Below are 72,089 nucleotides of genomic sequence, written 5' to 3' on the forward strand. Positions count from 1 at the left end.
TGTTGCTTTTATCTTTTGCGCCAACGAATAAATGGCACTGTTGTTCCTATAGCACTTTTTTAGAAAGTGAATGATTCATTTACTAAGTACGCTATGTGTGATTCCGACATGTGATCGGTCCGGTTAGTGAAAATATTGCAGTAATACTTTAGAATTTTATTAAGTTTAAAGTTGTTCTACTTGTTGGTTGTTATTCAATGCTATGTGGGAAGCCTGCCTGTGGGCATCCAGAAGAGCTTAATTATTGCTACTCTTTTGAATCCAGTGCTATTATTGGAGAAAAGAAGGTTGCAGCATTTCTCAATGTGTTTTATATATGTAATTATATTAGGGCAATAATTTTGTCATTAATATTATCCAATTTTTAGATCAACCTCTCTGAAAATCATGATATAGTGTAGCAAGGTTCTGTTAAGGTCATGATGTCAACGAATATATTTTTATAACTTCTAATCAGCTACTACATTTCTTTTTAAATTTTATCGACCACAAACTTAAGATGTTTTGTTGAATGATGCCACCCCTTGTTCCGACTTTTATATTTCCTTGTTTGTGCTTCTTTGTGTGTGTGGGGTGTGTGTGGTATGTGTATGGGGGGGTGTGTGTGTGTGTGTGCGTGTGGGGGGTGTGTGTGTGGGGTGTTGTGTGTGGGGTTTTGGTGTGTGTATGTGTGTGGGTGTGTTGTGCGTAGGGTGTTTGTGGGGTTGTGTGTGTGTGTGTGGGGTGTGTGTGTGTGTGTGTGGGTTGTGGAGTGTGTGTGTGGGTGTGGGTGTGTGTGCGTAGGGTGTGTTTGGGGTGTGTGTGTGTGTGTGTGGGGTGTGGAGTGTGTGTGTGGGTGTATATATGTGTGCGTGTGGGGGTGTGATGTGTGTGTGCGTGTGTGTGGGGGTGTGTGTGTGTGGGTGTGTGTGTGAGTGTGTGTGTCTGTGTATGTGTGTGTGTGTGTGTGTGTGTGGTGTGTGTGGGTATGTGTGTGGGTGTGTGTGTGTGGGTGTGTGTGTGTTTGTGTGTGTGCATGTGTGTGTGTGGGGGGTTTGTGTGCGTGTATAGGGTGTGCGGGTGTGTGGGTGTGTGCAGTGGTGTGTATGTCACGGTAAAAAACATGTTTTACTTCCATTTTTAACATAGAAAAAGACAGGTGTTGCTTTTATCTTTTGCACCAACGATTAAATGGCACTGTTGTTCCTATGGCACTTTTTTAGAAAGTAATTGATTCCTTTTCTGAGTACGCTATGTGTAATTCCGACATGTGATCGATCCGGTTAGTTAAAATATTGCAGTAATTCTTTGGAATTTTATTAAGTTTAAAGTTGTTCGACTTGTTGGTTGTTATTCAATACTTTGTGGGAAGCCTGCATGTGCGCATCCAGAAGAGCTTAACTATTGCTACTCTTTTGAATCCAGTGCTATTATTGAAGAAAAGAAGGTTGCAGCATTTCCCAATGTGTTTTATGTATGTAATTGTATTAGGGCAATAATTTTGTCATTAATATTATCCAAGTTTTAGTTCAACCTCTCTGAAAATCATGATATAGTGTAGCAGGTTTCTGTTAAGGTCATGATGTTAACGAATATATATTTATATCTTCTAATCAGCTACTGCATTTCTTTTTAAATTTTATCGACCACAAACTTAAGAAGTTTTGCTGAATGATGTCGCCCCTTGTTCCGACTTTTATATTTCATTGTTTTTGCTTCTTTGTGTGTGTGGGCTGTATGTGGTATGTGTATGGGGGTGTGTGTGTGTGCGTGTGGGGGGTGTGTGTGCGCGTGTGTGTGTGTGTGGGGTGTTGTGTGTGGGGTGGGTGGGTGTGTGTATGTGTGTGGGTGTGTGTGCGTAGGGTGTGTGTGGGGTTGTGTGTGTGTGTGTGGGGTGTGTGTGTGTATGTGTGTGGGGTGTGGAGTGTGTGTGTGGGTGAATGTATGTGTGCGTGTGGGGGTGTGATGTGTGTGTGCGTGTGTCTTGGGGGGGGGGGGGTGTGTGGGTGGGGGGTGGTGTGTGTGTGGGTGTGTGTGTGTGGGTATGTGTGGGTGTGTGTGTGTGCATGTGTGTGTGTGTGCGTGTGTGTGTGGGGGGTTTGTGTGCATGTGTAAGGTGTGCGGGTGTGTGGGTGTGTGGAGTGGTGTGTATGTCACGGTAAAACATGTTTTACTTCCATTTTTAACATAGAAAAAGACAGGTGTTGCTTTTATCTTTTGCGCCAACGAATAAATGGCACTGTTGTTCCTATGGCACTTTTTTAGAAAGTGAGTGATTCCTTTACTTAGTACGCTATGTGTGATTCCGACATGTGATCGGTCCGGTTAGTGAAAATATTGCAGTAATGCTTTGAAATTTTATTAAGTTTAAAGTTGTTCTATTTGTTGGTTGTTATTCAATGCTATGTGGGAAGCCTGCCTGTGGCCATCCAGAAGAGCTTAACTATTGCTACTCTTTTGAATCCAGTGCTATTATTGGAGAAAAGAAGGTTGCAGCATTTCCCAATGTGTTTTATATATGTAATTGTATTAGGGCAATAATTTTGTCATTAATATTATCCAATTTTTAGATCAACCTCTCTGAAAATCATGATATAGTGTAGCAGAGTTCTGTTAAGGTCATGATGTCAACGAATATATTTTTATAACTTCTAATCAGCTACTGCATTTCTTTTTAAATTTTATCGACCACAAACTTAAAAAGTTTTGCTGAATGATGCCACCCCTTGTTTCGACTTTTATATTTCCTTGTTTGTGCTTCTTTGTGTGTGTGGAGTGTGTGGTATGTGTATGGGGGTGTGTGTGTGTGTGTGTGTGCGTGTGGGGGGTGTGTGTGCGCGTGTGTGTGTGTGTGGGGTGTTGTGTGTGGGGTGGGTGGGTGTGTGTATGTGTGTGGGTGTGTTGTGCGTAGGGTGTGTGTGGGGTGTGTGTGTGTGTGTGGGTTGTGGAGTGTGTGTATGTGTGTGGGTGTATGTGCGTAGGGTGTGTCTGGGGTGTGTGTGTGTGTGTGTGTGTGTATGTATGTGTGTGTGTGGGTGTGTGTGTGTGTGTGTGTGTGGTGTGTGTGTGGGTGTGTGTGTGGGTGTGTGTGTCTGTGTATGTGTGTGGGGGTGTGTGTGGTGTGTGTGGGTGTGTGTGTGTGGGTGTGTGTGTGTTTGTGTGTGTGCATGTGTGTGTGTGGGGGGTTTGTGTGCGTGTGTAGGGTGTGCGGGTGTGTGGGTGTGTGGAGTGGTGTGTATGTCACGGTAAAACATGTTTTACTTCCATTTTTAACATAAAAAAAGACAGGTGTTGCTTTTATCTTTTGTGCCAACGAATAAATGGCACTGTTGTTCCTATGGCACTTTTTTAGAAAGTGAATGATTCTTTTACTGAGTACGCTATGTGTGATTCCGACATGTGATCGATCCGGTTAGTTAAAATATTGCAGTAATGCTTTAGAATTTTATTAAGTTTAAAGTTGTTCGACTTGTTGGTTGTTATTCAAGGCTTTGTGGGAAGCCTGCCTGTGGGTATCCAGAAGAGCTTAACTATTGTTACTCTTTTGAATCCAGTGCTATTATTGAAGAAAAGAAGGTTGCAGCATTTCCCAATGTGTTTTATGTATGTAATTATATTAGGGCAATAATTTTGTCATTAATATTATCCAATTTTTAGTTCAACCTCTCTGAAAATCATGATCTGGTGTAGCAGGTTTCTGTTAAGGTCATGATGTCAACGAATATATTTTTATATCTTCTAATCAGCTACTGCATTTCTTTTTAAATTTTATCGACCACAAACTTAAGAAGTTTTGCTGAATGATGCCGCCCCTTGTTCCGACTTTTATATTTCATTGTTTGTGCTTCTTTGTGTGTGTGGGCTGTATCTGGTATGTGTATGGGGGTGTGTGTGTGTGCGTGTGTGTGTGTGTGGGGTGTTGTGTGTGGGGTGGGTGGGTGTGTGTGCGTAGGGTGTGTGTGGGGTTGTGTGTGTGTGTGTGGGGTGTGTGTGTGTGTGGGTGGGTGAATGTATGTGTGCGTGTGGGGGTGTGATGTGTGTGTGCGTGTGTCTGGAGGGGTGTGTGGGTGGGGGGTGGTGTGTGTATGTGTGTGTGTGTGTGTGGTGTGTGTGTGGGTGTGTGTGTGTGGGTATGTGTGGGTGTGTGTGTGTGCATGTGTGTGTGTGTGTACGTGTGTGTGTTGGGGGTTTGTGTGCATGTATAAGGTGTGCGGGTGTGTGGGTGTGTGGAGTGGTGTGTATGTCACGGTAAAAAACATGTTTTACTTCCATTTTTAACATAGAAAAAGAAAGATGTTGCTTTTATCTTTTGCGCCAACGAATAAATGGCACTGTTGTTCCTATGGCACTTTTTTAGAAAGTTAGTGATTCCTTCATTGAGTACGCTATGTGTGACTCCGACATGTGATCGGTCCGGTTAGTGAAAATATTGCAGTAATGCTTTGGATTTTATTAAGTTTAAAGTTGTTCCACTTGTTGGTTGTTATTCAATGCTTTGTGGGAAGCCTGCCTGTGGGCATCCAGAAGAGTTTAACTATTGCTGCTCTTTTGAATCCAGTGCTATCATTGGAGCAAAGAAGGTTGCAGCATTTCCCAATGTGTTTTATATATGTAATTGTATTAGGGCTATGATTTTGTCGTTAGAATTATCCAATTTTTAGATCAACCTCTATGAAAATCATGATATAGTGCAGCAGGTTTCTGTTAAGGTCACGATGTCAATGAATAGATTTTTATATGTTCTAATCAGCTACTGCATTTCTTTTTAAATTTTATCGACCACAAACTTAAGAAGATTTGTTGAATGATGTCGCCCCTTGTTCCGACCTTTATATTTCCTTATTTGTGCTTCTTTGTGTGTGTGTGTGTGTGGGGTGTCTCTGGTATGTGTGTGGGGGTCTGTGTGTGTGCGTGTGGGGGGTGTGTGTGCGCGTGTGTGTGTTTGGGTTGTTGTGTGTGGGGTGGGTGGGTGTGTGTGTGTGGGGTTGTGTGTGTGTGTGTGTGTGGGGTGTGTGTGTGAACGTGTGGAGCGTGTGTGTGGGGGGGGTGTGTGGGTGGGGTGTGAGTGTGTGTGTATGTGTGCGTGTGTGTGTGGGGGGGTGTGAGTGTGTGTGTGTGTGTGTGGTGTGTGTGTGGGTGTGTGTGTGTGCGTGGTGTGTGGGGGGGGGTGTGTGCGTAGGGGGTGCGTGTGTAGGGTGTGCGGGTGTGTGGGTGTGTGGGTTTTGGTGTGTGTGTCACGGTGGAACATGTTTTACTTCCATTTTTAACAAGTTTTACTTCCATTTTTAACATAGAAAAAGTGAGGGTTTCTTTTAATATTCTGCGCCAACGAATAAATGGCACAGTTGTTCCTGTGGCTCTTCTTTAGAAAGTAAATGATTCCTTTACTGAAATGAGACATTAGATTTAACTTTTTGGAGAGAGGTAAGTTTCATGAAGTAAATCAAATTCCATTACAAGTTTTCATACTGACTATGTTAAAGGTTGAGGCGTCTTGTGTGGTTTATGTTTCTTGTCGCCTGTGGTTTTTGTGTTTTTCAATTTGATGTAATGTATCATTTTAATTGCCATGTTCTTTTGGTTATAAGTATTCTGATATTTACTGAGTACGCTATGTGTGATTCCGACAGGTGATCGGTTCTGTTAGTTAAAATATTGCAGTAATGCTTTGGAATTTTATTAAGTGTAAAGTTGTTCGACTTGTTGGTTGTTATTCAATGCTTTGTGGGAAGCCTGCCTGTGGCCATCCAGAAGAGCTTAACTATTGCTACTCTTTTGAATCCAGAGCTATTATTAGAGAAAAGAAGGTTGCAGCATTTCCCAATGTGTTTTATATATGTAATTGTATTAGTGCAATAATTTTGTCATTAATATTATCCAATTTTCAGATCAACCTCTCTGAAAATCATCATATGGTGTAGCAGGTTTCTGTTAAGTCATGATGTCAACGAATATATTTTTATATCTTCTAATCAGCTACTGCATTTCTTTTTAAATTTTATCAACCACAAACTTAAGAAGTTTTGCTGAATGATGCCGCCCCTTGTACCGACTTTTATATTTCCTTGTTTGCGCTTCTTTGTGTGTGTGGGCTGTGTGTGGTATGTGTATGGGGGTGTGTGTGTGTGTGTGTGTGTGTGTGCGTATGCGGGGTGTGTGTGTGTGTGGGGTGTTGTGTGTGGGGTGGGTGGGTGTGTGTATGTGTGTGGGTGTGTGCGCGTAGGGTGTGTGTGGGGTTGTGTGTGTGTGTGTGGGGTGTGGAGTGTGTGTGGGTGTATGTATTTGTGCGTGTGGGGGTGTGATGTGTGTGTGCGTGTGTGTGGGGGGGTGTGTGTGGGTGGGGGGTGGTGTGTGTGTGTGTGTGTGTGGGTGTGTGTGTGTGTGTGCGTGTGTGGTGTGTGTGGGTGTGTGTGTGTGGGTGTGTGTGTGTGTGTGCGTGTGTGTGTGGGGGGTTTGTGCTTCTTTGTGTGTGTGTGTGTGTGTGTGGTATGTGTGTGTGTGCGTGTGTGTGTGCGTGTGTGTGTGTGTGGGGGTGTGTGTGTGTGTGCGTGTGGGGGGGTGTGTGTGCGTGTGTGTGTGTGTGTGTGGGCTGGGTGGGTGTTTGTATGTGTGTGGGGTGTGTGCGTGTGTGTGTATGTGTGGGGGGGTGTGTGTGTGCGCGTGTGGGCTGTGTGTGGGTTTGTGTGTGTGTGTGTGTGCGTGTTGTGGGGTGTGTGTGTGGGTGGGTGGGTGTTGGGGGGGTGTACGTCTCGGTAGAACATCTTTTACTTCCATTTTGAACATAGAAAAAGTTAGACGTTGTTTTTATCTTCTCCGCCAACGAATAAATGGCACAAGTGTTCATGTGGCTCTTCTTTAATAAGTGAATGATTCCTTTACTGAAAGAAAACACTAGCTTTAATATATGTAATTGTATTAGGGACAATGATTTTGTCATTAATATAACCTAGTTTCTAGATCAACCTCTCTTAAAATCATGATCTGGTGTAGAATGTTTCTATTAAGATCACAATGTCAACGAATATATTTTGCCGCCCCTTGTTCCGGTTTTTACATTTTCTTATCTGTGCGACTTTTTGTATGTGTGTATTTGTGCGTGTGGGTTGGGTGTGTTGGTGTGTTCTGGGGAGGGGGAGGGTGGGTGTGTGGGGTGTGCGGGTGTGTGGGTGTGGGAGGGGTGTGTGTGTCACGGTAGAACATGTTTTACTTCCATTTTGAATATAGAAAAAGTGAGGTGTTGCTTTTATCTTCTGCGGCAACGAATAAATGACACAGTTGTTCCTGTGACTCTTCTTTAGAAAGTGAATTATTCTTTTACTGAAAGGAGACACTAGCTTTAACATTTTGGAAGAGAGGTAAGTTTCATTGAGTAAATCAAAGTTCATTACAAGTTTTTATACTAACTTTGTTAAAGGTTGAGGCGTCTTGTGTGATTTATGTTTCTTGTCGCCCGTGGTTTTCGTGTTTTTCCGTTTGATGTAATGTATCATTTTAATTGCTTTGTTCTTTTGCTTATAAGTATTCTGATATTTACTGAGTACGTTATGTGTGATTCTGACATGTCATCGGTCCTATTAGTTGAAATATTGCAGTAATGCTTTGGAATTTTATTAAGTTTAAAGTTGTTCTACTTGTTGGCTGTTATTCGATGCTTTGTGGGAAGCCTGCCAGTGGGCATCCAAAAGAGCTTAACTATTGCTGCTCTTTTGAATCCAGCGCTATTATTGGAGCAAAGAAGGTTGCAGCATTTCCCAATGTGTTTTATATATATAATTGTATTAGGGCAATAATTTTGTCATTAATATTATCCAATTTCTAGATCAATCTCTTTGAAAATCATGATCTGGTGTAGCAGGTTTCTATTAAGATTATGATATCAACGAATATATTTTTATATGTTCTAATTAGCTACTGCATTTCTTTTTCAATTTTATCGACCACAAACTTAAAAAGTTTTGCTAAATAATGCCGCCCCTTGTTCCGGCTTTTATATTTTCTTGTCTATGCTTCTTTGTATGTGTGTGTGTGTGTGTGTGTGCGTGTGGAGTGTGTGTGTGTGTGGGGTGTGTGTGTGGAGTGGGTCGTGTGTGGTGTGTGTGTGTGTCTGTGTGGGTGTGTGTGTGTGCATATGGGGGGGTGTGTGTGTGTGTGTGTTGTGGGGTGTGTGTGTGTGGGTGTGGGTGTGAATGTGGGCGGTGGGTGTTTGGGGAGGGTGTGTCACGGTAGAACATGTTTAACTTCCATTTTGAACATAGAAGAAATGAGGTGTTGCTTTTATCTTCTGCACCAATGAATGCCTTCTACGTCTTGTTACATTTGCCTTTCTCTTTCAAATTCTAAGTCTTCATTTCTATCTTGACAGCCCTTTTTCACGTGGGTCTTTTTTAGAAAGTGAATGATTCCTTTATTGAAAGGAGTCACTAGCTTTAACTTTTTGGAAAAGAGGTAAGTTTAATGAAGTAAATCAAAATTCATTACAAGTTTTTATACTAACTTTGTTAAAGGTTGAGGCGTCTTCTGTGATTTATGTTTCTTGTCGCTTGGGCTTTTGTGTTTTTCAATTTGATGTAATGTATCATTTTAATTGCTTTGTTATTTTGGTTATAAGTATTCTGATATTTACTGAGTATGCTATGTGTGATTCCGACATGTGATCGGTCCTATTAGTTGAAATATTGTTGTAATGCTTTGGAATTTTATTAAGTTTAAAATTGTTCTACTTGTTGGTTTTCATTCGATTCTTTGTGAGATGCCTGCCTGTGAGCATCCAGAAGAGCTTAACTATTGATGCTCTTTTGAATCCAGTGCTATTATTGGAACAAAGAAGGTTACAGCATTTTCTAGTGTGTTTTATATATATTTTTATTAGGGTAATGATTTTGTCATTAATATTATTCAATTTCTGGATCAACCTCTCTGAAAATCATGATCTGGTGTAGCAGGTTTCTGTTAAGATCATGATGTCAACGAATATATTTTTATATGTTCTAATCAGCTACTGCATTTCTTTTTCAATTTTATCGACCCCAAACTTAAGAAGTTTTGTTGAATGATGCTGCCCCTTGTTCCGGCTTTTATATTTCCTTGTCTGTGCGTCTTTTTGTGTGTGTGTGTGTGTCTATGCGTGTGGGTGTGTGGGGGTGTGTGTGGATGGGTGGGGTGTGTGTGTGTGTGTGTGGGTGGGGTGGGGTGGGGGGTGTGTGTGTGTGTGTGTGCTTGTGGGATGTGTGTTGTGTGGGTGGTTGGGTGGGTGGGGTCTGTGTGTGGGGAGTGTGTATGTGTCACGTTAAAACATGTTTTATTTCCATTTTGAACATAGAAAAAGTCAGGTGTTGCTTTTATCTTCTGTGCCAACGAATAAATGGAACAGTTGTTCATGTGGCTCTTCTTTAGTAAGTGAATGATTTCTTTACTGAAAGGAGACACTAGCTTTAACTTTTTGGAAGAGAGGTAAGTTTAATGAGATAAATCAAAATCCATTACAAGTTTTTATGCTAACTTTGTTAAAGGTTGAGGCGTCTTGTGTGATTTACATATGTAATTGTATTAGGGTAATGATTTTGTCATTAATATAATCCAATTTCTGGATCAACCTCTCTTAATATCATGATCTTGTGTAGAAGGTTTCTATTAAGATCACGATGTCAACGATTATATTTTGCCGCCCCTTGTTCTGACTTTTTCATTTCTTTGTCTGTGCGTCTTTTTGTGTTGTGTGTATGTGTGCGTGTGGGGTGGGTGTGTGTGGGGTGTGTGTATGTGGGTGTGTTGTGGGGGGGGGTGGAATGTGGATGTGTGTGGGGGGTGGGAATGGTGGGTGTGCGTGTGGGGGTGTCTTGGGTGTGTGTATGTGTGGGGTGGGGGGTTGTGTGTGTAGGGTGTGCGGGGTGTGTGGGTGTGTGGAGGGGGTGTGTGTGCCACGGTATAACATGTTTTACTTTCATTTTCAACATAGAAAAAGTGAGGTGTTGCTTTTATCTTCTGCGCCAACGAATAAATGGCACAATTGTTCCTGTGGCTCTTCTTTAGAAAGTGAATGATTCCTTTACTGAAAGGAGACACTAACTTTAACTTTTTGAAAGAGAGGTAAGTTTCATGAAGCAAATCAAATTCCATTACTAGTTTTTATACTAACTTTGTTAAAGGTTGAGGCGACTTGTGTGATTTATGTTTCTTGTCGCTTGGGGTTTTTGTGTTTTTCAGTTTGATGTAATGTATCATTTTAATTGCTTTGTTCTTTTGGTTATAAGTATTCTGATATTTACTGAGTACGCTATGTGTGATTCCGATATGTGATCGGTCATATTAGTTGAAATATTGCAGTAATATTTTGGAATTTTATTAAGTTTAAAATTGTTCTACTTGTTGGTTGTTATTCGATGCTTTATGGGAAGCCTGCCTGTGGGCATCAAGAAGAGCTTGACTATTACTGATCTTTTGAATCCAGTGTTATTATTGGAGCAAAGAAGGTTGCAGCATTTCCCAGTGTGTTTTGTATATGTAATTGTATTAGGGCAATGATTTTGTCATTAATATTATCCAATTTCTAGATCAACCTCTCTGAAAATCATGATCTGGTATAGCAGGTTTCTGTTAAAATCATGATGTCAACGAATATATTTTTATATGTTCTAATCAGCTACTGCAATTCTTTTTCAATTTTATCGACCACAAACTTAAGAATTTTTACTGAATGATGCCGCCCCTTGTTCCGGCTTTTATATTTCCTTGTCTGTGCTTCTTTGTGTGTGTGTGTGTGTGTGTGTGCATGTGGGTGTGTGTGTGTGTGCGTGCGTGCGTGTGTTGGTGGGGGTGTGTGTCACGGTAGAACATGTTTTACTTCCATTTTGAACATAGAAGAAATGAGGTGTTGCTTTTATCTTTTGCACCAACGAATGCTTTTTACGTCTTGTTACATTTGCCTTGCTCCTTCAATTTCTAAGTCTTCATTTCTATCTTGACAACCCTTTTTCACGTGCAGGATGTCACTATAATTTCGCAACATTTTATACTTATTATGGGTATTGTTTGCCTTTGTGGTCTATTTATGTCCTTTTGTAACATTTTTGTGTGCTTGTATAGATGTGTATTCTCATTTTTGTTTACCTGATATGAAAGAGTATTTATTGAAATGAAGAGCAATAACAGGACAAGAAAGTGCATTGTCCCTCTTCTTTTTTTCTTTTAATATATCTCATTAGCAACAATAGTCTTGGATTGATTTACTTTAGTAGAGGGGATATAGTGAGAGAAAACGAGTGGAGGATTGATAAAATCTGATAAATGCCTTGGGTGGTTATGATCTGCTAACCAATTTTTGAATTGGTTGCAAGTGACCACTACAAAATCTTGTAGTTTTGAACCCTGACTTTGGTGTGTTTAGCCATTTTGATTTTCTTCCTACAATAGCGGTCTCTATAATTTTTACCCTTGAATCACATGATATTTTCTGTGAATTGAAGGATTTTAAATTCATGAGCCTCTTTTCAAATCCTTTCATCAAATTTAAATCCATCCATTCATCCAAACACAGTATAAGAGAATGATGTCTTCTCATTTCATGTTGATAACTATTTGTCTGATAAATTTAGTCGGTCAAGCATGTAGGGTGCCTGGTTCAACAATAAGCTAATTATGTGGGAAAAATGAGGATGTGCAGATAGACTTTCACACAGTAGCGGACAAGTCACGGGGTGGGCGATTGATTGTGGGCATGAAGGGGTTAGTAGGGTGGAGTACACATTGCCTATGCATACAAAAAATGTCCACCCGCTATGAAGAAGCCTGAGGTTCCATCTTCAGACAACTACAGCAATTGTGTTGGATTTTTTAGCCCGGTGCTAATTTTTATTGGTAGGCCCAACCCACCACCTGATGGCCCAAGAACTCGACCCAGCTCATCACCCACGACTGGATCATATCTCAATTAAAATCCTCTAAAATTCCCCTCCATCCTCATTTTGTTTTGCTGCACTCTCTCTCTCCTTTCTCGATCGACTCTCTCCCTTCTCTCTTCTCTCTCTTGTTCTTTATTTTCTACCATTCTCAATGCCTTGGAAACCTTCACCACCGCCTAAATCTTCATCAATATAGATCACCCCCTTTTTGTATCGAAAACTAGAGAGCCAAGAATGAAACACTAACGAAGGAAACCGAGAGTTTCTAAGAAGTGGGTTTGTAGCTTGGTGGCCATGGTTTCTTGGTGCAACTGGTGGTGGGTTCTCGGTGACGAGCTTGTGTGCTTCGGCCCCCCGATCTGGCTCCCTAAACCTCTTTATTATGTTCTGGTTCTTTTACGTTTTCGCTTGATTTCTTAGTATTATTGTTGGTAAACTCTGATTCTTGTTATAGTTAACTATGACTGTGTAATGTTTGGGCTCATCACTTTGGGATAAAATCCCAACAAATTGTTATGAAGGGAATGGGAAAAATTATAGTTTTAGTCCTCATATATTGTCATTAATTTATTTTCAGTTTCTAAATATTTCAAAATTCTATTTTACTTACTTCAATTTTTAAAATATTAACAGTTTTGGTCCTGGAGCCTAATTAGTGATCATTTTGCCCTTTCCAATAAAACATATAGTCCAATTATTCTATGCTCATGATCAGGCCCAACATGTTTCTAAAAATAAAATTAAGCCTTCGTAAAATTCATACTGTATTTGATCGTCTTGGTCTCAGGTATTTCAAGTCCTCGATTTTATAGATTTCCTCTAACCACACTACTGCAACAGATGATTTACAGGTACTTGACTCCTTTAGTAAATCAACACAACGCTACTTCGTTTCCTAGTTTGCGGTGTAGAAGTATTCCATAGTAGAGTGTTAATAAAATTTTGGGTGGACAAAATGTACAAAAGTCTCTATTTTATTGAAGAAAAATTCGAAATATTATATAGATATTTCTTTCTCTATATGAGGAGACAACTGTCTGTGAACTATCTGTTGCGATAGTGTGGTTGGAGGAAGTCCATAAGACTAAGGACTTGAAATACTCAGTAGCAAGACTGTCAAACAAGATATTAATTTACAGAGACTTAATTTTATTTTTAAAAATATGTTGGGTTTGATCATGAGCATAGGGAATAGATAGTTGGACTATATGATTTATTTGAGATGGCAAAAGGATCACTAATTAGATTTAAAAATCAAAACTGTTATTTTTTAAAAGTTGAAGGATTAAAATAAAATTTTAAAAATATTTTAGGAACTTAAAATGAATTAATGATAATATATAACAACTAAAACTATAATTATCATGAAGGAATGCATAAAAATATATCCACATCTAGGAAGGAAGACACAATCTCGAGGAATGGACAACTTTGGCGTAGTTATGGAATTGGTCTTGGGACAAAGCCCTTAATTGTTAAGAGTTAGTGACCAATAATATGGCTCGCCCTCAGGCCCTTAAAATTGTGGATGAAAATCCGTATGCAATTCGAGATGTATTTTGTTGACCATCTATACAAACATTGAGTCCACAAAGTGGTCCTACTGAAGGAAATTAACCCATTTGCAGCCAGGCCTTCTTAAGTTGAATATCTGCATGTTCTACTAAACACTCAACCCTCAACAAACAAAAATGCGTGCATAATCCCGCGACACACTGAACCTGACTAGTCTTAAGAAGGTAACAGGCTGTACAGCTTTTTCCTTTTCCTTGGATGAGTATCCCCCACAATTTTGTTGAAGAGCATGGTTGATTATTCAAATCCAATTTTTCTACAATTTCTTCGGAGGTTTCTGGTTCACCTAATGGAGTCGTAAGTTCTTCCACTAAGATAACACCATTTGGGATGCCGCGTCCTCCTCTCCATTTTTCTTGAATCATGGGCCAGTTATCTGCTATAGCCTTTTCTTTAACCGTTTTAATCCTCATCTTTGGTGTAGATCCGTCTCCATTAGTACCGTTGCCATTACAGTAGATGTGGACAAGAAAAGGGGCTTCATCAAGATTATGAACAATCTGCAAACAGTGGAAGCGCATAGACGAGGTTAGGTCGGTCAAACCTTTGTGGCGTGGTGAACAATGCAAGTACGTGGAAGTGATATTACTTAGGTCGTCGTGCGGATGGAATGTGGAAAATAAAACTAAGGAGAAGGAAAAGGATAAATTTAATTCTTACAGAAATTATGTAGTCACCTCAACTGCAGAATCTCTGACCCATTGATCAAGTTTTTGAGAATTAATATATTCTTCCTCCTCCTCCTCCTCCTCCTCCATAGCCTGATCTTCCTTGAGTAGAGGGTGAACGTGGTAAGTGTTTGTCTGGTGTGATTGGGAGATCGAATCAAGATCGCCGATATGATGAAACAGAGATGATCTTGGGGACTTCTTGATTGAGCTAATGAGGTCCATAAATGGCGGACCGGGACTTAGAAGGTTTTTCCTGTACAAAATACTTTTTACGAGTTTGGATTTGCGAGAAGAATGACTCGCTGCAAACCAAGTGAGACCTGGATGTCTTTTTTGTGGACAGCTAATTTTATGTGGACAGGAATAAGCAGAAACTCCACGGGCGGGCTTCAAAGATGTCATCGCCTGCTGCACCTTCCGCCCTGACCTTGAACTGAATGGCGAGAGAGGCAGCACCCGAGGATTTTTGAGGCGGAAAAGTAGCCCTTTTTCTTCTCTCCCGGTAATTAAATCAGGATTTGCGATTGTAAGTTGGTAGTTATAGCATGTCCGATGTGGCACGCATACCTCCACCGCTTGCTTACACGTTCTCGCGCACGGCAAACTCGCGCCGACCTCGCCTATCTCCTGCCACGTCAACTATTATTCCAAGTCTACCCTTTCGGCCAAATTCCTTTCTTTTTCTTTTTTCTCCTTTTACAGGTTTTGCTATTACTCCAAAAAAAAAAGGAGTGTTTTAAAATTATTTTGAGTATGTTGAATTTCAAAAAGTTGCAGTTTTTCACTGTAAAGAACGCATTCATATATGTAACACCACTCAAAACTAAAAAAGCAGTAAATTCAATAGGGAGATGAAGATGGTATCTCAACTACTGTTTTAAAAGATTAATGGTACACATATTATTATTAATTAGTTATATATCCGTGTTCATGATACTAATGATAAGTGTGTTATTAACATACAACTTTTTAAAAAAAATCACAGAAACATTTCAAGCAATGAGACTATATCACATATCTCTTTTGATTAAACCTTAAGCCATAGAGAAACTAAATTATCTTTTTCCCATTGCCAAATAAAATAAACTCTAGTACTTGTTCCATATACTGATACATAAATAAATAATAAATTCAAGCAAGGTTATAACCTCCCTTAATAAACTAATCTAGAATTAGGTAACTTGCATATTGGATTGCAATACTGTTAAAATTTTAAGTCTATTTCTTCTATCAAGTTTACGTGCACTTCATGCATGCATTTTTGTTAGTATTTGACGATAATTTAATGATTGGAATCATCTCTGTTAAAAATTAACAAATTCAAGAACTAAAAGTGTAATTCATGAAATAAGAAGGACCAAAATTATTTTAATGGTATTGTTATTAGAAAAAAATGTAATATTGCAACCCGGCTGATCTAGACTCGGCGGAGCAGCTGTTACAAGAGTTGGCATCCCAGACAGACTGCCTAGAAATCAATTCATCATAGACAAGATACCGGAGTGCTTGGTTAGAAATACGGAGGTAAAAATCCGTGTGATGAAACAGAGGAGTACCTCGTGTGGTCCAAGGATAAAGACAAATCGCATCAAGAAAAAATAAAAAAAATAAAATATTTGATATCGTGTCAAAATATAAAGGACTAGTACTCCTACTTTTATGCTTTGTTTTGTTGATTTTACGTTGTAATGATGATTGTGCCTTATTTTCAATGAAGATGGGACGGGGACCCCGAAAAGCCTCCCCCACCCTCGAGTGTTTTAATTAAAAAAAAATCCTAAACACTAAACCCAAAACCCAAAACCCAAACCCTAAACCCTAACCCCTCCAGTTGTTGCAGGTCTACGCTACGAAGACGACTTCTTCGACTGATCCGGCGTCGTTCCGCCATGACTCGTGGAAATCAAAGAGAACGTGGGAGAGAAAGGGCTCAGGCCCGTAACAGGGGGAAAGGCAAGGGCAAGGATGATGACTTGACCCCAGAACAGCATCGTGAAAGGGATGCGAAGGCACTTCAGGAAAAGGCAGCAAAGAAGGCGGCTCAGGCAGGTGGGGGTGGTGATGCTGGAGTTAAGAGCAACAAAAAGTAGGGAAACTTCCATTTGATCAGTCTCTTAAGTTTAGTTCTTGTAATTTGACCCTTTTGTAGCATCTTCCCTGATGTCATGTCTAATGGTAATCAACCAGTAATTTACTCTCCTTTTGAATAAGATTGTAAGTGCCAAATTGCTCCAATTGATAAGTGAAATGTGATCGTTTTTTCCAAAAAAAAAAGAATCCTAAACCCTAAACCCTCTGTGTGTGTGTGGGAGTGTGTGTGGGTGTGTGTGTGTGTGTGTGTCACGGTAGAACGTGTTTTACTTTCATTTTGAACATAAAAGAAGTGAGGTGTCGCTTTTATCTTCTGCGCCAACGAATGTCATCTGCGTCTTGTTACATTTGTCGCTGTACTTCAATTTCTAAGTCTTTATTACTATCTACACAATCGTTTTTCTCATGCAGGATGTCACCTTAGTTTCGCCACATTTTATGCTTATTTACGGGTGTGTGTGTGTGTGTGTGTGTGTGTGTGCGTGTGCGGGGTGTGTGTGTATGTGTGTTATGGTAGAACATGCTTTACTTCTATTTTGAACATACCAAAACCACATTACTAGAAAACTGTTATCACTTCAAATATGTATGAAACTGCCCATAAGTGCCTAAAGGCCAAAAAATAATAGAAACTTGGGCAGGTGAATGATTAGTTCTTTACCTAATAAACAGTAAGCCACATGTAAGCACAAGCATTAGTCAAGCATCAGCTACAACATATATAACTGATTAATTATGCCTGAGCAAAAGGACCATTCTCCCTCTTCCATGCGAGTACCGAAAAATCAAGGTAATGCTACAGAAACTACCATGTGATCCAAGGGTGAAAATTATAGAGACTGCTATTAGCAGGAATGAAATCAAAATTGCTAAACACACCAAAGTCAGGGTTCAAAAATACAATATTTTGTAGTGGTCGATGGCATCCAATTCAAGAATTGGTTAGCAGATCATAACCACCCAAAGCATTTATCAGATTTTATCAATCATGCACTCATTTCCTCTCACTATATCCCTTCTGGTAAAGTAAACCAATCCAAGACCACTCTTGCTAACGAGATATATTGAAAGGAAAAAAGAAGAGGGACAATGCACTCTCTCCTATTCTGTTATTGCTCTTCATTTCAATAAATACTCTTTCATATCAGGTAAACAAAAATGAGAATACACATCTATGCAAGCACACAAAAATGTTACAAAGGACATAAATAGACCACAAAGACACACAATACCCGTAATGAGCATAAAATATTACGGAACTATGGTGACATCCTGCACGAGAAAAAGGATTGTGTAGATAGAAATGAAGACTTAGAAATTGAAAGAGAATGGCAAATGTAACAAGATGCAAATGGCTTTCGTTGGCGCAGAAGATAAAAGCAACACCTCACTTCTTCTATGTTCAAAATGGAAGTAAAACATGTTCTACCTTGACACACATACACCCCACACACACACACAGTCACACACACACATACACAAAAAAAAAGGACAAAATGCATAAAACCCCCCTGTGTTTTAAAAAGTATACAAAAAGCATCTCCCTGTTTTCAGAATAGGCTAAAACCCCCCTCATGTTTTGTTTTAGTCAGCAAAAAACCCCCATTCTGTTAGCAACTAACGGGAAGTGGAGAAGACGCGCGTCTGCTGCGTTTGGTAGTTTTTTTCTGCGATTTAGGTTGATATTTAATGATTTTTTGGATCAAAATACCCCTCTATGGGTCTATATAACACACAAAGGGGTTTTTTTGCGTGTTTTGTGTATTTTTGTTGTCATTTTTCACCTTAAAAAATAAATTAAATTTTGGCATATTAAATTTAAATTGAAATATTAAATTAAATTATATTTAAATTCAAATAATTTTGTAATTGTTATTATTAAATCTAACTATTATTTTTAATTAATTAAAATATATATTTAATTACAATAATTATTATTATAATTATTATTAATTAGCCAAAATATTTAATTATTATAATTATCTAAAATATTCTTAATTTACTAAAATATATTTTAACTAATATAATTAAAATTAATTAAAAAATTAAAAAAAAAGAAAGAAAATCTGGTATTTCGCCCACTTTCGCCGAAAACTTCGAAACAATTTTCCGACTCCGTCCGGACGAATTTCCGACGCCCAATGGTACCATTAGAATCCTCTCTTCAAGACGAACATTTTCATACCTTCAATTTGAGTTTTTGTCGATCATAGAGAGTGGGCTCAAGCAACGATCGCCGAACATATTTTCCATCGATTCGTCTCCGTCCGATCGAATCTCGGTCTCAAACTAGCACCATCAGACTCGTCTCTTTAAGACGATTCTAACGAGAGCAGCCTCACTCAATTTGGTAAAGAATTTATGGAGAATGATGATTTAATCGAAATCTCATCGCTGGCGACGAGATGTGGTGGGATGGAAGCCGAGGTAAAGGGGGTGGGGGTGGGGGGCAGCCGGGGGGGGGGAGGGGGTGGGTGGGGTAGTTAGTTATTTTTTTTAATATATAATAATAATATATTTTTAAAATTTTAAATTATTTATATATAATATAAATTAAATAATATGTTGAATCTAGACCTTTTATTTTTTCAAAATGTAACGGTTGAGATTAATTGATTAGATCTAACGATCAATATTAGATCAAAAAAATCCAACGGTCATTAGAATAAGAAATAATATATATTAAGTAAGGGTATAACGATCATTTTCTAAAAAATTAACACCGTTAGTTGGATTTAACGGAGAGGGGGCGATTGAGCTGAGTTTACAAAACACATGGGAGCTTTTAGCCTATTCTGAAAATAGGGAGGTGCTTTTTGCAGACTTTTTAAAACACAGGGGGGTTTTATGCATTTTGTCCAAAAAAAAACAAGAAGAGGAAGCAATCTCACATCCACGCCATCCAGCATGACGGGACCACTCTCACAAATCTAGAGGAGATTAAGAAATCAGTTGTGGATTACTTCAAATGGGTATTCACAGAAGAAGAGGAGGTTTCGTACGACCCTCTTCTCTGGGTCCCTCAACTCCTTTCCGAGGAAGATATTTAGCATCTCGGTTGTGTCCCTACATTGGAGGAGATCAAAGCAGTGGTTTTCGGCATGTGTCCAGACAGCATGGCCGGTCCAGATGGATTCACCTCCCACTTTTATCAGAGCTGTTGGGACATCATTGCAGAAGACTTAATGGGAGCAATTTTGGACTTCTTCAGCGGAACCCCTCCACCCAAGAACTTCACAACGGCTATGATTGTCCTGATTCCCAAAATTGAGAATCCAGAAACTTAGAAGGACTTCAGACCAATCAGCTAATGCAATGTCTCGGGGAAGATCCTTTCTAAGATCATGAACAATGAAGTTGCAGTCGTCCTTCCTAAATGCATCTCGCCCTCTGAAAGTGGATTATTGCAAGGGCGTATGATTGCTGATAATATCCTACTCGAACAAGAATTGGTTCCCTGCCTCGGAGTGAATGGGAACAAGAACAACACCATCTTCAAACTTGACATGGTGAAGCATATGATAGGCTTAACTGGAATTTTCTCCATAGAATGCTTCACCGAATTGGCTTCCCTATGCAGTGGATTGCTAAAGTCCGAATGTTAATTGAAAACTGTTGTTCAACATCCTCCTTAATGCCGAAGGAGGTCTCTTTAAATCAACAAGAGGACTTCGTCAAGGGGACCCCCTCTCTCCAACCCTCTTTGTGCTTGCAGTAGAATGTCTTTCACGAGGATTGAATCTTCTCTTTGAACAACACCCAAGACTGCAATACTTCACCAGAAGCAGCCTCCAAGTCTCCCACCTTGCCTTCGCTAACGATATTATCATCTTCTCCAAAAGGAACCATAAAGAGCTCACAATACTCATGGAATTCCTGCAGCGGTACGAGAACCTCGGCACAGCGTATTAATAGAGAAAAGAGCTCATTCACAGTGGACAAGAGGACTTTTAATCTCCAAATCCAATGCATCAAACAAGTCATGGGGTTTCGTCTCAAACACCTCCCATTCACCTACTTAGGCGCCCCCCTATTTAAAGGGTATAAGAAAGGTGTGCTCTTTGATGATCTCGTCCAAAAAATCTAAAACAGAATTCTGGGATGGGAAAAAGCATTATTATCCCGGGGGGGAGACTCTAGTTAATCAAAAGCGTGTTGAATGTCATACCGACATACTTGCTGCAAACACTCAAGCCTCCAAAATACATCACTGAGCGTATCGAAAGAATCTTCAATAAATTCTTTTGGGGCAGTTTTGGTAATTAGAAGAGAATGATCTGGTCCTCTTGGGACTCAGTCTGCAAGCCTACGGAGGAGGGTGGCTTTGGTGTTCGAAAACTTGACGATGTGGTTGAGGCCTTCCAACATAAACACTGGTGGAGATTTAGAATCCAACAGTCACTGTGGTCTCATTTTCTTCTCGACAAGTATTGCAAAGGGACCCACCCGGCTATGGCTAAACCTTCCTACATTGCCTCTGCCAATTGGAAACGTCTCTGTCATTCTCGGGAAAAAGCATAACCTCACTTCTTCTGGAGCATCGGGAAAGGGAAAATCTCATTCTAGTTTGACAACTGGATGGAGGAGAAAGCACTTTGGCTCCTTCTAGGTGTACAGAACCATCCCTCATCTTCGGTCAACCACTTCTAGAAAGACAAAGTTTGGGACATGGATAGACTCCTGGAGTTCCACCCACACCAACTGGCTCAAGAAATCAACCAAGTGCCTTTTGATGACGACCGAGTTGACATCCCTCACTGAAAACTTAGTGGAGACGGCACTTTTACCATCAAATCAACTTGGAACTCCATTAGGCAGGCACGAACAACCCAACAGTTGCCTCCAAATGCACTTGGTGTAGTAATATTGAAAGTCTTAGTCACGTGTTCCTAGAGGGCCCTGAAATCTCGAAGGTGTGGGGATTCTTTGCTAGGAAATTAAATACCATGCTCCCTCGACAAACAAGATCACCTTGTTCCTCACTTACAACAGAACCACATCAGAACTCTCCTTTCGATGCTCATTCTGTGGTTTTGTTGGCTTGAAAGAAATGATGCTAAGCATCGGGAACAGAAATTCATTCTGATCGTATCATCTGGAAGGTTCATCAATTCATTAACACGATCAGCCGTACAAAACTGGCCACCTTGCTTAACTGGAAATGAGACACCAACATTGCATCCACCATGGGATTCCCTACGTACGTTAAAAGGAGGACAACATTGATGAAAGTCAAGTGGAATAAACCGGATAGAGGATGGATCAAAATTAATACTGATGGAACAAGCAAAGGTAACCCGGGGCCGACTGGTGTGGGAGGAATTGCTAGGGACAAAGAGGAGCAGCAATTTTCGCCTTCTATGAGTTCATTGGAGAAGCAACTAATGTGTATGCAGAGGTATACAGTCTTTTTAAAGCTCTCCAAATTTGTCAAATGGAAAATTATAATTGCATTTTGATTGAGGTGGATGCCGTCATTTTAATTCGGCTGATTAAGGAACCCTCTAAAGGTCACTGGACAGTAGAGCACATGCTTTCCCATATCAACCTCTTCTAAAGCGAGTAGAGTTTCGGATTACTCATATCTATAAGGAAGGAAATATGGCGGCAGATCATTTGGCCAACCTCGATTGCACAACCAAATCAGCCAAAGTTTTTCGGGGGGATGAATTACATGGACACATCACGGGTATTATTAAATGCGATAGCTTGGAGATCCCATATTTTCGATCAAAATGAGAGCGAACTTGAAGCACCTGTGTCTGAAGCTTCTGTGCTGCTGCGGCTGCTCTGTTTCTCCCCTTCTCTTCACTGCAATTCACCCCCTTAAATGACTACTTAATGAGAAGAACCAGACAGGTTACCGAATAAAAGCTTGCAGTTTTTTGTCGCTGTTATGGCTGCTGTCGCTGCTGCTTTTGTACCTAGTCATGAAACGCATCCCTCGAGGTAGCAAGAACCAAATGACGTTACGAGAAGCTACAGGGAGTTCCTCTACCTATTTTAAATTCAGATACTTTTTATTAATAATTCTGATACTATTCTCATTCCTCAGTTTCTGTTGTGGTTCCTGTTTCAGTTTCTGCAGCAACTGCTGCTTCTCGCCACCATTTCTGCAACTGAAAAAATAGAATCTATGGCTGTCGCTGCTGCATCTCTGGTTCCATTGTAGCTTCTGCTGCTGCAGCTGCTACTGTTTCTCTTCTGCTGCAACTGCTGCTGCTTTCTATTCTACTGCTGTTTCTGCATCTAATTCCTCACTGCTGATGTCGCATTTTATTGCAGGAAATGAAGTGGAACGTAGAGAAGGCATCCACCTTTTGGCAGACCGCATTCAAGGGAACTCATTGCTGCAGCTGTTTTTTGGCTCTGTGGCAGCAGCTGTTGGTGTGGCTGCAGCAAGCAATTTCAGGGGGCATTTATGCGAGGATAATTCATCTCACTTCAGGGAGTTTTCTTAACCTCTCCTATCATCTTGCTAGGCTATCAATTAACTTTGTTTTTCTGTTGCAGAATCATGGCAATTACAACTGTTGTTAGCTGCAACAAATTACTACTGCAGAGACCCTACTTTTACTGGTGCCACGCCACTTTCTGAATCAGGTATGGAAAAGGAAAGGAACAATATCGCACCCCCGGTCCTTGTTCACCGGCAATGTATATACTCGTCCATACATTGCAGTGTTTCTTGGCTTTTGAAGATTTTGGCTGGGCAATGGTCTAGGCATACATTTGATCTGAGGCTAAAGAATGATCATGTTACCAACAACATCAGTGAGTCTTTCAACCATTAGGTAGGTGGTTTTGAGGTAACCCAATTCTAACTTTGCTTGATGGCTTGAGGGACAAATTAATGAGTCGCCTCTAGAACAAGAGAGAAAGAGCTTTGAAGTGGTCCAACTCTTGTCCCAAATATTGTGAAAGTGCTCAATGATGCTAGCGACGGGTCAAGGAATTGCAAACTACTTGTAGCTGACTAGTTTGAGTTTGAAGTCCAGGATGGTAGTGTACATTATGTGGTGAACTTGCCACGTCAAACATGTGACTGTAGGGTTTGCGATAGTTGACGAATTTCTTGTAGACATGCTGCACTTGGCATAACATATAGGAGAGATAATTTGGAGAATTTCACTGACAATATGTTCACAAAGAAAAGGTATATGAGAGAATACAGTTATATTATTCATCCTATCCCCCATTTTCATTTTGAGAACAAGACGTAGATGTAAGTCCTACAAACTTGAAACCTCCTATCAATAAGAGATTACTTGGAAGACCAGAGAAGAGCAGGAGAAAAGAACCAGGGGAAACAACTCTTGTGAAGAGATCAAATTTAATTAGGTGTAAGAAACGCAATGGATGGGGCATAACAGTAGGACTTCTATAGAACCTCAAGTGATGCATACTACTGAGGGAAGATGTACATATTAAATCTCTGTGCATTTGTATAATATATAAGTCTTGTTATTTTTATTAGTGACTAATTAATTGGTTATGAAATAGGCGACATCCAGTATTAAGAGAAACAGGTCTTCTCAAATAAAAGAAAATTTTCACTCTTTACTTAGAGATGAATTCATTGATGTTGTTTATAATTGTAGGTTAATTAAGGAAACTCACGTGGAGGAATAAGTCAATTTCAAAAGAGTGCGGCCAAAAATGTTCCTTTAGCAAACATATTGCTAAGAATTAGAGGTTCCAAAAGAAATGATCAAGTTGATTCTTCACAACCATCTCAAGCTTCTAGTACTCCATAGAAGGCCTGCTGCAAGACCACCTGCTCCAGTCATGTGATTTGTTTCTTTTCTGATGAGACATGTTGGTTTTTGTTGGTAACTTTTATTGATGATTGAATATTGGTATACTTTTATGATGTTAAATGGTGATGAATATTGGATGATATTTATGGCCAATTGGTATATTGCCAAACATGCAGTTTATGATTGAGAATACTTTTCGTGTACAATTTACATTAGAGATTATTGTCAATAGGTAATTATTAAATGTTGGTGCATATGGTCATTTCTTGATAATTGATTATTAGGGTAAATAATATATAATAGACAAAAACAACTAGTTTAGCAAAAAAAAATCCAATATTAAATTTAATCACAAAGTATGTGAGATCATAATATTTAACTCCCTCAATATTTTAAATCATTACAATTTGGTCCAAAGTGCATTATCGTCTGAAAAAAATTTTAAATCATAGTCAAATTTTTTATCAAATGTATTTTGTGAATAACAAGTGACAAATCCACTAAAACCCTACCATTCGAGTTAAATGTAAGAGGAAAGAAACCTCAAGGCGGGTAAATATAATTTTGATCCAACAGGAATGTATTTGTAATTATGTCAAACCTCAGGGGGTGTTGATATAATTTACCCTTTAATATATTCAAATTTCAACCTATTACTTATTTGTAATTAAATTTAAATTTTCTTAATAATTATCAATTAGTCCTATAATTATGTATAAATATCTTTGGATGTTCATGTATACAAATTAGCGACAAATTTGGCACCACACTTTGCGATGGAAAAGTTAGCCAATTGAGAAATAGTCGTTATGATATTTTCAACGATTTTTGTTATAGTTGGCAACAATCATCGTAGTATTGTTGAAACAGCCGTTTTATTTGCAGCAGCCTACGTAACTTGCGATGGGTAATGAAAGAAGTCGCTAAAACATTCAGCATTTTGCGATGGCATGAAAGTTTGCTCAAAATTCCTTCTCAATAATACCGGGTCGATCATAAAATCTCTCACAAATTTGAGACGACTGACTTCCCTTGCAAAAATCCATCGAAATCGCGGACAGAAAAAATTTTGAGAAGGTGTTTCCAACCGCATAAGATGAGTCTTAAAGGCGATAGACGCTCAACGGACCCCCATCGGTACATTGGTTACTTTGTTTACAACTCAAGATGATGTCATTGGTCACAAAGCCGTTGCAATATCCACAGCTAATCGAAGTGGATTATTTCCGTTGCAATTTTCACATTGCAATAATATAAATTATTTTTGTAATGGTAGTAAACAAATAAACTATAAAAACTCATATTTGTTTTACTAAAAATTCTACTATTTTTTACTCCTCTTAGTAATCTTTTTTTTAAAATGTTTATAATAAATAAATTAGAGTCTTAAAAATATTTGTTGAGGCTCCACATGTCAACATGCCCCAGCATGGGGTGTAACGAGGGAAGTTAACAAAAAAAAAATTACGAAAACTCGTATTATCTACTAAACATTCAACTATTTTTTTACTCTTAGTAAATAAAGCGTTAAAAATATATTTTTGATGCTCCAAACATCAACATGCCTTCAACATGGGGTGTAATGAGGGAAGTGTTAAGCAAATAAACTATAAAATTTGATATTTTTTAATTAAAATTGCACTATTTGTTATTCATTTCTGTAAAAATAACTTAATAATATCATGGGTGTAACAAGGGCAATACTGAACAAATAACTATAAAATTCATAATTTTTACAAATATTTATTTTTTATGAACTGCATATCAGCATGCCCCATCATGGGGTGTAATGAGGGCAGCGCTGAACAAATAAATTACAAGAACTCGTATTTTTACTGAAAATTCCACAAGTTTTTTGTTCCTCTTAGTGAAAATAAATTAATAATCTCTATAGATTATAAATTAGAGTTTTAAAACACTACAAGAAATATAACATTTAATCATGGTTAATTGACATAGTTAATAATAAATAGTCATAGCTAGGGGTGGCAGATGAGTCGAGTCGGCTCGCGAGCTCGGCGAGCTGGCTCGACTTTGAGCTCGAGTCGAGCCAGCTCGAGCTCGAGCTCCTATCGAGCTTGAGCTCGAGCTCATATTTGAGTGTTCACCAGCTCGCGAGCTGGTGAATATTTTTTATTTTTTTATATATTTTTTTATTTTTTGAATTCTTTATATATTTAATTTTATATTTAATATTTGATCAGTTTTATAATTAAAATTGACCATATATTATAATTATTAATCAATATCATACATTTTATTTTGGATAATAATAAATTATGGTACTTTTATTTATATATTTAATCTTTATATAAAAATAAATTTAATCAACAACTTAGTAAATTATAATTTTTTATAATTAAAATTATTATTTAATATGACATATATAAACTTTATGTTATATTTTAATATATATTTGTATTACGTTATATTTTTCTTAAATTGATAAGTAATTCACTTATAATTTTTTATTATTTATAAATTTATGTCAAAATTTAGTAATTTCTATGAATTAATCTAAAAATTATAATTATAATAATAATAATAATAACAACAACAATAATGATGATGATGATGATGATGGTGGTGGTGGTGGTTGAACAATTCTAATTATTATTTTATTATATATATAATGAGATTAAAAAGTTTAATCAATAAGTACGATATCTTAAAATTCGGGCACTTGATTCATACGAAATTTAAATATATACAAGAATGTGTCCATTAAATCATATCCGATGGTATGATTTAAAATCACATGGCCTGATTCAACGATACATCATCTCGAATGATTACTCTTATATTTCGAGTACGATATCTCAACATCCGTATATCCAATAAATCTAAAACTTTATCAAATGTATTTTTTTGTAAGTTTTATCATATCTAACGGTCAGATCTGAATTTTGATGGCCCGATTAATTCATTTTTTCAACAATGTAAGATGATAGTTACATCAATGTTATACTAACATTTATAAATATATAAATTTGCAAATTGTTAACATATATTAATTTCAACTATATCTATGTAAAACTTTGATGATTTGATTTTATTATTTAAAATAATAATAATAATAATGATGATGATGATGGTTGAATAATTTTAATTATATATATAATGATATTAAAAAATTTAATCAATAAATAAGATATCTTAAAATTCGGGTACTTGATTGATACGAAATTTAAACATATACAAGACTGTATCCATTAGATCATATCAGACGGTATGATTTAAAATCACATGGCCTGATTTAACGATACACCGTCTTGAATGTTTACTCTTATGCTTCGAGTACGATATCTCGACATTCGTATATCCAATAAGTCTAAAACTTTACTAAATATATTTTTTTATAAGTTTTATCATATCTAACGGTCTGATCTGAATTTTGATGGCTCGATTAACCCATGTTGTTCAATAATGTAACATGATAGTTACATCAATGTTACTAACATTTATAAATATATAAATTTTGTAAATTCTCAACACATATTAATTTCAACTATATCTATATAAAAATTTTATAATTTAATCTCATGATTTAAAAAAAAAATAATAATAATAATAATAATAATAATAGTAATAATAATAATAATAGTAGTAGTAGTAATACAAAAAAGTCAAAAATAAACAACCCATCACTTTGTCTCTCTTGTTCTCGTTTCTTCTTCCTCTTTCTTTCTCTCTTTCTTCTCCATTCTTTCTCCTCTCTCAATTCTTTCCCAAATCCATCTCTTGGATCCCTAACCCCAAACTTACGGCAACAAAGACGGCAGGTCGGCAACGAGGACGGCGATGAGTACGGCTTCCATCTTTCTCCTCTCATTTCTTCCCAAAACCCATCTCTAGAACCCTAGCCCCAAACTCACGGCAACAAGGACGGTAAGTCGGCAACGAGGACGGCGACGAGTATGGCTTCCAAGTAATCTTTATTTCTGTGTTGTATTTTACTTATTCTTCTTTTTCTTGGATTTGGGTGTGTTTTTAGCACATCTTGTTTAAATCTTTTTCTTGGTTTGGATGTGTTTTCAATGGACAATGATTTGTTTAATTCTTGTTGTTGTTGTTTGCTTTTGTAAGAGTTGTAATGTTGTATGGAAGACCATTATCGATTAGCAAAATTTTTGAAAAATTTTGTATGTGATGTTGTAAAGTTCCTCTCCTTCCCGCCTCCATTCTGCTGCAATTTCTGGAACAAATTCGCGAGCTCGAGCTCGAGCTCGACAGCTCAAACTCGAACTCGACAAATCGAGCTCGAGTTCGAGCTCGAAAATATTGTATCGAGCTCGAGTTCAGAATCACAGAGTCGAGCTCGAGCTCGACAAAAATGGTCGAGCTCAACTGGTTGCCAGCCCTAGCCATAGCAAATAATTATTGACCACAGGCGCATAATAATTGCTGGCTGTGGTTCTTGCAACGATGGCTAAAATATTTGTCATGACTAATAACCATAGCAAGCTCTTGGCTATAGCAAATAAAAGAAGCTAAATTTTTTTACATTAATTTTATTAACTTTGAGTAATACTAGTTATTTTTCACTATTTTTTTGTCATAGACCTTAATATTATAGTCAATGATAATTTTCTTTTTGTAATGAAATTATATTATTAATGTTCTAATCATGAACATTCCCCCAACATGAAGTGCAACAAGGGCAATGTTGTACAAACAAACTATAAAAACTTGCAATTACCAATTTCAAATTTCAAAGGACTAATAACACCACAACCCCAATAGACTATTTCACATTGGTTTGTAGGTCAATGAAATCAAAGGACGTTACGTTGTTGTCATTATTCAAGTAGCCGCAAATTCTGAACGTGTTGTCAGCTTCTGCTCCCGTCAACTTATAGGTCTCACAAACGCCAAAGAGAATGTAGTAATTGATGCTTATCGCTTTAGTGTTTGCATGATATATTCAGCATACAGATCACTGCAGCCAGCAATTCGACATTGAGTAAGGTAAAGTATTCATCTTATATCTATAAAGATAATAACATGGAATAAGCTAGTTCTGCATGTATAGTCTCATATTTATTATTTCATTTCATCTAATAAAGTGGGCCTGGATTATGAGTGGCTTACATGGAATTTTGAATGACGTCAAATGCAGTTTCAGGAGACAAGAATGCGTTAACTGCAACCTCTTTATTCTCATTCTTCTTATCTGCATAATTAATTTGATAGAACATGTTCAAAGTAACTCTTAAGATAACAGAAAGAAAAATGAAATAATGCAGCAAAGTACACATACAGTCTTCAAAGAAGCGTCGGATTTCAGCAAGTCGATGAGGGGGAAGTTGTTTGAAGTCGGTGTAGTGTCTGTATTCTGGATCGTCGGCACATACAGCTATGAGCTTGTCGTCTTTTTCGCCCTGTTTGTGTTTAGTAAAGCAAGCGCAAAATTCGTCTAAATATGGATTGATTTCATATAATAGAAACCCAAAGCATAGTTGGAACAATTAAGTGTGCTCACCTGTCAATGGTAAGATCTTATCCTACTCAAGCCTAAATTCAGACCCAAAAAGGACCAAAATAAATTAATGTAAACCCAAATTCTAACCATTTCATTTTACCCAACTCACTCTAGACCTAACCAGGCCCAGTGTTTGGGTCTGGTTAGACCCAAACCCAATTTTCTTTTCTTTCCTTTTTTTGTCAATTCATTTTTTATGAAAATTCTAATTAATTAATATTTTATTTTTCATCTTTACCCATAGTTTATAGGGGTGTTCAATTTGATTAACAAAACTGATATTTTGGTTAACCAAAATTTTCGGCGTATCATAAATGGAACCAAACTAATCGATTTGGCTTGGTTATAACAGAATATTTTTTTGGTTCGGTTCTGATAGTAATCAATTTATCGAATTAATAAGAAAAAAAATTGCCAGTTAACTAATTTAATAGTTTTTTATTTTTATATTTTAAATTTAAAATAAAAAGAAATAAATTATATGATTATAATATAATATATACTTATAAATTATAAATATAATATATATATAATAATATATTCTACAAAACTATAATATATTATATAAAATATATATTATAATTTTAGTTATTCATTTATTTGGTCGGTACGGTTAATCAACCTAGCCAAGCTGTACCGACTGATTGTTCTGATTTTTTTTTAAAATACAAATAAAAAATCAAACCGAATTCTTGGTTCGATTTTCAGTACGAACCAAAAATTTGATTGGACAGATTTTCGATCTGGTAACCAAATTTTTAACACTCATAATACAGGTGGCAGATGAGTCAAGCCGGCTCTCGTGTGACTCGATTTTGAGCTCGACTCGAGTTCAAAAAATTCAAACTCGAGCTCAATTGTCTCTGTTCATTAGTTTGCGAGCTTTTTTTATTTTATTTTTATTTTTAAATTTTTTTATATATTTAATTTCATATTCAACACTTTATCAATTTTATACTCAAAATTGATCATATATTAGAATTATTAATCAATATCATATATTTTATTTTGAATAATAATAAATTATGGTACTTTTATTTATGCATTTAATCTTTATACAAAAATAAATTTAATCTACAAATTAGTAAATTATAATATTTTTATAATTAAAATTATTATTTAATATGACATGTATAAACTTTATGTTATATTTTAATATATATTTGTATTGCATTATACTTTTTTCAAATTGACAAGTAATTCACTTATATTTTTTTTTATCTATTTATAAATTTTATATTTATATCGAGATACATACTGTATATTATGCAATCTATTTATTACTTATAAATTTATGTCGAAATTTAGTGATTCCTATGAATTAATCTAAAAATAGCGATAATAATAATAATGATGATGTTTGAAAATTTTTAATTATTTTTATTATTATTTTATTATATATAAAATGAGATCAAAAAGTTTAAACTATAACTACCATATCTTAAAATTCGGGCACTAGATTCAATACCAAATATATATATATATATATATATAAGACGGTATCCATTGGATCATATCAGAGAATATGATTTAAAATCACATGGTCTGATTCAATGATACACTATTTTAAATGACTATTCTTATGTTGCGAGTACGATATCTCAACATTCGTATATCCAATAAGTCTAAAACTTTACCAAATGTATTTTTCTGTAAGTTTAATCATATATAACAGTTTGATCTAAATTTCGCTAACCCGATTAACTCATGTTGTTCAACAATGCAAGATAATAGTTACATCAATATAATACTAACATTTATAAATGTATAACTTTATTGCAGATTGTGAATATATATTAATCTTAACTATAAAATATTTTTATGTATCTAAATTGCATTAATCCAGATAAAGGATACTTTTTTACAATTTTAAACTATTCAGTATGAATTTTTTTTTGGTATGTTTTACTAATTATATTACTACTAAACTAATTAGTAGTTTATATTTATAACAATAAATTAAAATTTCAGATTATATTTTGGTATATTTTTATAACATAGTATATATTATGTAATCTATTATATTACTTATAAATTTATGTAAAAAATTGGTGATTCAGTCCCATAATTTAATCTAATAATAATAATAATGAAAAATTTTACCTAGCTCAAGGTCGAGTTCACCAAAAAAAGGTCGAATTCGACTAATTTACACCCCTAATCCTTAATAATTTATCAATAAATTCAAAATTATTAAGATCAATTTGTAAATAATTGTTTTTTTATAGAATTTTAAATAATATATCACTTATTATACTGTTTATAAGAAACTCTTATGAAAATATTGCACGATAAATAATGCTATGATGTATAAGATTTTACATTTCTTCACTTGAAATTAGTTTGGTTGATAAATAATAATTCAATTGGTAATGAAGAAAAATAAATATACTTTTTTAGTCTAAATTGGGTACATAGACTCATGAGTATTGATAAGTAAAGATTCAACCCGGACCCAATCTATATTTTTTTAATGGGTTTGAATCTGGGTCTAATATATTCATTGGACTTGGGTTTGAGTCTTAGAATTAATTTATGGGTTTGTGTAGGATTTTACCATACAAATTGACACCTCTACATAGTACGTGTTTATACATACTTGGTCAATCATGGGCATCAACCCTATAGGCTTAGCTCTCAGAACGCTTCCAGGAAGAACAGGCTCCTGTTTTAAATTAGACATAATATATAGAGTGAAAAAGAGAGAGTATGTGATGAATTCACTAATTAATAACATAAGCACCAAATCAAAAATGAAAGGGGTCCATGAAATCATGCTACTTGCCTTCTATACTAAACATACATTTTGAATTGAAAAAGTCAGAAGCTTGGATTTGTTGATTCTAGCATAGCGCTATAGCCACAATTTAAGGGTAAAAAAATAACTATAACCGCATTAGGGGATAAAAAAAAAGAAGGCAAGTTATAAGATGTCAAATGATAGAGTTGCCAATAATTATATGTCACATAGTAAAATACGTTGTATCGCCATGATGATTACGACTCTATAAACATAATAGTGATAAGATTTTGATTTAAATAAAAGGATTACGGACAATACTAATATGACACAATCAAATAGACAAAAATCTCGCTATTAATAATTTTGTGGATGGCAAAATAAATTATTTTCACTCAAGCTATATATTAATATGGCTAAACTAATGATCTGTCTCATTATGGTAAAAATATTATTCTAACATTCTATTTTAGATTGCAGCTTGCCCAACCATTGAAACTTTACAATTCCTAAACTAAACATTGGTGAAGTGTGAGTTTGGTAGACACATTACACACTCTATGTAGTTATTTAAAGGTACCATCCTATCAAACCAATAATATGACATAAATGTGTGTGGCACATTAAAAGCGTGTAGAATAATTTAATCTAGTAACAAAGGATATATAACATATTGAACATAGAAAAAAAGAGTAAGGAAAAGAGAAATACACACGTTGAATTTGGAGAGATAAGAAGCTTGAGGGGGGAAATTACTTGACATGTAAAACACCAAAATGCTTATCTTCAATTAATATAAAAATGTCTACTTTCAACTAATTAAACAAAAAGGAAACATTCAGTTATATATTATAAATTTATCCAATTTTGAGGTGGTGTATATACCTGCATAAGGACCAAAATATCCAGAGGGTCGTTGTCTTCACATAGTGTGCGTGGGATGAAACCATAGTTATGGGGATAAACAACTGATGAGTACAGAACTCGATCTACCTGAAAATTTGTAAACACAACCAAAAAATGTTCAATTCATAATGTGGGCAAGACCACTATGTTTGAGTCATCTAATATCATGCAACAATACACACCTTTATCATGCCTGTTTTTTTGTCCAGTTCGTATTTGACTTTACTTCCTTTTGTTATCTCAACAACCTAAGGAACATACTCCATTAGTGCACTCGAAGACTAGTTTTTCCACATAAACGTGGAGATATATACGTTTGTTTTCAATTGGGTATTTGTAATCAATCTCTATTTGATTTTTTCTTTCGTTTTTCTTCCTTTAGGCGAGTAGGTGACAATTTCATAACGGATGTCGGGAAAGATATTAATAACCAATAAATTAGGTATTTTGAGATTAATTTGTATGCAGGATAGGTGGCTTGAAGACCTACACAGTTGACAATATGGGGCGCTTCAGATCCTGCAGGAAATGCAAAGCTTTTAATTATGTGCGAAAAACCTTTATGGAATGTTGCCTGCAGTGCAGGTTTAGGGAACATCATTGAGTACCAATTTCAATGTCATGCCAAGGATGTGCAATGACTGATCTCTTTGACAAGGACGACAGGATCCTTTCATTCAGCTTGGGAGCTCGGCTGGGAGATTGTTCTCCGCTGCTCATTTTCTATATCAACCTGCTGATGAACAAATATAAGATAAACTATTTTCAACATCATGCACGAGACATTTATACTTAACAGCATGCAGGGTTGATCCTAATCAATCAACCAGAGATATTTGGAAGACTGCTATTTTCTTTTTTACTCTAGATGAGTGAATTTAAGACAAAAGTATATTCACTTGAGATTGCTGGAATAGGCGAACTTACAAATGAGGTAACAAAGTCGAGTTATGACAAGTTCTGTAAGATTTGGCATATATATATATGCACAAACACACATGTATAAGTATATGTACATATGTGTGTGTGTGTGCGCACAGAAGTACAGAGACCTGAAGACTTGAAGGATGTTGATTATTTCTTCCGAGTTTTATTCCTCCCATTGGATGTAAATTAGACAACGCTGCAGCTAAGATCCGCCTCATTCGTAAACATTTTGAACTATATTGTTGTTTGATTTGTTTGGAAATTATACTGATACTAATTCTAATTTCGTTTATTAATTAGTTTCTCATCCAAAACAATATAATAACATGAGATTAGAAAAATTACATTTTAGGTCCACATGTTAACTCTTTTGTGATGTTGGTCTTCGATGTATATGTTAGTAATACACATTTATTTACAAGAGTAAAAAAAATATTTTTTTATATATAAGCCACACAATAAACATATACATCCTACCATACCACATAACGTTCAAAACTATTATAAATATTCAAAATATTATTTTTTAACACCAAGTCACTATTCAATGGATTTGACTACTCATTATGTTGTCTTCCAAAAATTCTCTCTCAAAACTTATTTCACCTGGTGAACCATTGTGCGAGGGTGAAATTTTATTTTCATCCTTTCACCAAAATCACAACTACACCATTGAGGCCGTCTGTGGGAAGACATTGCCCCGATATTAAGAATGCAGACCACGTTGCGAACTCGCGACATTCTGTGGATCGACACCACCCAAGAAGTACGAGCGAATGGAGCAGGTCAAGCTCCACCCGTGAACAATCACCACCCTAGGGACAAACCCCACTCAATGGGGGATGCATACCACCCCATGTCGAGCCACTCCCTCCGGGTGTTCTACCCCAAGAAGTAATGATACAGCTCACACCAGCAGCTTTATTAGTCTAGATCCGAGATGCATCCACCCGAGCGGTTGCAAAAGCCATAGCTCAATTTGTGGCCCAACACCCGGTCAATTCGCCCCTACCTTCTCCGCACTGAAGTCGAGAATTATCCTCGACTCCTGAGGGGGAGGAGCAGAGGCAAGAAGAGGTGAACAACCGAGTTTCTTGACCCAAAATTGCTCAAACAAAATAGCAAAATCCCCCCCCCCCCCCATTACAGTAATCTACTGCTCCATTCCCATCATAGGGAGGGGAGGATCCTTATTTGCCCTTGGTCGTTGCTCCTCCATGGCGAAGCCCTTTCTCCCCTGCAATCTTAGCCGAAGCACTTCCAGCAGGCGTTAAAGTGCTGAATCTTTCAGAATATGATGGAACAAATCAATTGGTACGACTTGAGTGATGCCGCTTATTACAAAGTATTCCGCACCACACTCTTCAAACGTGCTTTAGCGTAGTTCAACCAACTGCTCGCTAGAACCATCTCCAGCCTCGAGCAGTTGACTCAGCATTTTTTACATGATTTTTCTTTGAACAAGAGAGTCCCAAAAACGGCCGCATTCCTATTCACCATCCGCCAAAAGGTGAATGAGCCATTGAGGGACTATATGCAAAGATTTGTAGATTTGGTATATGAGGTACTCCATGTTAATCATGAGTTGTTGGCTAGCATCATTCAACAAAATTTGCTGTAGGGAAGGTTTAATGTAGCACCCCCTTTGCTACAAGGGCTATATCTTCCCTAAACGTCATACTTATAGTAATCCCTGTGTTCATAAATATAAATGCACATAATCAACTAATCAATTTGCATACGTAATCCCAACATGTCATAGCAAGTATTATCAACCTACAATATTATATATATATACATATCAAACACCACAAGGTGATTCACCACAAGTAATCCGTACAATTATATTCTCTCTGAACAAACAAAATGTGAGTTGTACTCTAACTGACTAAGAGGAGAAAACTGCATACTGGCCCGACCTGCCTGAGTATAGCGTGTGGACCTATTCTTCAACTGTTAGACACCTCAAAGTCTATTCCTGAAAGAAAATGTCAGCAGGGGAATGAGCCTGCCACTCAGTAAGCAAATAACCAGTCCTATCTATATATGCATGTCAACCATAGCCCAAACAAGATAAACAAGCAACACGAATGGAATACAATCAATTTAATTCCAATATAATCAACTTTATTACACAACATGACTATCTCATAATGAGACAACTAACCAAACTCCATTTTTTTCTAGTTTGCTTACCAGAAGGTGATATTGTGTTTTTCCCGCCAACTCAATCTCACCGTTATATAAATTCAAGTGAACCCCCTTGACAGCCGGCTCATCAATCCCGCACATAGCTGTTTCATTTCGCACATAGCATTTTCTTTTCGCACATAGCACTTTCTTTTCGCACAAAGCATTTTCAACACGTCAAGGGGTATTCACGCCACAATTATATTCAATTTCCATCACTCCCTCATTTCCACATATCACCATTCTTGTAAGCAACTAGTAACGTAAAATAATATATCAACATATTCTCATTTTCAGACACCCACAACACAACATACAACAAACATGATATTTCAATGTATTTCCACATTCCACGTACACAATACCGTCAATCAAATCAAATCATCCATTACTCATATATTTTCAGATAAATCCAAGTCAACATAAACCACAAATTCATATAACAATAAAACCACAAATACAGAAAGCATATATAGATAATACTAATTATTTACTTACCTCGACCTTACAACGTTTCTTTCTACTCTGTCACTAATTGTCAGTCCTTTTACTTCACCCCCGTATCCTATAATGAATTATACCACATACAATTAATATATCGAGAATATCGTAATTTCTTTTAAATATAATATTAAATATTATTTGTACAATTTCCAATAATTCTTTAATATTCCACTTCTATCGAAGTACAAATCTTCGTTTTTCCTCTTTATTAGCATACCATTTATTAAATATAATACTCAGAATATTTCTATGAATTTTATATCAATTTCTCGCTATTATACACTTTAATTAAACAATAATACACATAATTGCGAATTTGGTTAACAATTCCGATGGAATTGTATAAATTAGCTATAATAATAATTAAAGCTAACAAATCTAATATTTTAATTACCAAACTATATCATTTTTATAGCAATTGTGATATTTAATACGACACTAATTTAAATAGCCAAACTCATAAAATACTCCGATTAAATAATACATCACTTAGTATAATCAACATTTAATAAATGAACTAATTAAATAATATAATTATATAATTTAATAGGAATTAAAATCACATTATTCGTACCTCTGTTTCTTTATTTCGCTTTCGGCCGAGAGTTGCAAATTTACACAATTGCATTGTGTGTGTCATGTGTATTTATATGTTTAAAGAACAAGGAAAGGAAAAGAACAAAAAACAAAGAGAGTGAGGCGGTGGGAGGTGGCCCCCACTGCCCACTCTCAAGTCTAGCTCTCTTTCTACTTTTATATATATATATGTGTACATATTATATTACTTACTTAATATATATATATATTATTTTCATATATATATATAATATTATTATTATTTTATTTATTTAATTAAACTTTTCTCAAAATACCATCTACGTCCTTTCTAATTTTCTTAATTAGAATAAATTGTCCCAAAATATTATAACGAACTCCAATTTAATTCATTCAAATATTATTATATTCCAATTATGGAACATAATTTATTTACTAATTAACTAAGTTTCATAAAAATTTACCAATTAGTCTCCCAATTATATATTATAATTTTTGGGGCGTCACAATTCTCCCCTCCTAATAAAAATTTCGTCCCCGAAATTTAACTAACTTACCGGCTCAGGGAATAAATATGGGTATATTTTTTTTTTTCTCTGACGTTTTCCTCAACTTCCCAGGTGGCTTCTCTTGGAATGTGATGACTCCATTTGACCTTCACCATAAGTATTTCTTTACTTCTTAATTTCCATGCTCAGCTCCTCTACCTCGACCACCTCTACCTCGTCCTCTGCTTGTACCTGCCCGTTGTGAGTTTTCCCCCGTACTGCTAAACTCTGAAGTCTGAGGTGCTCTGGAATTATCACTCCATGTAGGACAGTCCCTGACAATATGTCCCGGTTGACGGCATCGATAACATATAATTGATCGGGCTCCCCAACATTCACCAATGTGTCTCCTACCGCAATTAGCACAAGAAGGAATAGATCCTCCACTGAACAATCTGGCTGGGCCTTGTCTCCCTCCAAATCCAACCGAAGTAGGGCCGCCTCTACTCGAGAACACTGAAGGAGACCTACTGGTCTGACCCACTCCTCGGTCTCTAAACCAACCCATCTGTGAACCAGAACCCCTAAAGGAATCTGCACCACTTTGTCCTGGTGTAGGATTCAGGTTATCTGTCATTTTCATTCGTTTAGCTTCAGTAGAACTCCTTTCAATGGATGTCTCTTCTGCCCTCAATGCCGCTTCCAGCAGAGCACCATAACTCGGAGGTTTGATTGCTATTTTCTCCCGAATCTCGAGTCTTAATCCTCTTTCAAACCTATCTCTCTTCAATTCATCAGTACTCACCTCCTCTGGGGCATATTTTGACAATCTCACAAATTGTAGTTCATATTCAGCAACAGATAACTCATTTTGCTTTAATTCCAGGAATTCAACTTTTTTACGGTTTCTGTAGACTGGTGGAGTATATTTGTCAGCAAATTCTTTCAAAAAGTCATTCCACGTCAAAATGGTTGGTCGATTCCTGCTCCCTGGGACTGTTTCCCACCAATCTAAGGCATCTTTCTCCAGTAAGGACACTACATACCTCAACTTTTGCTCAGAAGTACACTCAATTCTATTCAACACCCTTTCCGTGTTTCTAAGCCATTCCTCTGCTTCGGCAGGGTCAGTTGTACCGGCAAATACCTTCGCTCCCTGTCTCCTCACTATTTCATAATTTTTATCAATAACTGCATCATGTGGTTTGGGTTGTGGTGATGGAGCCATCTTCTGCATCATCTCCAGAAACTGTTGCATAAAAGGGTTCATTTCCGGTTGTGGGGCATTTCTATTTTGGAATTCTAACCCCTGATGTTCTGGTCCTGAATCATGACCTTGCACAGACTCTAATGACTCTATTGGGCCAGCAGCGTTTTCCCTTGACGCTTCCATCCTATATGAAATGCACACATGTGAGTAGATTGCTAGTATATACCTCACGTATAATATTACATTTCATCTACTATCCCGAGGAAATCTAATCCCTGCTCTGATACCACCTAATGTAGCACCCCCTTTGCTACAAGGGCTATATCTTCCCTAAACGTCATACTTATAGTAATCCCTGTGTTCATAAATATAAATGCACATAATCAACTAATCAATTTGCATACGTAATCCCAACATGTCATAGCAAGTATTATCAACCTACAATATTATATATATATATACATATCAAACACCACAAGGTGATTCACCACAAGTAATCCGTACAATTATATTCTCTCTGAACAAACAAAATGTGAGTTGTACTCTAACTGACTAAGAGGAGAAAACTGCATACTGGCCCGACCTGCCTGAGTATAGCGTGTGGACCTATTCTTCAACTGTCAGACACCTCAAAGTCTATTCCTGAAAGAAAATGTCAGCAGGGGAATGAGCCTGCCACTCAGTAATCAAATAACCAGTCCTATCTATATATGCATGTCAACCATAGCCCAAACAAGATAAACAAGCAACACGAATGGAATACAATCAATTTAATTCCAATATAATCAACTTTATTACACAACATGACTATCTCATAATGAGACAACTAACCAAACTCCATTTTTTTCTAGTTTGCTTACCAGAAGGTGATATTGTGTTTTTCCCGCCAACTCAATCTCACCGTTATATAAATTCAAGTGAACCCCCTTGACAGCCGGCTCATCAATCCCGCACATAGCTGTTTCATTTCGCACATAGCATTTTCTTTTCGCACATAGCATCGCATCAAAGCTCTTTTCATTGCGCACATAGCATTTTCTTTTCGCACATAGCACTTTCTTTTCGCACATAGCATTTTCAACACGTCAAGGGGTATTCACGCCACAATTATATTCAATTTCCATCACTCCCTCATTTCCACATATCACCATTCTTGTAAGCAACTAGTAACGTAAAATAATATATCAACATATTCTCATTTTCAGACACCCACAACACAACATACAACAAACATGATATTTCAATGTATTTCCACATTCCACGTACACAATACCGTCAATCAAATCAAATCATCCATTACTCATATATTTTCAGATAAATCCAAGTCAACATAAACCACAAATTCATATAACAATAAAACCACAAATACAGAAAGCATATATAGATAATACTAATTATTTACTTACCTCGACCTTACAACGTTTCTTTCTACTCTGTCACTAATTGTCAGTCCTTTTACTTCACCCCCGTATCCTATAATGAATTATACCACATACAATTAATATATCGAGAATATCGTAATTTCTTTTAAATATAATATTAAATATTATTTGTACAATTTCCAATAATTCTTTAATATTCCACTTCTATCGAAGTACAAATCTTCGTTTTTCCTCTTTATTAGCATACCATTTATTAAATATAATACTCAGAATATTTCTATGAATTTTATATCAATTTCTCGCTATTATACACTTTAATTAAACAATAATACACATAATTGCGAATTTGGTTAACAATTCCGATGGAATTGTATAAATTAGCTATAATAATAATTAAAGCTAACAAATCTAATATTTTAATTACTGAACTATATCATTTTTATAGCAATTGTGATATTTAATACGACACTAATTTAAATAGCCAAACTCATAAAATACTCCGATTAAATAATACATCACTTAGTATAATCAACATTTAATAAATGAACTAATTAAATAATATAATTATATAATTTAATAGGAATTAAAATCACATTATTCGTACCTCTGTTTCTTTATTTCGCTTTCGGCCGAGAGTTGCAAATTTACACAATTGCATTGTGTGTGTCATGTGTATTTATATGTTTAAAGAACAAGGAAAGGAAAAGAACAAAAAACAAAGAGAGTGAGGCGGTGGGAGGTGGCCCCCACTCCCCACTCTCAAGTCTAGCTCTCTTTCTACTTTTATATATATATATGTGTACATATTATATTACTTACTTAATATATATATATATTATTTTCATATATATATATAATATTATTATTATTTTATTTATTTAATTAAACTTTTCTCAAAATACCATCTACGTCCTTTCTAATTTTCTTAATTAGAATAAATTGTTCGAAAATATTATAACGAACTCCAATTTAATTCATTCAAATATTATTATATTCCAATTATGGAACATAATTTATTTACTAATTAACTAAGTTTCATAAAAATTTACCAATTAGTCTCCCAATTATATATTATAATTTTTGGGGCGTCACATTTAAGGAGTCTATAGCCTACAAGCCCCTTAGCACTATGGAAGACCTACTCATACGATCACAAAATTACATCAGGATTGAGGAGTCCAATGCTTTAGACCCTACCCTTAGCGTCAAGAGGAAGGGGCAAGAAGAGGAAAAAAAACCGAAAAAGAAGGAGGAGACATTTAGCCTCGACAGGGTTCGCACATTACACCCCCTTGAATGCATCCAAGGGGAAGATTTTAGTCGTGGTGGAACAACAAGGACTAATCAATCAATGACCGAAAAAAATGAAAGATAACCCCAAGAGACTGAAATCCGATAAGTATTGTCATTTTCACTGGGACAAGGGCACACAACGGAGGAATGTCACTGCCTGAAGATTGGACACTCGAAACAATATGTAAGGCCGAGTAGCCAACTCCAAGAGCCAACTTCCACTCAACCTCTAAATGGTGACAATCTCCCCAAAGCAGGTGTTATCACCATGATTTTGGGGGGTCCAACAGGAGGAGATTCTGCCAATGCTAGGAAGGCACTAGTTCGAGCAGCTAGGAAAAACTATTGGCAATCCCCCACTAAAGTCCATAATGTTAACTTGGATAAGCAAGAGGAAGTTTCATTCAGCTGGCAAAACTTGGACCCAATGAGGAATCACAATAATGATGCCTTGGTCATTTCGACCATGCTTCCAAATTTTTTAGTTAAAAAAAAGTTCTAGTAGACAATGAAAGTTCAACAAATAATATATTTTATGACGCATATGTTCAATTGGGAATTGACAACACTCAACTGCGAAAGGTGAACACACCACTCACTAGGTTCAGTGGCATAATGATCGAGCCTTTAGGAGAAGTGACGCTACCATTTTCCCTCGGATCCTACCCAAAGAGGTCCACTAAAATGGTTAAGTTTCTCGTTGTAAAGGCACCATCTGCCTACAACATTATCTTGGGAAGACCAAGCTTAAATCTTTTCCGAGCTATAGTATCTACCTTCCACATGACAAGTTCCCCACTCTCAAATGTGTGAGGGAAGCTGTAGGAGATGAACGAAATGTGAGAGAATGCTATGCAAACACCTTAAAAAGATCTCGTGTCAAGCTAGGTTGAACAACATCTGATGAAAAGGCATTACAGGAAAATAGGCTTATAACTACAGTGAGAAATCATAGTAGAAGCCCAATATTCATAGTAAAAAACCTTTTGTTATGAATTTGCTATGAATTTCGGTGGTAGAAAATATTGGCGTAGCAAACAATTTGGTAGCCAAAGCATATTTCCTTATAGTGAGGAAAAAGGAAGATGATCGACATGGACCACAAGACAAGGGACACCCCCAATGAGCCCTTAGAAAAAAAGAGAGTGGAAGTTGTAGAAGAATTGAAAGTAATTAATATCTCTCGAGTCGGCGAGGAGAAGACAATGAAAATAGGTACTACAATGTGCCCATCCACCGAAGAACACTTGATACGATTTCTTGAGGGAAACATAGAAGTGTTTGCGTGGAGCATGATGGACCTCCACGAGATTACACATGATGTTATTACTCACCGGCTCAGCGTGAATCCCGATGCAAAATCCATAAAGCAAAAAAAGAAAGGATGTTCAGAGTGGAGAGGAGTCAAGCAATAAACGAGGAAGTAGATAAGCTACTCAGAGCCAAATATATACGCCCTGTGCAATACCCCGAGTGGTTGGCTTATGTAGTGTTGGTCTGAAAATCGAACAAAAAATGGCGCCTTTGCATTGACTTCACGGACTTGAACAAGGCATGTCTGAAAGATCCCTTTCCCCTTCCATGAATTAACATGTTGGTCGAATCGATCTCAGGGTGTGAAATGTTAGATTTTCTATATGCATACCAAGGCTACAACCAAATTCTGTTAGCCCCCGAAGACCAAGAAAAAACAAGTTTTATCACGGATCAAGGGTTTTCTACTACAACGACATGCCATTCGGCTTGAAAGATGCGATAGCGACATATCAGTGACTTGTCAATCACATATTTCGAAATCATATCGGTCGAAACATGGAGGTGTACATAGATGACATGTTGGTTAATAGCGTGAGAGAACAAGACCACATCAAGGACTTGGAAAAGTGCTTCCAAGTATTCAAAACCTTTGGCATGAAACTGAATCCTGCTAAGTGCACTTTTAGGGTAAGATGGGGAAGTTCCTCAGATACAGGATTTCCGAGGGGGGAATTGAGGCCAACAAAAAAAAAATCAATGCCATAATGGACTTGTCCCTACCAAAATCGATCAAGGAGGTGCAAAAGTTCCCGGGGAGGCTGACAGCTCTAAATTAATTTATCTCGCAATCTGTGAACAAGGGTCTACTTTTCTTCAAGGTCCTTCATGGCGTAGCAAAGTTTTAATGGAACAAAGCTAAGAAACATTCCCCCGTTGTTGACAAAACCCAAGATAGGAGAAACCGTTTACCTCTACCTGGAGATTTCAGAAAGTGTAGTTAGCTCAGTCTTAATGCAGCAAGAAATATAAAGAACACCATCCGGCGTATTATGTTAGCAAGATACTGCAAGGTGCTGAAGTCAGATACTCTAAATTGAAAAGTTAGCCCTCTCCTTAGTGATTGCAGCAAGGAAGTTAAGGCCTTAGTTACAGTCACACCAAGTAATCTTGTTGATGAACCATCCCTTGAAACAAGTGTTATCGAGTTCGAAGATCTCCGAAAGGATGATCAAATGGGCGGTAGAGTTAAGTGAGTTCGGTATTGAATTCCACCAGGGATCGGCTATTAAGGAGCAACTGCTAGCTGATTTCGTCGTCGAGTTGGCATATGACGAAGCCAGCATCTCTACGCTATCTTGGAGTTTATACGTCGGTAGAAGTGGAGCTGGGATAGTCATACAGAGCCCCTAAGGAGACAAGTTCAAGTACGTAACTTAAAACAGAATAATCACCTTTCTCTCGTCGGAGAGGGCTGCGATAGAAGAGCAATAAGAGATCATGTACACGGGGCCAACACTTTTAAGGTGGAAGGTAGAGATCGTCAGACTCCTTATTGATGGGATTGAACCCAAAAATAAAAAAGATGCAGAAGCCTTGAGAAGAAAAACAGTCTGCTTTGTCATGATAGACGGAGAGTTATACAAGTGTGGTTTCTCTCAACCCTTTTTGAAATGCCTAACTTTCGAGGAGGGGAATTATATCTTAAGGGAAATACACAAAGGTACATCTACGTTATCACCTCGTTGATGCAAATTTCAAAAAGATGAATCATTCATTCTGGCACAACAAGCAGTACAAGTGTACTACACTGAGTACCCAAGTATGAAGAGAGATAAAGCGAACTGGATGGTTGTTTGCAAACTCAAGGCTCGGAGAGTTATTGATGAGTCTCGATGGACTGATATCGCAAATCAACCGGAGCAAGTCGTACCAGTCCCTGAAATTGCGATGGACAATCAAACATACAGTCTCCAGGATCCCGAATTATACAAATCATTGTCGATCTCTCGATTGCACACCAGTAAGGTCTAGGTACATCACGGACGCAATAAGTTCAAACTGATAAGAAGAAGATGAGAATAATGAAGATTGCTTCGAAGACTACGAGACTGATGAATATGAGGCTATATAATCTAGAGTTTTGTAATGAAATATTTCAATTTTGCAATATTATATTTAAAATAAAAAATTTAATAATTGGGAACGGCAAAAACAAAAAACGACCATTATAAAGGTCGTTACAATGTACGGAGGCAAACTTTGGGCACCAAAGGGAAAATGGAGGAAATGAAATTTTGTAGCTGCGACACCTTAACAAGCCGTTACAAATGCTATCCCAAATGTAGCACCCCCTTCGCTACAAGGGCTATATCTACCCTAAACGTCGTACTTATAGTAATCTCTATGTTCATATATATACGTTTGCACACAACCATCTAATTAATTTGCATAAGTAATCCCAACACGTCATAATAGTTATTATCAACCCACAACATTATATATATATATACATATCACACACCACAAGGTGATTCGTCACAAGTAATCCGTACGCTTATATTCTCTCTGTACAAACAAAATGTGGTTTGTACTCTAACTGACAATGAGGAGAAAACTGCATACTGGCCCGACCTGCTTGAGTATAGCGCGTGGACCTATTTTTCAACAGTCAGATACCTCAAAGTCTATTCCTGAAAGAAAATGTCAGCAGGGGAATGAGCCTGCCACTCAGTAAGTAAATAACCAGCCCTATCTATATATGCATATCAAACATAGCCCAAACAAGAGGAACATGCAACACGCATGGAATACAGTCAATTTAATTCCAACATAATCAGCTTTATTACACCACATGACTATCTCATAACAAGACAATCAATCAAACTCCATTTTTCCTAGTTTGCTTACCAGAAGGTGATATTGTGTTTTTCCAACCAACTCAATCTCACCGTATATCAAACAACAAACATAATATCTCAACGCATTTCCTCATTCCACGTACACAATACCGTCAATCAAATCAAATCATCCATCACTCATATACTTCAGATAAACCAATGCCAGCACGAACCACAAAATCATATAACAGTAATACCACAAATAAAGAGGACATATATAGATAATACTAATTATTTACTTACCTCGACCTTACAACGTTTCTTTCTACTCAATCGCTAATTGTCAGTCCTTTCACTTCACCCCCGTATCTTATAATGAGTTATACCACATATAGTTAATATATCGAGAATATTATAATTTATTTTAAATACAATATTAAATAATATTCGTACAATTTCTACTAATTCTTTAATATTCCACTTCTATCGAAGTATAAATCTTCATTTTTCCTCTTTATTAACATACCATTTATTAAATATAATTTTCAAAATATTTCTATGAATTTTCTATCAATTTCTCGCTATTATACTCTTTAATTAAACAATAATACATATAATTGCGTATTTGGTTAACAATTCCGATGGAATTGTATAAATTAGTATATTAATAATTTAATCTAACAAATCTAATAATTTAATTAACCAACTACATCATTTTTATATCAAATGTGATATTTAATACGACATTAATTTAGATAGCTAAAATCATAAAATACTCCGATAAAATAGTTCATCGCTCAATATAATCAATATTTAATAAATGAACTAATTAAATAATATAATTATATAAATTAATATAGATTAAAACACAAATTCTTACCTTTCTGTTTCTTCGTCGTCCGCAGTAAAAGACTGCAAATTTCTTAAAGTACAATTGTGTTACATAATGTAATCTTATATATATACGTATATGTAATGAGAGAGAGGAGAGAGGTGTGGGGTGGGTTTCCCTCTTTTCTCACCATATAATATATATGTATTATTATATGTATATATTTATGTATTATATATATAATACTATTATTAATTTATTTATTTAATTAAATTTTTCTCAAATACCCATTACGTCCTTCCTAAATTTCTTAATTAATATAAGTTGTCCCCAAATATTATAACGAACTCCAATTTAATCCATTCAAGTTTTATTATATCCCAAATTCAATCTATAATTTATTTACTAATCAAATTTAAATTTTTAATAATTACCAATTAGTCTCCCAATTATGTATTATAATTTTTGGAGCGTCACACCAAAGGCCGGTAAAAAACTAAAATATACAAACTGTTTCAAAAGTCGTTACAAATATTGAGCTATTTCAAAAATTCATATTCAAAATTACGGTATTTTAAAATCTGGACACCCAATTCATACCAAATTTAAATATATACAAGTAAGTGCCTATTAGATTACATTAAACGGTATGATTTAAAATCATATTGCGTGATTCAATGATACACCGTTTCAATGATTACTCTTATGTTTGAGGCACGATATATTGACATATGTATACCTGATAAGGTTAAAACTTTGTCAAAAGTATTCTTTTATAAGTGTGATCATATCTAAACGGCTCTATTATTGTAATTCCTTTAGGAAGGACTAAATAATTATTGTGATGGTCTCATGGCCGTTCCAAATAAAAAGATATATAATTGACACTTAACAGATTTTTCTCCTTTTCCTCCCTCTCACACTCTTCTCGTACTCTCTATCCCTCTCACCCCCCACGTCTACCCCACCTCCGCCTCCACCACCGCTCCCACTTTTTGTTTCTCTCTCTCTCTCTCTCTCTCTAATAAATTTTTGTAATTTTTATAATTTTTTGTAATTTTTAAAAATTTAATCATTTTCTGCAATCTTTAATTTTTTTTTCATAACTTTCATGGTTTTTTTTTAAATTATCTTAAATTTTTGGTATTTTTAAAAAAGAAAATCATAAAAAACAATTATGTTATGTAATTTTAAAAAAATCTACAATTTCTGTGATTTTTAAAATCTTTGTATTTTAAAAAAAAATAATCATTTATTAAATTTTGGGAAATATTATTATATTTTTTGAAATATTTCATATATATTTTTTTGAAATTTTTATTTTTTTTCTGAAATAATTGATATTTTTCTGAATTTTTTAAGAAAAAATCCAAAATAAATTTTCAAAATATTTTTCTGTTTTTTTTTTTAATTTTTCTGTCTTTTTTTTTTTAATTTTCCTGAATATATCATTTTTGGTCGGGTATATTTATGAAATTGTTAATTATTTAGGTATAACGTGTTGTATGTTATATCTACTTGCAAATTTTCTAAAGAATTTATGCAATTTTTTTTTATTTTACACATTTTAGGCAAATTATAGAAAAATTATGGACTTTAGAAAAAAACAATTGGACCTTAATGTACTTTTTTGGAACAAAATAGGATATTAATGCAATTGTTAGGAAAAAAATATGACCTTCATGCAATTTTTAAGAAATAAATGGACCTTAAAGCAATTTTAAGGAAAAAATTGGACCTTAATGTAATTTTTAGAAAAATTATGCAGTTTAGGATAATTAGGAATAAAGGGACCTTAATGTAATTTAGGAAAGTTGGACCTTCATACAATTTTAAGAAAATAATTAGACCTTAATGCAGTTTTTAGAAAATTTATGCAGTTTATGAGAATTAGAAAAAATGGACCTTAATGTAATTTTAGGAAAAAAATGAACTTTAATGTAATTTTATTAAAAAAAAAAAGAAATTTTTATGCAACTTTTAGGAAATTAAGGGGTTTACCAGAATTATAGAATTTAATGCAATTTTTAGAAAATTATGGACTATAATGCAATTTTTAGGGAAAATGAAACTTTAATGCAAATTTTAGGAACATTTAAAAATTTTAGAAAAAAATATAAGTTTATCCGGAATAAATTATGATTAACAGTTTTTAATATTAATATTTTTAAAATTATAGATCCATGACTATCGATGCTCCGCCTCCTACTGGACGGGATTGTGGCTGGGTGGTCATGCACACGGTCATGGCCCTCCTAGTCTTCCTCCCCCTATTGTTGTTGATCCACCCCCACCATCAGAGCCTACATCCCAACCGTTGTTGATTCCTACAGACTCCCCCATAATGGGGTCAGATACTGCAAGGCCCATCAGTACGCAAACCCTAGATAGACCGTGGGATGCACCACCACTACCACTACCAGTGCCACCACCACCACCAGCATTTTAGAGACATTATATCAACCTTAGGGATGTGAGGTACGTATGTTAATTTGTTAAATTATTTTATAAAATCTTATTTGTAACTTTTTATTTTTTAAATATTTAATTATTTTTTCAGGTCCAATCGAGATTTTCACACGAGATCCATGCTATGGTCAAAAGATATTATTCGCATCCCTAGGGGAACATGTCGCATGTCCCACAGGAACACCAGTTATTTTGGTTACAAAATTTAAAAGTAAGAATAATATTTAATTACAGGGGGAGCCTAGAATTCCAGGCACAGCCAGAGAAGAATAAGTTCAGTCGGGCAGCCAACCCCAATGTAGCTGCTACCATCTACCGTAGGGGTCGTCCTCCATTGGGGTCCAAAAGCGTAAGATAGTAAGTATTCAAACCTATAGTATTAATTTAATTTAATTTTTAAAATTTCTAATTATTTTTTTAATGATTTTTTAATAGAAGACACAACTCGAACGCCCCGTCAAACAGATGGAAGTGTTCGAGAAATTCTACAAAAAGAAGGAAGACGGCCAATTGGGCGGCCCGAGGGTAGCGAAGGTTGCGATTAATCGGGAGGTGTCCACCGTGGTTGCCATTATCATCAAGGACGTGAGGCAGAGAATACTGAATGTTGATCTTTCTTACTCTGTTAGTACTTGTGCGCTATATCATTTATAGCGGATTTCTTGGGCTGTCGAGAGGCCCGCCTAATTATGAGGATTGTTGTATTGTATTGTACTTTTAATCAATGAAATTTACATTTATCAAAAACAAAAAAAAAAGGTTGCGATAAGTATAAAAAATTATTTAATTTTAGAATTTAAAATTATTTTTTTTAAATATAATCATTTAATATGTTCATAAGAGTTGTTCCTGAAGATGATGCAGGAACGTCAAAGCGAGTATAATAATAATCAAGAGCTTCCACTGTCCTCATAAAGCTTGATGGCCCCAAACGAGCAACAGGTGTGGCTTAAAAGTGGGCGGATGGAATAGGCGTTGATTCTTTGGTCTCGGCTCCGAGGCCCACCATACTTTTGCTGGACAATCTGGCGCCAGCAGGTCCACTGCTCCATCTTCGTTGCTGCCACAACTACCGCGCCCCGACCTTGATGATCGGGTAGCGAGGCTCAAGGAGTGAATGCAGCGGATGAATCCCACCTGGACCGATCCTCCAACGCCTCAGTCTTCAGCGAATCCCTCGGTACCCGACGGTGATGACGAAGAACCCACGGTGGAAGGGGGTGTTGATTTAAATAAGATTTTCTTTATTTGTGTAAATACAAATTTTACATAATACTTTTTATTTTTATAATTAAATTATTTTTATTTTTTTATTATATTTTATATTTTTTTATATAATATTTCATATTTAACAAAAGATTTAATAATTTATTTTTACTAAAGAAAATATTAAAATAGATTAAATACAAGTAAATATTATAAAAAGATTATCATTGATTTTGTAACTGCTTTTGGAATAAGTATATCTACCGTAAAATCAAGCAATCGTTACAACGACCGTTTGGAAGATAGTTATCAATTTTGAAAGAAGCCGTTCCAAATGTTGTCATAAAAGCAACGTAAAAATCAATTACAAATGCAGTAGCAAAAATAAAAACAACATACGCAAAAAGTGTTACAAAGATCGTTACATTGAAAATAGAGATACACAGACGGATACAAAAACTGTTACAACATAACTACCTGCCGTTACAAATAGTATTCCAAATACCACTCCTATGTTGAAGCTCAACCATACCTACACGTGTTACAAAGGCTGCTATAATAATAATTAAATTACATTTGATTTCGCGTTTTGAAAACCGTCATAAATGCATTATTTCTGCACTTGGACTACATTTTCAACGATCTAATTTGGTCATTAATAAGGCCGTTACAAATATTTTATAACATTCAAAAAAGTCACGGTAGTGTATTCCGTTACAAAGACCAGTGCAAATTAAAAAACTATTACAAATTAATTACATGGCCGTTACAAATGACGTTACTACAAAATGATTTTTTTATAGTGATATATAATTTGTCAATTAACTCATAAAAATTTACTTTATCAAACCCTTGATATTCTTATAGCCACTATTCTTGATAAAATCCCTAAATTAATCTCGAAAATCTCATGGTATTCCTTTTTAATAAATATAATATTACTCGAATATAATCTCCTAATATTTTTTAAATATAATTTTCTAAAACTTTATTAATTTTCATCAATTCTTCATTGTTGGGGAAAAATATTATTTTAGTCCGCTAAACATGCCTAATTTTAATTTTAGTCCGATAACTATGTTCATTTTTATTTAGGTCCAACTACATTGAGATAATGCTCCACAAAATTCATGAGGAATTCAATCTTGTCCAACTGGCTTAAGGTTATCTATAAATTGAGAGCTCCCCAAAGGGAGAAGACAAATTTTTACTTTCAAACTATGCTTTGACCTTCATGTTGTAATTTTAGCTAGAATTGATTTTCTTACTTAGTGTTTTACTTCAATTTTATTTTCTTATTTGTATGCCAATAAATGAATAATTCCACTTCCAGTTTCATGTTTTTATACTCTAACATTTTATTTCATTACTCTATACTCCAACTGGCCCTAAGCACCATTTTTTGCTCAAATCAATTGGCGTCGTATGTGGGAACACATAACTATGATGTGAAACGATGGAAGGTAATAACATTGGAACTAACACCTCCACGGATACCTCCTCCAGGGGATAGTTTCCCTCCCGCTGAAGGACCTCCAACACATGATTACTACTTCTATTCAGGACCCGAATTCAACAACACCATCATTACTTTTTCCAAATGTTAATGTCCTTATTAACCTAATTTTTAATGTTTAGTAAACTTTGAGACAGGATATCCTCCCTAGGGGAGTGGGCACCCACCCTTGCAGGAAGGTGCCCCAACAATTGGAGGACGCACATTCATATGCTTTTGCAGAAACTCATAGACCTGTACAGGCATGTCATGCGAGACCCTCTGGGAGAGCAGGAGGACACCCCCTGTAGCAAGGAAATCCTTGCAGACGAAATTCTCCTTAGTAGAAAGGAGCTCAATCTATTGAAATACTATGGAACCACAGATCCACAGGTGCACCTGTCCCACTTCGAGAATGTTTCTTCCATTGCTATACCGTTGGATTAAGTTTCGTGTGTTCATACCCATCTTCATATAATCGGCTTAGTAATGATTCAACCAATTATCTATGGGATCAGTCTAATTGTTTGGAGAATTTTTCTCTCTCTTTCTGCAGCAACTTTCCAACAACAAACGAGGATGTAAGATAACCATAAACCTTTTTTTAATACAACAAAAGGAAGGAGAACTGTTGAGGGAGTATCTCGAACGTTTTAACTTAGCGGCTTTAGAAGTCCCTTATGTTACCTCTAATCTACTAACATGTGCTTTTGTCATAGGGATTAAAAGATGGAAACTTCTTCAAGTCCTTAGCCTAGAAGCTCTCTCCTAATTTTGGGAATCTCTTAACCCGATCAAAAAAATACAATGAAATGGAGGAGGTGAGGAATAAGCCCTCCTTCGTGTAGGTACCTAAGTCCTTCTCCATAGAGGCAAACAAGTTCTGCCTCCGAGCAAGCCATTAAGCTCTCCTTCATGGAGACACCCGAGCCCTTCTCCGTACTGGCACAAAAGGTCATGTCTTCCATACAGGCACACAAACCATCCTCCATGGAGACACATAAGTCTTGTCTCAAGAAGGCGTCCTCTCTAAGCCCTCTTTCCTAGGGGCACCCAGGCCCTTGTTCAAGCAGTCAACTAGCCCTTTCTCTGAGGAGGCGCGTAACTCTATTCTATGTAGGCACCTAAGCCCTGCTTCAAGAAGATACCTTATTTCTCTTTTGGCAAGGCCCCTAAGTCTTGTTTCGAGTAGGAACCTTTAAAATGCCGTTCTCCGTGGAGGTACATAAGTCTTGCTCCGTGCCGATGCAAAAGTCATATCAATAGTTAGGATATTTCTATTGTTAACATTCTCTAGCAGAAAATAAATCCCCATATTGGCAAAGAAGGCACCAGTTGTGCCCCCCCCCCCCCCCCCTATAGCATGAAATAACCTTCTTCTAAGCATGCTTGTGGTACTACGACATTTGTTTGAGGATGGATATTGTTGGCAAAACTCTGAAATGATTTCTCAGTTCATTGTGAATTTTTGTTATTGTTATAATTCTATTGCTTGTGAGATGTTGGTGAATCATTGATAATTCATTGCTAATTGAAGTATTTTAATTAGGGAATTTAGCTCGCATTGAGAATTTTGGGTTAGATCACATTTTGAGGATAAAAATTGGAAATTTAGGTGACATTTAATTGTAATCACATATTGGGAACTTGGGAATTTAAATATTGTATGACAAAAGACTTTAATATAATTACGTTAAAGTTGTAACTTAAACTACTAAAAGTTTAAAATAATACAATATATTATATTATACTATAACATATTAAAACTTAAATACTATATTAAAAAATACAATAAACACACAAAACAAATACTATAATATAATTAACAAAAACTTAAATATATACTATATAATATATTCGTCCTTTCGACGGATTTTCTACTTAAATATTCAAACGACAATGCTTTTTCATTGAATTTATTTTCCAATTTTATTTTCTGAGCGTCCTTCTTTTATACCAAAATCAATGGGGACTTTGTTAGAAACAAACTTTCATCGAGAATGGCGTTCCAAATTCCGTCCTAACAAAGTCTTCTTTTTGTAGTAGATGGATGGGAGAAAATTAAGGTGGCGATGGAGGGAGAAGTAGGCTGCGTCAGTCGCTATAAGAAGGATGACGATAGTGAGGAGTCATCGGTCTCTATAAGGGCAGGTGGTGGAAGTGGGGAAGAATATCATATTTTTTAAAATAATTTTTAAGATATTTAAATATTTTATTCATATTTAATAAATAGTAATATGATAGATATTTTTATATTGAATCTTGAAGTTAATATAAACTAAGTGAAATCTAGATCATTGTATTGTGTGTTGAACATAAACCTTCCATTATTCAAATTCAATGAAATCTAGCCGTTTGATTTCTTTCCTACAAAATTTTAACTATTAAATGTATAATAAGCAAAATATGAGGGTTTAGAAATCAAGACGAAATTTAATTTTATTGTTACAATTTCAAACCAAATCACATAAAGGGCGCGTGTGCCACACCGCTAAAGTTGAGAAGGGTTTTTGCTATATTTTGAAATCAGAGATTCAGAAGAGAATTTTTTAGTATTTTATTTTTGACAAAAAGTATTTTAATTAATATTTCCACTTAACGCATGGGTAAATTGCATTTTATCCCTTTTTCCTAGGTACTGATTATTCTCTCTTTCTTAATAAGGTGTTCATTATTTTCTCCTTTTTCCTCTTTATTTTTCTCACTTTCAAATATTACTTTATACTATATTAGAATTGATGGAGGAATAAATCAACCTAAAAATAAAAATGTCATCATTCCCGGAAATGAAAGATGATGTAAAAGAAAAGAAGTCAAAGAAAAAAAAAAGGTTGACAATCTCGGAAAGAAAAGTACTGAAAAAGAAAAGAAATCAAAGAAAAAAAGGAATTTAACTTAACAAATTTATATGGATGTAACAAATTATTGAAATAGCCTTGTCCAATTAATTCTATCATCTAATAGGAGGGGATTTTATTTAAAAAATGCCAAAAAAAAGAAAAGTTAGTAAAGTAATGCCATTGTAAATATGTTAGTAAAGTAAGCGGCACCGCGGTCTCTGACCGCGGTGCCTGAATTTTTTTAAAAAAAAAAAATAAACATTCTGTGTCACCTCGGTTAGGCACCGCGGTGACACAGAAAAACTATATTTCTATTGCCACCGCGGTCACTGACCGCGGTGGCAATGATAGGGTGACAAAAATTTTTAGCCACCGTGGTCACTGACCGCGGTGGCAATGTTTTTATAAAAAAAAAAAAATTTTTATAGCCACCGCGGTTGGTAACCGCGGTGGCACTGACGTTTTTAAAAAAAAAAAAAATTTTATAGCCACCGCGGTTAGTAACCGCGGTGGCATTGCCCGGATAGTACTTACATTGCCCGTGCTGACACCGCGCTAACAAAGCGCGGTGTCAGTCAATTTTTTCTTTTTTCAGTATCTGGCACCGCGCTCCGCGCTGTGTTACCGCGGTGTCAATCAATTCTTCTGCATTATCGTCTGTGGCACCGCGGTTACTTACCGCGGTTTTATTGCCTATATAAGTCGGATGCTATTCTCACATTCATACACACTGAAAAATCAGCCTGCACTCTCAAATCAGCCGCTTGCAAAAATTATCCTTCAGTTTCTTATTCCTTACACTCTCAAATCAGCCTTCGGAAATTCATACACCACCATCTCGCAATTCTTGTAAAATTTCTGCACTTGTTATTTGAAGATTTACAATTGAAAAAACGTAAGTTATTTATTAAATTTTCGTGTTATTTGTTCTTATTTTAAATATCTTATTATAGTATGAAAAAAATATATATTGATGTGTATTTTATATTGTTCTGAAGATATGGCGGATCAAAACACTGTTGATATTGTTATATATTTTGGAGGTCAACAAATCAATTCGAATGGTTCTGTAAGTTATGATCGACCTCCACTCGGATTCATGCAAATTTCTCGTAGTACTACATTTGCTGAGTTAGAGTTAATTTTGTATGAAGAGATTGGTATGGATAGGAATAATTTTAAATTGCATATATTTTTTAAATACATAACTTTTAATTTTGGCCAAAGGAATGAGATGTTGTTGGCAATTAAGAAGGATCGTGATATGCAATTCTTTTTAAATCCGATGAATGGATATGTATCGATTGATATTTTTGTCGAAGCGGAGAAAGTTCTGCAAAATGCTGTACCAGATGACTCAGCTGTTGGTGATTGGGGAACGTATATGTCTATGATAACCCAAGATTTGCCGAGTTTACCAGTAGTAACTCAAGAAATGGGGCGGTTTGGTCTTAATGAAGATTATGCAGGTCCATCATCATATGCAGGCCCCTCATCATATGCAGGTCCATCATCGTATGCAGGCCCCTCATCATGGTCAGGTCCATCGTCGTATGCAGGCCCATCATTATATGCAGGGACAAATGCATATTCTGGCTCATCGGATTATGCTGGTTCATCTGAATACAATGATGAAGATGACGAGCTTGAAGCTGATAGCTTGTTGAACACTGAGCAAGCTGACTCAGAACCAGATGAGGTCGAATTAGAAGACCAGATTGAACAGAATAATGACGATGATGGTGATGTAAGTATACCTGTTATGATGGAAGTTCTTGGTGAGAATGCACAAGAGCATTTTGATTTGAACGTGCCTGCCGTGCCCGACAGAATGAACCTATATCCAGAAGTTCCATTTTTCAGCACAACACACCCAGAAGTCCCTGCAGACTCGATTGATATCCCTACTAGCAGGTGGGGCAATTTTTACGACTCAAACACCGGAGAGCTCGCCCTCGGAATGCTGTTTAAAAGTAAGGACCATTTGAAAGGAAGTGTACAAGATTACTCGGTTCGATTTGCACGACGAGAATACCGAGTGGTGGAAAGCAACAAAAAATTATGGAAAGTCGCCTGCAGATACGAAGCACAGACTGGGTGTTGTTGGATGCTGAGGGCCATATTCAAATCCAACATGGGATTATTTAAAGTTACCAGGTATGTCGGACCACATACATGTCTGATGAATGAGATTTCTATTGATCACGGTAACTTAGGAAAGAGCATGATCGCAACACATTTGCTGGGTATGGTTCGTCAAGATCCATCTTGTGATATAAAACATGTCCAGCAGATTGTGAAAGATAAATTTGATTTTGAAGTCCCATATCATAAGGCCTGGTTTGCTTTGAAAGCCGCTAGAGAACAAGTGTACGGCACTTGGGAGAGTTCTGTTCAGAAACTACCCAAATATATGGCGGCATTGCAAAAATGGAATCCTGGAGCCGTTGTGGAGTGGATGCATTTGGAAACAGACAGCCCGGGCAGGTACATGTTGAAATATGTTTTCTGGACATTTAGACCATGCATTGAGGGATATCGTTATTGTCGTGACGTTATAAGCGTGGATGGAACACATTTGTACACGAAGTACAAACATAAAATGCTGGTAGCAGTAACTTTAGATGCAAATCAGCAGGTGCTGCCGTTAGCGTTTGCACTCGTAGACGAAGAATCACTTGAGTCATGGCGTTGGTTCCTCCAAATGCTTTCCAAACATTTGTTGCCGTCAGAGGATGATCGAGTCTGTTTGATATCAGACAGGCATGCTGGCTTGATCAATGCTATAAATTATGTACCGGCATTCAAATTTCCTCGTGGAGTACATCGGTTTTGTTTACGGCATGTGTGCTCGAATTTTAACACCAAATTCAAGAACATCCAATTGAAGGATTTGTGCTGGAGAGCAGGGGCTGAAAACAACGCGCGAAAATTCGAGCGAATAATGGAAGAGATGAAATCATTGAACGAAGAGGCATACAACTGGTTGGGGAGAATTGACAAGGATCAATGGACGTTGGCGCATGATGGTGGTTGGAGAACGGGTATCCTAACCACAAACATGTCCGAGTGCATAAATGGAGTATTAAAAGGTGCGAGACGCTTACCCATTGTGGCCCGGGTAGACAAGTATCTACTAGAATACCGAATGAAATGGATAGACCACAAGTACGTGCTCGCCAACAATATCAGGCCCGTCAAGCTCATGGATGATAATATCTTGTTAAATGCAACTTTCAGAAATTTGACTACACCTAACTTTGTAATTGCAAATATTGTCAAATTTTTATAGAAATTTCAATTTTATATTTATGATATGTAATTGCAAATGATAATCATATTTTGTATGAGGATTGCAAATTGCAAATGATAATCATATAATTATACACGTAGAACCATTTATATACACGTATGATAATCATCATAAAATTTTATTACCATTAAATGATAATCATATAATTTTATATAATCAAATGATAATCATATAATTTTATAATCATATACACGTGAAGGCATTTATATAATATATATTTATATATTATACACGTTATATTATATTTATACATATTATATATTTAATAATCATATAGACGTATATATATATATATTTATATACACGTACTTTAATTTTCATATTTAATTATTTAATGATATATATTTTATATTTAATTATACTTTATATTTAGTTATCATACTTTATATTAAATTGAATGTAAATTGCTCTTATGGAAAATAGATAAAATCACATTAAATAAAATGAAAATTTTATTTACATCTCAATTTACATATGCAATATTCCTAAGATTTCCGTATGTAATACACAAATCTAATAATGCCCTCCAGTGCCACAACGTGGTCGTCTTCTGTTTCTTCGAGGAGGATTGTCATCTCTTTGGCTACCGGGTGTGTGCACATCGGTGTTTTCGAATGGAACCGGTGATGCATCATACTGTCTTCGAATTTCCGGGTTCATATTATGTGTAAATATAGAATCAAATGATGGCATGTATGGAGCATTTGGAGTGTAAACAGTCGATGGACCTGTTTCCGGATAACAGCTCGACGGACCGGCCTCCGTGCAAACAGTAGATGGCCCGGCCTCGGCATAAACGCTCGACGGACCAGCCTCTCCGAATGCGTTGCCACGAGCTGTTTCAGCCGGTCTAACTCGAACATTTGGATAACGTGAACTAGAAAAGTTCATAATTTCACGCCCGATCGTACGCGCTCTTGCTCGAGTATCTCTTAATGATTGTTGATCATCTCCGAAATTTTCACAATCAATCACTAGCTGCTCCATTCTATTGTACTGGTAAACAAGATAAAATGATCAGTATAATCGACAAACTAAATTAAAATCATATTAAAAAATATAAGGTGCTTACCACATATTCCCAATCACGGGTGTCAGTTGGTCGATAGCCCGGCGTGTTCGTAGACAATATGTTATGTGAATTTTGAACCCGAGTAATTTGATGATACCAGTTCATGTAGTCAGGAACGGTATCAAGACCACCTTGAATAACGGGTCCTTCCACCCTCAGTGATTGCACATCGTTCCATTTCGCAATATAGTCTGCGTGAAACGTAGCCCAATTCATGTCTTGACGTCCCCGCCTGTCTATTGTGTGTAAACGACGCTCACTGATTAATGGGTTTGGGGGGATGTTTTGCACAAAGCCAAATTGACGGAGAACCCTCTCCGGGTGCTGCATCTCCACGATCGAATAATTGATCAATGGACAGCGTATATGCCACGGTGTGCGTGTTGCATAAAAGGGCAATGAATCAAGATCGAGTGTTATATCATCATACGGAGTCCAAATAAACTACAATACAAAATATAGCGCCAGTCAATATATTTGAACAAATGCATCAGAAATACACTAAACGTAAAAAAAAAAATCATAACAATATACCTCATTAAATTGCATACGATCCAAAACATTCCTTATTATACGAAGAGCGTTGTGTGCCGTATGAGTACGGGATATATGATAAGACCACCTAAAATCAAAATTAAGAAAAATAAGTGAAATCAAAATTATTTATAACTGTATAAATAAATAAAAATATTCATACCGTGCAGCATATGGAGGATTAGGCAGAACATTGTCAGGGTCTATAATGGTCGGCATCAGTGTCGAAGATTCACTCGAGGGAATGGGGGCAAGTGTTATGATGCGAGACCATGCCCATATCTGTAATAATTGCATGGCACCGCCAATATTATTTTTCCCTCGTTGTGATGCTGTACATAGCTCCCGGTAGAGATATGCCAAGACTGCAGAACCCCAATTTGATACATACTGCTCGTGTATGTTTTCCATATGCCGCAGATATAATAATGACACGGTGTTCCCCGTAGCATCAGGACACAACACTCCACCAAGAATGCACATGGCACATATACGTGCCTCTTGTAAGACAGCCTCAAATGGGCTATCATCATCACTTGTATTTTCTAATAAACGTTCATATAACACTGACAATTTTATTCTGGACCATCTAAATGCATCTTCATTGGGCATGAAACCCAACAATTGATGACAATAATTTTGCCATTGTTGGGTACTACACCTTGTATCTATCCCGGTAATAAGATTACCTTCCACCGGGAGTGCCCACAGGATGGCGATATCTTGCAGTGTTATAGTAGCTTCACCCACCGAAAAATGGAAAGTATGTGTCTCCGGGCGCCATCTCTCTACCAAAGCAGTGATCAAGTGGGTGTCAATTTCAACATGCCCACATTGCAAAACACCAAGAAACCCCATATTTTGGAGTACTTGTAAAACACGAATATGACGTGGTGCTAGTTGCAGGACGCGAAAAAAAGCAATATCACCACGTCGTACTGATAAAGTTGTATCCGGATTTTCGGACACATCTTCTGTTCTGTGATTTAATTGCCCGTACAAAACACTGGTATCAATAGGACCAAAATTCGACATTTTCGCTCTAAATTTTTTTAAAGACAAAGATGTAATAATTGTGCAAAAACAAGAACAAGATGAAGGAGGAGGAATTGTTGAAGGAGGAGGAATTGTTGAAGAAGGAGGAATTGCCGAGAGATTTGAAGGAAATGTTGAAGGAGCAAATGTGAGAAAATGTTGAAGGAAATGTTGGAGTATGGTGAAGGAGGATTGCAGCTCACACTTAAATAGTGTGAGCTGCAATCAAATGTATTCACGGGCACACTGTAGAAGTGTGCCCGTGAATGTAACTGAGGCACCGCGCTTGGTAAGCGCGGTGCCTCAGCCTGCAGCCTGCAATTGCAGGCTGCAGGTTTTGACTGCTTTTTTTTTTTATACTTTAGTGAAGAACCGCTATCCCAGATAGCGGTTCTTCACTGTTTTTAATTTTTTTTTTATAATGTAACATGCCACCGCGGTCACTGACCGCGGTGGCAATTAAATTAACATTTTTCTGTGGCACCGCGGTGTGTGACCGCGGTGCCACAGAAATTTTTTTTTTTTTTTTTAAAAAAATTGAGGCACCGCGGACACAGACCGCGGTGCCGCTTACTTTACTGAAACTTCTCAAATGGCATTACTTTACTAACTTTTTTTTTTTTGGCATTTTTTAAATAAAATCCCCCTAATAGGATATGTGAGGGATAAAATAGTATTTTATCTTACCTACTTTAATTAGTATAATATTATATTAGTATAAATACCTCATTCATCATTGAGGTGGAGAGGAGGGGAAAAAGAAAAAAGAAAAAAGAGAAGTCAGTATTGAGTTCTAGTGTTATGGTGCTAAATTGCACCTCAATTAATAAATTTAGTTGATCTCATTTTTTTATTCATACGAACTCAAAGTGGACAGTACCTCGCGCAATGGGACCCTTACCGAGTTTGAAGCCGCATCATTTGGCATCGTCTGTGCGGAAAAAACCCTCTACCACCCTCAAGTCTCTCACGTGGGGGTTGGTGCAAGCGTTCTATATTGGTTGCAAACGAGAAGTTTGAGTGAGTTATAAGCCTTAAGGGCTCCTCTCCCTAGAGAAGCACCTTTCCAGGACAAATCACGAGACTCATACAAAATCAAAGTAGACAATGCCTCGTGCAATAAGCACCAATTGAATCGCAAACTACATCAAGAATATTTTTCATTTATTCATTATAAATTTAAAACATTGAAATAGTTAAAGAAAATCTTAATTTTGCATAATATTTTATTTTATAATTTATTTTTAAAATTTTATGCACACGCCGAGGATGTGCAAAACACGCTTCATAAATGAAACAAATGAAGAAATTCGTATTCTTCTTCCTATTATTATATGCTTCGTCATATGTTCCACTTGTCCCGCGCATACCTTTTGCTGGCCTACCTTTCTCTTATTCTCTCGCCACGATTACCATCCATATCTCGAACCGTATAGCTTCCCTTTCGTCGCCACCTTTGATTCTCTTCCCCTATATCACACAGTCTTTCATGGCAGAAGAAGAACCCAGCAGAGTAGAAGCAACACATAACCAACCTGTCAAAATGACAGAAGAAGATGAGAAGAAGCTCCGCAAGGAACAAGGTGCGCCGTCTAAAGGATACAGCTATCCAGTCAGAGATCGACGCGGGGCCCTATGCGCAGCTATAGTCATCTTCCTACTCTTGGCCGGCATCACCGCTCTTACAGTCTGGTTAGTTTATCGCCCGCATAAGCCAAAGTTCAGAGTCGTTAGTGCCGCCGTTTATGAACTGAACGCCACCTCTCCGCCTTTCATATCTACAACCATGCAGTTCACGGTGGTGACCAGAAACCCCAACAAACGAGTCTCCATTTTCTACAATCAACTTTCGGCGTTTGTTTCCTACAAGAACCAGGCCATCACGCCACCAGTAATCCTGCCACCTTTATTTCACGAGACCAAAAGCACGGTGGCTCTGTCCCCGGTGCTGGGAGGATCTACCCTGCCAGTGCCGGCTGAAGTGGTTAACGGGCTGATGATGGACGAGGCTTACGGGGTGGTGGGCCTGAGGCTAGTGTTGACGGGGAAGCTGAGATACAAGGCGGGAGCCATAAGGAGTAGGCGTTACGGAGTATATGTAAGGTGCGATTTGTTTGTGGGGTTGAAGAAAGGGATTGTCGGGCAACTGCCTCTGCTTGGATCTCCGGCCTGCATAGTTGACGTGTGAATTGATCTAGTTCAGTTCGTAAGCTTTAATTGTTTTAATTTTACCGCCTTTCTTTCCGCAATGCTGACATGAAGTTAATTTTGCTTGTAAATTATCGATTTTATTCGCTGATTAATTAAGGTATGGTATTGCCTGAAAAGCGGATAGTACAATTACTAATTAAGATCATTTATTCTCATGATCTAATTAATGAAGACATCACCAGTGGTGATCGACATCAGTCATCTACATGCCCAGATGTAGTTATAAGCGCACTCAGTTTATAAGCAATTCGATTTAAGTCATTTTCCAGAAACAATCATGGGTTTTAACCTCATACCTGATTTAATTAACTTCTTATATATAAAATTTCGTAAAAATTAAAATACGTACATGAAAGATGCGCCTGTCAGTTTCTTAATCTAATTATCTATATAAGCAGCGGCTATAGCCTCGTCTAAATCTAATAACTGGACTTTTAATTATCTACAACTTAAGTAGAATTATGATTTGAAAAGACAGAAATGTGTTTGCTCGTGCAGTGCCTTCTTGGATAAGAATTTAGAAAGGGAAAAGGGATTAATTACTTGAGGTCTAATGGGGATTGATTCTTTCTTAGCTTTATATGGAGTATATATTAAGGGAGCAAAAAAAGTCTCTCTCTCTCTTTTTTCTTTTTTCTTCTTTCTTCCTGTTCTTTTAATATTTAATTCAGGTTTTTTATTTATTCATTTAAATTTTCACTCCTCCACCATCTTTTGATATATATTTTTTTTAATTTTCACTCATTGTTTGATAATTCTTTTTTATAAATTTAATATTATTTCTTATATATTCTATAAACTAATAAATATTTTATTAAATAATATAATAGAATTTGCACATCTAGGAAGTGTGCCACCACAAATAACTAGTAATGAGTATTACTCTTGAAGCAATTGCTCTGCTTTATTGGCATCGAATTTGCGCTTTAACAGTTTAGCATTTAATTCCTTGTATAAAAAGCTGATCCGTTCTCCACAGAGAATACGAATAATATATCTTATTCCACCCTCGTCTATCTAAGCGATCAACTAACCAGGGCAAATTCTCTCGACGCTTTTTGATTCTATCAAGGGATGGCTTACCCATGGTTCTTAAGTGGTCACTTGGAGTTGGAGGAAAAGGCTGGCAAATTTATTTAATAAATGCGAAAAAAAGAAAAAATTAGTCAAAATATGCCATTTTGAAAAGATTAGGAAAGTAAGTGGCACCGCGGTCTGACACCGCGGTGCCTCATTTTTTTTAAAAAAAAAATAATTTTCTCTGTGGCACCGCGGTCACAGACCGCGGTGCCAGAGAGTTTTTTTTTTTAAAAAAAAAATTTTATTTTACGATGAATTGTTGTCAACTTCTCGTTAAAATTTCGGCATTATTATGGCGAATTGTTAGCCATCAAATATACCGTTCGACTCCCCTTGATGAGACGAACATTTCCCCACAAACAATTTCAAGTTTTATCAATCGTAAATAATGAATTTTTAGCACGAACACCGCACTTTTCGGCCATCGATTCGCCGCCACCGGAGCGACCCACAATCACGAACCACCGCCACTGGACTCGCCTCGACCTAACGGTTCTAACGAGACCACCCTAGTTCAATTTTATTAAATATTTGTTAAGATATGAAATTTGAAGTTTTTCCGCCGAAAATTTGCGCTGAAGCTGTTTGCTGTCATTTCTCCACCGTCAGGACGAATCACAGATTAAGACCATAGCCGTTCGAATCCTGTCGTCCAGACGATTCCAACAAGACCAATCTTGCTCAATTTCATCAAGTATTTGTTTGTTCAATTTTTAAAATAATTATAATTTTATTAAATTCTATTTAATTAATTAATAATACTATTATAATTAATTAAATAATTAATAATACTATTTATAATTAATTAATAATACTATTTATAATTAATTAAATAGAATTTAATAAAATTATAAATATTTTAAAATATATGTATTTTAATTGAACAAACAAAAAAAAAGAAAATTAATTTGACAAACAGTTTCAGCGAATTTTTGGTGGAAAAATTTTCAAATTTTCAAATCTTAATAAATACTTGATGAAATTGAGCAAGATTGGTCTAAATAGTATTATTAATTATTAATTATTAATTAATTATAAATAGTATTATTAATTAATTATTTTTATAAATAGTATTATTAATTAATTATAAATAGTATTATTAATTAATAAATAGAATTTAATAAAATTATAACTATTTTAAAACATATGTATTTTAATTGAACAAACAAATACTTGATGAAATTGAGCAAGATTAGTCTTGTTGGAATCGTCTGGACGACAGGATTCGAACTGCTATGGTCTTAATCTGTGATTTGTCCTGACGGTGGAGAAATGGCAGCAAACAGTTTCAATGCGATTCCAACAAGACCAATCTTGCTCAATTTCATCAAGTATTTGTTTGTTCAATTTTTAAAATAATTATAATTTTATTAAATTCTATTTAATTAATTAATAATACTATTATAATTAATTAAATAATTAATAATACTATTTATAATTAATTAAATAGAATTTAATAAAATTATAATTATTTTAAAATTATAATTATTTTAAAATCAATGTCACCGCGGTTTGTCACCGCAGTGACACAAAGAAGTTTTTTTTTTTAAAATAAAAAATTGTGGCACCGCGGTCAGTAACCGCGGTGCCACTCACTTTTCTAACAATTTCAATTTTACCCTATTTTACTAACTTTTTTTTTTTTTTGACATTTTTTTAATAAATTCCCCGAAAAGGCTCGTGTGAGCTGATTGTTGTTTTGAGGAAGAATCGGGCAATATATTTTGGCTACATTCTATTTTACCTTCAATATTTTGGCAAAATAGTTAAAAACTCCTCTAATTTGTCAAAATAGTCAAAATATTTTTCCAAAAATGCCCCAATATATATATATATATATATATAAGAGATTTGATCAAATTAGATTCTTTCGAGTTTATCTTTTATTGTTATTTTTTGCACTTTCATCTTTTAAAAATATAATTAATTCAAATATATTTATCTAAAAACACCAAAAGTGTATGTAAAATATTTAAAATTTTATAATTTAAATTAAAAAATTAACTTAAACTATACCAAATTCATTTTCTAACTTTACATGTCGGTAGGAATATATATAAATATTAATTCATTATAAAAATTATACATTTTTAACTAATTTAAAGTATTATTGGTTTAAAAATATTCCAATAAATTATATATATTTAGTATAAATAATATTTAAATCATATTACCCATCATTAATATTGAAAGTAAAGTTTAATATTTTTTAATTATTTTTAAATTTATTATTTAGAGTTTTAATCATTTTAAATTTAAAAATTAAAAACTTATAAATATTTGAGCAGCGCTGTGGCCCAAATTAAGGGCTACTTATCGCTTGCCGCCGCCTTCTGTGCTACGGTGATCGCCCATCGCAGATCTGGTCGGCGACGACGAGTAGTTACCCCTAGGGCAATGAGAATTAATTTTATTTATTTTTTAAATAATAAATTTATATTTTTAATATATATTTTAAATTGGTTAATTTAAATTCTTTGTTTTTTTTATAGATTTAAAATTTAATGGCTAAAATTAATTGATTAGATTTTACGACTTTTATACAATAAAAGAAATTTAACTATCATTAAAATAAAGAAAAATATATAATAAGTAATAGTGATGCTCATAAAAATAGAATGGCCTAAAGAGGGCGATGGAGCAGTCGAACGCTTGCCTGTGATGGTCTAGCAATCGAGTGGTGGGCCTCGAATACTCAGCATTTCTTTCAGCCGCCCGCTGCTGACATCCAGACCTACTGCTTGTCCAGGGCACAGAGCCTTGAGAGGACATTGGAGGCTCTTCATTGCTGTTGTGCTGTCTCTAGCATTCCTCCAGCATCCTCAAGAACTTCTCCTACAAACATGTTAAATAATTAGATTAAAAAAATAATTTAAATTAAAATAATAAATCACATAAAATTTTTTAATTACTTACCGCGTCCTCCTCCGCCCTTGGGCCCCTCTACTGGTCGTCCTCCTTCTTTTTGTAGACCTTCTCGAACACCCTATCTGAGTCACGGAGTGTCCGAGTTGTGTCTCCTGTTCAAAAATCAATTTAAAAAATGATTAGAAATATAAAAAATTAAATAAAATTACTAATATATGTTAAACTAGTTACCATCTTCCGCCTATGCGCCCCAACAGATGACGATCCCTCGCGATAGACAGTTGCAGTTGTTTCGAGGTTGGCTACAGATAAGATTGCATTTTGTGCTTATTTTATGTGATATTTTGACCTCTTTTGTGATTAAAATGCTCCTAATTAAATATTATTGTGAACATTAGTTTACTAAGAAAAAATACAATGAAAAATAAAAAAAAGAACCAAAATAAAAATTTGGACAAAATTCAAACTCGATTTCTGACAAGAATTTGGAGCTGCTTGGACTACCTTTTTTATGAATGAGGAGTTTAATTAGGATAGTAATTTTATTTCCATTAGTCTTTTAGTTCAATTAGGAATCTAACTTTTTAATCCTAGTAGAATTAGATATCTAATTAGTATATATATATATATTATGTAATTCAATTTAAGGGACACTTTTAACTCTTGGGAATTTCAGACTTCGAATTCCCGTCTCTCTATTTTTCTGCATTTTTATGAATATTTTCTTATTTTGCTTTTTATGTGTTCTTTTATGAGCAAGTCTAGCTGATTCTCTCATTTCGATTGAAGACTTGGTGAATGTTTAAATCCAACAAGTTGTGAGATCTAATTTATACTTTCTACGTTCATTCATATTAATATTTGTGTTGTTTTACTGTGCTTTTATTACAAATAATCTGATTTATGAATGACAAGTATCATTATTATTGTCAAGAATATTTGTCTAGCCAATCGAACTTGCAAAATTGTAATTACTTGTTTAGTTCAATAACTAGTGGTAACATAGCATAATTAATTATGTAGAAGTTTTCGATTATGGTGTGGGGAATGCACAATCTAACTTAAATAAATCATTATAGGAATTCATTGGTTAGAATTAGGCCTTTCTAGTTCTTAATGCTGTTGATAAATTAAATCTTGAGGACGTTTTCAAAGTTATTCACCGATTAGGGATTTAGTCAACGGACATTCCTTGACTATCCACAAGGTAAGAAAATGTGAGGTCGTTAGGTCGTATCAATGGCCATAACCAATCTATCTATCATAAATAATTGTTATCTTTGCATCTTTGATCGACTGTGGAATTAAACATGATCCTGTCTTTAATTGGAATACTCTTCTCTTATATTTACCTCTTCGAATTTTATAGCTCCTTAGTTTAATTTAGTTTTATTTTTATTCTTCTTCACAACCAAAAATTCCTAATTATTTTTATTTTTGAAGGAATTAATTTTAAAACAATCCCTGTGAATTCGACCTTAATCACACTTCTACAAAATTGTTCGTAAGAATTATTTTTGGTGGATTCGACAACCATCAGCAACCCAGTTGAGCTTATTTTTGGCCGCCTCTGTCTAGAATTCTGGGCTCGATTAGAACACAAGGAGCTGGAGCCAAGTCTCCTCAGCCAGCCACAGTGGTCAGGCCAACTAGTTCCGAGTGTCAGCAAACTGCTTCTGCAGGAACTTCCCCGCTTGTGACTTAACGAGTTTGAACATCAACTCGTCGTCGCAATCCCACCAATACGACATCTGAAAAATTGACAAATAAAAAAATATATAAATATTTAATTTAAAAAAATAAATATTATTACCTTCAATTTTTTGAACCAGAATAACTGGTGCTCTTGTGAAATTTGCGATACGTTGGCTCAGGGATGAGGATAATGCCCTTTGACCACATTATTGATGGCCGTCGAAAATTGCAGTTAGACCTGAAAATAATAATTAAATATTAAAATCAATTCAAAATAATAAAAAAATTAAATTAGTTGATTAAATTCTTCTATTTACCTTGCATCCCGGAGGGTAATGAAATGCCTCTGGGCCACTTGGGGGAAGTAGTGGTGCTGGTGGTGGTGCATTCCACGATCTCGCCGGAGTCTATGTACTGTTGGTCCCCGTTGCCGCATTTGACCCCACTTCGGGGGAGTCTACAGGTATCAGCAAGGACTGGGACACCTGTCCGCGGATCGGGCGGCTGGAGTTGCATCCGCTGGCTCATCTCTGGGAGGGCTGGGAGGGCCCCGGCCATGACCTCGTCCGGGGGGTGGCGGAACACTGATCGTCATTATCTATAATTTAAAATATTATTAATACTAAAAACATATAATTGTATTTTATTACTGATAAAATTATATTTTTTTGTAAAATTCCTACTATTTGCACTAAAGTTCAAATTTATCCTAAAAATTGTATTAAGCCCCTAATTTTTTTCCTTAAAATATTTACAGTAAGTTCATCAAATTCCATTATTTTCCTAAAATTGGCATTAATTATATAAGGTCCATTAATTAGTTTTCTAAAAATTGCATATAATTAGATAAAGGTCCAAATATTTCCTACTAATTGCATTAAGGTCTAAATTAGATTAAGGTCCAAATTTTTCCATTTAATACATAATTCTCCTAGGAACTACATTTAGGTTCAAATTTTGCCTAGTATTACATTAATGGCCAATTTTTTTTCTAAATGCATAATTTTTCTTATTATTGTTGATGGGTGTCGAATCCACCAAAAATAATTCCTACGAACACTTTTGTAGATGTGTGAGTAGGGTCGAATCCACAGAGATTGGTTTTAAATTAATTCCTTCAAAAACGAAAATAATTAGGGGGAGTTTTGATTGTGAAGAAGAATAAAACTAAAAAGCTAATAAAATTAGAAGAGATAAATATAAGAGAAGAGTATTCCAGTTAAAGATAGGATCACACTTAATTCCACGGTTGATCATAGATGCAAAGATAACAATTATTCATGATAGATAAATTGGTTATGGCAATTGGTACGACCTAACGACCTCACCTTTCCTTACCTTGTGGATAGTCAAGGAACGTCCGTTGACTAAACCCCTAATCAGTAAACAACCTTGGGAACGTCCTCAAGATTTAATTTACCGACAGCATTAAGAACTAGAAAGGCCCAATTCTAACCAATAAATTCCTACGAGGATTTATTTAAGTTAGATTGTGCATTCCCCACAACATAATCGAAAACTTCTACATAATCAATTATGTTGTGTTACCACTAGTTATCGAACTAAACAAACAATTACGGATTTGAAAGTTCAATTGGCTAGGCAAATATTCTTGACAATAAATCAGATTATTTGTAATAAAAGCACAGAGAACAACACAAATACCAATATGAACAAAAGTAGAAAGCATAAATTAGATCTCACAACCCGTTGGATTTAAGCGTTCACCAAGTCTTCGACCGGAATGAGAGATTTAGCTAGACATGCTCATGGAAGAACGCATGAAAAGCAAAATAATATAAAAACGTAGAGAAATAGAAGAGTTCAAAAGTTGTCCCTTAAAGTGAATTACATCACCTATTTATAATAGCTAGATACCTAGTTCTACTAGGATTAGAAGTAGATTCCTAGTTGAACTAAAAGACTTATAGAGAAAAAATTATAATCCTAGTTAAACTCTTCCTTCATCAGAGGTAGTCCAAGCAGTTCCAAACTCTTGCCAGAATTTGAGTTTGAGTCTTGTTTGAATTTCCATTTTGGTGCTTTTCTTCATTTTCCAATTCTTTTGTCCTAATGCTGCAAAATAATATTTAATTAGGAGTATTTGATCACAAAAATAGGCTAAAATATTATATGAAATAAGTACAAAATGCGATTCTATCAAATATCCCCCCACTTAACCCTTTGCTCGTCCTCGATGCAAAGAAATAGAGATAAAATAGTTGAAGAAGTTCAAACTTTATGGATCGCAGGCGAAAGTAACAAGCAAGAATCTAGTTGAGTGTTCAAAGAATGACACATCATATGATAAAAGACAACTGAATAAGTTTCAAACAGGTTTTCACAAGATGATCTTCATGAAAACTAAGCGTGGAAACAAGTGGACTATGCTCTCATATCTCCCAATCTCTCAAGTGTTTTTGGTTGAGTGTTTCACTCAAATGCTTGCTATGAAAATGCTTCACCATAGGCTTGATTATACACCAAAATCTCCACCACTTATAAATATGCACACACTTGAATCAAGAGGTCTTATATTTTGGTTGTAATGGGGCTTTGGTTTGGGGGTAGGAAAAATAAGGAAAAATGAGGTGAAAATCCAAGGAACTAAATTAGAGCACCAAGTAATAGATGTAGGAACCCAAGCTTTTCAAAATTGATTTATCTCATACTCTTTCATGTCCCACTTTCCTCGACTTGAGCTATGCCTTTCTTTCAAAGAGAGAAAATATATTTTTTTTTTCTTTTTTTTTTCTCGCCTTCCTTTTTTTTTTCTTTTTCTCTTTTTTTTTTGTAAGGCATTTTCTCTTTTCTTTTCTTTTTTTTTTTTAAGGCATAGAACAAGATTTTCATGTGACATGTTAGCTCATAAATGTCCTTTACAATAATTGAGATATCCCCCCACTTAATGTCAAAACATATACTTAGAATACATCTTTATTTCCTTGACGCTCTACTAGTCCTTGGAAGGGCCAAACAAGGATGATAAAAAGACGGTAGAGTTTGTTTATACTTGGGGTTGCATAACAAGGAATTAAGGCTTATAAGGCTCAAATGGGCTTACTAAGGGGATTTATATGTAGGTGGTCTTTTTAAGCTAAAGGGGTTTTTATCCTAGCGCCTTTATCATTTTCAAGTATATGCATAAAGATGTGGCCTTGATATGGTTCAAAGCAAGTTCTAGGAAGACAAAATCATGAAGCATTATCTCTCAAGAAAAGAAAAAATTGTAGATTTTCATGAGTGTATAGGCTCAAAATTCCTCTCTAGGTAGGTTATGTCCACCAATTTTCCACATTCAATTTTCAAATCAAATCACCATTTGCAAAAATAAGTTCTTAACCGTAAGTTGTCAGGAGTCATTAGATGCACATCCTTATCACACATTACCAAATTATTACTTGATTAGCCTAAGTCTTTGATCATAAAGCTAGTGTGAGAACAAGATAAAATAATATTTGCTTCAACAAATATGGAAGGGGTAGCAAGCATCAATCAAAATAATTAATCCACCAAGACTCATTTTCTATCAAAACAATCAAAACACCTTCCCCCCACTTAATTTCACATTGTCCCCAATGTGGTAAGCATGCATATCTAGGACGATAAAATAAGAGAAAGGGAGAAAGAGAGCGTCCCTTAGTGATTCGGGAGTAGGTGGTGGAACTGCGGGAGCTCGAGAATTGTGAGACCTT

General features: G+C 35.8%; 5 protein-coding genes across 8 annotated transcripts in view; 2 read left to right on the forward strand and 3 right to left on the reverse strand.

The window, feature by feature from the left end:
• Positions 1-13,290: 13,290 nt before the first annotated feature.
• LOC105173052 (uncharacterized) lies at positions 13,291-14,636 on the reverse strand. Its single transcript, XM_011094698.3, has 2 exons — positions 14,129-14,636; positions 13,291-13,951 (listed from the first exon to the last, which is right to left on the reverse strand). The coding sequence occupies exons 1-2, from the start codon at positions 14,522-14,524 to the stop codon at positions 13,490-13,492; spliced, it is 858 nt and encodes a 285-aa protein (XP_011093000.1). The 5' UTR covers positions 14,525-14,636; the 3' UTR covers positions 13,291-13,489.
• A 1,312-nt stretch (positions 14,637-15,948) lies between these two features.
• Positions 15,949-16,357, forward strand: LOC148784955 (uncharacterized). Its single transcript, XM_088875802.1, has one exon. The coding sequence runs from the start codon at positions 16,012-16,014 to the stop codon at positions 16,210-16,212; it is 201 nt and encodes a 66-aa protein (XP_088731928.1). The 5' UTR covers positions 15,949-16,011; the 3' UTR covers positions 16,213-16,357.
• Positions 16,358-28,616: 12,259 nt separating this feature from the next.
• LOC105173053 (soluble inorganic pyrophosphatase 3) lies at positions 28,617-41,043 on the reverse strand. Of its 4 annotated transcripts, XM_088875145.1 has the most exons (10): positions 37,297-37,431; positions 36,717-36,783; positions 33,710-33,834; positions 33,592-33,620; positions 33,284-33,349; positions 33,081-33,188; positions 32,055-32,120; positions 29,234-29,354; positions 29,065-29,146; positions 28,617-28,912 (listed from the first exon to the last, which is right to left on the reverse strand). In XM_088875145.1, the coding sequence occupies exons 3-10, from the start codon at positions 33,819-33,821 to the stop codon at positions 28,870-28,872; spliced, it is 627 nt and encodes a 208-aa protein (XP_088731271.1). In that variant the 5' UTR covers positions 33,822-33,834; positions 36,717-36,783; positions 37,297-37,431; the 3' UTR covers positions 28,617-28,869. The 4 variants fall into 4 exon arrangements, 1 of the variants encoding a protein (XP_088731271.1); XR_016062704.1 differs by lacking the exons at positions 28,617-28,912; positions 29,065-29,146; positions 29,234-29,354; ... (3 more) ...; positions 33,592-33,620; positions 37,297-37,431 and adding exons at positions 37,835-39,159; positions 39,559-39,617; positions 40,382-40,448; positions 40,962-41,043 and having other exon boundaries at positions 33,811-33,834; XR_016062703.1 differs by lacking the exons at positions 28,617-28,912; positions 29,065-29,146; positions 29,234-29,354; ... (4 more) ...; positions 33,710-33,834; positions 37,297-37,431 and adding exons at positions 35,750-36,006; positions 37,835-39,159; positions 39,559-39,617; positions 40,382-40,448; positions 40,962-41,043.
• Positions 41,044-61,908: 20,865 nt separating this feature from the next.
• On the forward strand, positions 61,909-62,867 carry LOC105173054 (Late embryogenesis abundant (LEA) hydroxyproline-rich glycoprotein family). Its single transcript, XM_011094701.3, has one exon. It carries the CDS (start codon positions 62,030-62,032, stop codon positions 62,726-62,728), a length of 699 nt encoding a protein of 232 aa, XP_011093003.2. The 5' UTR covers positions 61,909-62,029; the 3' UTR covers positions 62,729-62,867.
• A 9,166-nt stretch (positions 62,868-72,033) lies between these two features.
• Positions 72,034-72,089, reverse strand: part of LOC105171279 (uncharacterized) — a 2,698-nt gene continuing 2,642 nt past the window's right edge. The window contains exon 2 of the mRNA XM_088875626.1: positions 72,034-72,089. This exon is cut by the window's right edge and continues 43 nt beyond it. Within this exon, the coding sequence (XP_088731752.1) occupies positions 72,034-72,089 (56 nt within the window).

This window comes from Sesamum indicum, linkage group LG11, assembly GCF_026168435.1.
Source record: "Sesamum indicum cultivar Baizhima isolate 11 linkage group LG11, ASM2616843v1, whole genome shotgun sequence".
NCBI classification, from domain to species: domain Eukaryota; kingdom Viridiplantae; phylum Streptophyta; class Magnoliopsida; order Lamiales; family Pedaliaceae; genus Sesamum; species Sesamum indicum.

Bases quoted from the DNA above. Each gene is read 5' to 3' on its own strand.
- LOC148784955 (XM_088875802.1), top strand. From the start codon at position 16,012: ATGACTCGTGGAAATCAAAGAGAACGTGGGAGAGAAAGGGCTCAGGCC.
- LOC105173054 (XM_011094701.3), top strand. From the start codon at position 62,030: ATGGCAGAAGAAGAACCCAGCAGAGTAGAAGCAACACATAACCAACCT.
- LOC105173052 (XM_011094698.3), bottom strand. From the start codon at position 14,524: ATGACATCTTTGAAGCCCGCCCGTGGAGTTTCTGCTTATTCCTGTCCA. The intron at 13,952-14,128 runs GTGACTACATAA...CACTGTTTGCAG, and splicing joins TCAGAGATTCTGCAGTTGAG to ATTGTTCATAATCTTGATGA.
- LOC105173053 (XM_088875145.1), bottom strand. From the start codon at position 33,821: ATGAGCAGCGGAGAACAATCTCCCAGCCGAGCTCCCAAGCTGAATGAA. The intron at 33,621-33,709 runs GTACTCAATGAT...CATTTCCTGCAG, and splicing joins TTGGCATGACATTGAAATTG to GATCTGAAGCGCCCCATATT. The intron at 29,147-29,233 runs GTATGTGTACTT...TTAATTATGCAG, and splicing joins CCGACGCTTCTTTGAAGACT to ATAAGAAGAATGAGAATAAA.